Source organism: Helianthus annuus, chromosome 3 (genome assembly GCF_002127325.2).
Source record: "Helianthus annuus cultivar XRQ/B chromosome 3, HanXRQr2.0-SUNRISE, whole genome shotgun sequence".
Lineage (NCBI taxonomy): Eukaryota > Viridiplantae > Streptophyta > Magnoliopsida > Asterales > Asteraceae > Helianthus > Helianthus annuus.
This window is the reverse complement of record NC_035435.2, coordinates 54939741-55011829: the sequence shown is the minus strand read 5'-3', so window position 1 is coordinate 55011829 and position 72089 is coordinate 54939741. Positions and strand designations below refer to the sequence as shown.

Sequence of the window (72089 nt, the reverse complement as noted above, 5' to 3'; positions counted from 1 at the left end):
AGTCAGAGAAAAGGAAGTTATATCCTTTATTAAAAGAAACATTATAACTAGATTTGGCATTCCCTCTGAAATTGTATGTGATAATGGTTCCCAATTCATTGGGAGCAGAACCACTAACTTTTGTGACAGTTGGGGAATTAAGATGATAACATCAACACCAGTTCATCCACAAGCCAATGGTCAAGCAGAATCATCCAACAAGATCATCATCAACAATCTGAAGAAAAAGCTAGGATCCAAGAAGGGGAAGTGGGCAGAGGAATTGCCTTATGTGCTGTGGGCTGATAGAACAACTCCCAAGAATGCCACTGGTCAAACACCCTTCTCTTTAGTATTTGGGGCCGAAGCAGTGATCCCAACAGAAATGGTAGTTCCAACTGCTAGAACAAGTACTCGTGATCTTGAAGAGAATGCTGCAATCTTAGCTCAAGACTTGGATACTATTGAGGAAATCAGGGATTTGGCTAGGATAAGGATGGCAAGCTACCAACAAAGAATGACTAGTGCTTACAATAAAAATGTCAGGATAAGGAAGTTCCAAGTCGGGGATATGGTGTTGAGAAAAGCATTCCAAAACACTATCAATCCTGCTGACGGGAAGTTAGCACCAAAGTGGGAAGGCCCTTACTTGATTGAAGCTGAAGCAGGAAAGGGGGCATACAGATTGCTAACCATGGAAGGAAATTTGTTACCAAGAGCCTGGAATGCTGTTCACCTAAAGAAATATTTCATGTGAACATGATCCTTCAAGCATGTGATCCTTACATTGAAGTATCCTCGAAGGATCCCGGTGATGTCAGTAATCCTTACTCTGGTAATGTCCTTATCCAAAAACTATTACATTTCCTTACTTTTTACCTAAGGATAAGGATCATGTATCCTTCATCCTCTTCTCACGAACCATTTGAGTTATGATAGTTCAGGTATCTTCAGCATATCGTTAAAGATCTTCAAAAGCACCGCAGATCCTTGGGTTCAACCCCAGTTATCCTTGGGATTATCCCCAGTTTCCGCCAGCAGCGCACGATGATCCTGATATAGTTCACGTCTTTGGGACCAGTACCCACTTCCGGGGCTGACAACCTTATCGTACTGGCTATATCTAGGATCCTAGGTATAATGGTAGACGTACCATACATCCGTTCCTAAGGTTTCTAACGTTTTCACGTTAGCTAAGGTTTTGGCATTTTCATGTCACTAAGATTGGATAGTCGCCAGTAAGGGCCATACTCCAGTTTACATACGAGCCTTGGGCTTGTCCCCAGTTATCCTTTGGGCTTGTCCCCAGTGATCCTTTGGGCTTGTCCCCAGTTATCCTTTGGGCTTGTCCCCAGTGATCCTTTGGGCTTGTCCCCAGTTATCCTTTGGGCATGTCCCCAGCTATTAATTTATCTTTTACATTGGCTTAGTCCCAAGTTATGTTCCATTTTTCAGGTTCTCGAAGTTAAACAAATAAGGATCCTTAATCCTTATTATCCGTTAAAATTTCACTTATGGTTATCTTGATTAAAGGTTAGGATCCTAACTTGGATTCTCAGGTATGATCCTTGACTATTTTGATTATACTTGAATAACCCTTACACTTTGACAACTAAACCTATGATCCTTGAAATAGACTACTCGAAAATTTTCAATGATAGGATATTTGATCTAGGATCATATCCTAAATTTATTAAACATGATCTGCTCAACTTTTGTTACTCTAACAAAATTATTTCTAAAAACAATTGGAAAACAAGAAGATAAATAAAGGATAACAAAACAAGATAAGCCAGAAAGATTAAGGTTATTTTATTAACAAAAGGATCTTAAACCCTTTCAAAAAGTTGTCAAAATTGCCAACCCACATTTCTACCAGCAAAACGTGGCCCGTCCACATGGGTTGGCAAAGGGTGTCCATTGTCTATGCGGTCTTAGCAGGTGCAGGAAATTAAAGGCGGCAGGATCACAAAGGCTTCATCCCCCAAACAGAGGATCCCTCCACCATTTGCGATCCTACCTATTGTCCAACGGATCCAGGATCCTTAACCCTAAAAACTATTTTTCAAAGTTACAAACCATCATTGTTTCAAAACATCACAACCACAAAAAACCACTACCAAATTTTAAAAAATTGGGCTCCGGCTATGTCTAGAAATTTCCATCATTGCCCAATCCTGCAGCTCAAACCTTCGCTGCACCTTCACCACCAGCTCCACTTGCTTCCCCCTGATCCTTGCCAGCATCACCACCTTCAAGCATAGGGATCTCCTCGGCCTCATCATCATCCTCCAACTCTGCCAGCCTTGCCTTCCAAGCTTCCACGTCCCATGTGCCTCTGTCGAAGGAAGGATCCTGAGCCTCCGTAGCCATCTGCAGCTGGATCTTATACATGGTTATCGCAGCAGAGACCTTAGCATCCTGGGTGATATCACGCTTCTCGTAGTCGAAGTTGATCAGTGCTTTGACAGCTTCATCCTTGGTAGCCCGGAGCTCCTTCTCAAGATCAGCTATCTTGAGGTCCTTCAGCACACCCATCTGTTGAAGGTCGGCAATTTGGCGATCTTGATCTTCAACGTGGTTGACATAAGTCTCTATTTTGGTAAATTTCTGCAAGAAAAACAAGATATGACGTCAGACACAAGTGATCCTCAAACAAGCAGGATATACAGGCATGATATTCGAGCAGGATATTCAAGTAGGATAACCAACAGGGGCAATGATCCTTACTTCATTAACGTAATCAAGAAACCGCTGGCGGAGCAGGGGAAATCCTTGAAGATCCTCAGAAGCCTTTCTCTTCTTTCCCTTACCCCTAATAGGAGCTTTAGGGGCTGAAGCAGAGGGACTGGCAGCAGGAGCCTTCTTCCTTGCAGATTTAACGTTTGCAAGATCATCAATACCAAACTTGGAGGCAGACTTGACAGATTTCCCAGCGCCTACACAATCAAAATAAGATAAGTACTTTAACTAATTCAAAAAATCCTACATAGAACTACTTTTTAATGAGGATACTTACTTAACATTGTGGCAGATGCGGAGGATACTTCATGTGAATCTTGAATGGCAACTTGAAAACTTCTTGTTTCCGGATCAAGCTTCTTGAAGGCCAAAAGCCTCTCTTTTGCCGCAGGTGTCAGCTTCAGATAAGAGATGGAGATAGCCGCACAATAAACAAATAACAAAGAAAGACATTAGTGATCCTCATCATAAGAGACAAGTCTGATGGTGATCCTTCCAGGATCCTCTATCCTACCATGAGTAGCCCACTCCTTGGGCAGATCCTTCCCATTAGGGATAATATCCCTCCTAACAAAGAAGAATCGTCGCTTCCAATTTGTATCATTCTTGGTGACCTTAAGAACAGGGTGATCCTCCCCAGCTTTCCGTTTCAACAAGTATCGACAGGAACCAAACGTGGTAAGATCATATAGCTCAGCCAGCTCCGACATCCCTAAGTCAATCCCCTCCTGCTCGATGATCCTCTCAAGAGTATACAGAACCCTCTAGATCATCGGCATGGCTTGGATATAAGACATGCCGGTCAGGGAAAAGAAGGATTGGGTGAAAGCTGGAAAAGGATACGAATATCCTATGGTAAACGGAGTCACAGGAAAGGCTGCCCATGTGTCAGATATAAAATCGCTTAGAGCGGTGGGAGTGAAAGACTTGAAGATGGTATCCGCCGGAAAACAGTGACGGATCCTATCAACATGAGCATCGGTGAAGCAGCATCTCTTGGTAGGAGAGTCTTTAATGATCCCTTGGCTTTTCAGGGGACTGCTCTTCTTGTGATCCTTGTGAGGGGAATTTCGGAGCAACATACTCATGGCAGAATAAAAATAGGGGAGCAGAAAAACAGAGCAAGAGAAGGAAGAAAGAGAAGAGAAGAGAATACCTGATCGATCTTCGGTAGAGATTATAAAGGGAGTATATCTTGAAATTAAATGCAGATTGATCCTAACCCTATCTCCTATTTATAATCATGATTTGCAGGGATGTCACTTCAGTGACGTAAAGGTTGCAACGGCTAGTCCGGTTATAACGGCTAGTTATCCGAGTCGCCCGTTGCAGATAAGATCAAAGCAAAATATAACTTGTTAATTTACAATAAACTCCTTATATTTTGGGGGCAATTGTTAGGGCTGGACTTTTGTGATACACGATCCTTACATGTGATCCTAACCAGTGATCCTTGTTTCTTTAGCAGATAGTGATCCTCAGCAGGACTTCAGGATCAGAATCATGGACCATCCCAGGATCCTCATGCTAACAGTTACCTTCATTGAATTAAATGTTGTTTTGCAGGAACATCTAGCAGGATCCGCTCTTAGCATCACAATCAAAGGACGCGTCTTTACAATTATAGCATGTGCTTAATCGGAGATGGACGTTGCAAAGGATATGGAAACTTGGCATGATTTAAGGGCGACAATTTAGGCTAGATTTGCTTTTATTCCTAAAGGGGTAATGAGCTGATTATTAGTCGTTTTACCTAAAATAGGTCACCTACACTTGTATATATAAACACTCTTCCCCATTCGGAAGAACGGACAACACAATTCTCACACGCTTAGACACATATTACGATAGTGATCCTTGTACTCAGCTCATTATCATCCGAAGTTGTAACCATATTTTGATATATTGAAGTTGGTGATCGGTAGTTGCCATCACCCGAGGTTTTTTATGCCGGAGATCATACATTGATCAAGGGCTTTTTCCTCGTATAAATCATTGTGTCTTTGCATATTACATACTAAAGTGATCCTTTACTCTTTCAATAAACCAAGCATCAGACCCCGTTTACATAGAGTTTGGTTGCATTATCCTTGTGTGATTTTTGACCAAAACTGTAACAACTCTCATTAAAATTAATAATTAAGATGGTAATTAGCTATTAAGGAAACCCTAATTAAGAAACCCAAGTAATTCTGCACTAACCCTAGAATTTCCAGAACAATCAGAATCAGGATCAGGGCCCCTAAAACTCAGGGGGGGGGGGCAAAACCCTAATAACGATTATCTTCATAACTAATTATAAAATTCGAAAAATTAAAAACCGTCGACACAGCAAGCCTACATGCACGAAGGGCTACTCTATGAAAATAGGGTGATCACTCGCGTAGCGCGACGCCTAAAGGGGTAGCGACGGTGTCAAATTTTCAGTATAAATAGCAGGGGTTGGGACTTGAAATTTGGCACTTGAACGACGAAAATCGGAGTTACGTAGATCAAGTTATTACAGAAACAATCCAACACACACACACTAATATCAAAACGCTGCCGCAGAACAGGGTAATTACTCGATCGCTATTACGATTCAGTTTCCGGGATCAATATACCCAAAGAATGTCTAAGTGCCGCCCATATTGGGCTATGCTTTATCGTTTGTCGGTAATCCGATAAATGAGCGGAAGCATTGTACTTTGTCGTTGTCGATAATTCGATACACGAGTTGAAGTACTATACTTTGTCGTTTGTCATTTTGATAAATGAGTTGAAGTATTGCACTTGGTCATTCATTACGAGCATTTGATCTCGGGAAATTATCGTAACTGCTGTATTGATTACTAACTCTGTTTTGTGTGCATTATTATGAAATTAGGTTAAACAAGGATAAAATTACATTCTGTCAGTACTAAATCTGCAATGTGAGTTATTCTCTTTTTATAAATTCTTTTATCATAGTTTGTGACTATTTACAATACTCCAAATTATTTTCAGAATTATAACTTACATTGATTAAGTTTATGTGAATCACCAAATTACAGCTGGTATGTGGGGTATTGTGCACATTACTTGATAATCTTCACCATTGGGGCAGCCATTGGGTGATATGACCATAATCACAGATACCATTGGACGTATGGGCCAATGGATCGAGTGGTAAAGTACTGTGGGTAGTTGGTTGATATCAGAAACATTCTAAAAGATCTTACCACTGTGAATTATAATAAATGTATCGTTTTCAGTAACTAGAATAATTCACTCAGTATTTCCCCGCTGACAAAATCTTTTTCAAACATGTTTCAGGTGATCTGCTGTAATTCAGGAAAAAAAATGCAAGGGGAAGCATTTCAAGCTTAAGATAGTGGCTCAATATAAAATAAAGAATTATGTTTTATTAATAAAATCTTGTTATTGTAAATTATCCGGGATTGTATCCCGAATTGTGAAATAAAATAAATCGGGAAATATTTTAACTTAGCCGATCCTGTGAAATAAATTTTCCGCTGCTAAACTCACACTAAATAAAGTACCGCAGGATTTCTGTCCCGCGGCTCCGGAAACGGGTCAAACCGGGTCGGGGGCCGTGACAGAAACAAGGTGGTATCAGAGCCACTAAGTTAAGCTAATTAAGTATTTAAATGATACTTAATTTTCCTGATTACTATTATGTGATTATGTGTTTATGCGCTTTTAACTGATTATTTGTTAGTTACAGTATGGGTAAACAAAAGTTGCAAGATATCTATCTTAAACTAGATAGATCAATTTACGAGAAAGGAAGTTCGTCTAAAACTAAAATTTCAAGGCTCCCTACGATTCCTGAGGAAGGAATATTTGTGCAAAAAGCGAATTATGAAAATCCGCTTTCTCCTAGAAAAAGGAGTATGATTATTAAGAAAAGTAAGGAGCAAATCAGAGAAAGGAAAATTAAAAAGGAAACCCAGGATTTAATCGATAAATCACCTTGGGAAGATAAACTCGATGAAAAATGGGCAAATTTATATATGCTAGCCACTGTGGCAGAACATGCAAACCTTTAAAAAAAATGCCCTAAAATTTCAAGCAGTACTTCCCAATAAGTAAATAAATAAAAGTGAAATAAATTTGAGTGTGTTTTCCTGTATTTTGTACAAATAGTGTGCAATAAAACTTCCATGTTATTTGTTAAACTTTGTTCCAAAGTTTTAACTAGATATTTTATGCATTTTGCATATATGCTACACAGCATGAACGAGATATCTGAAGCTTTTCAGAACCTCAATTTATACCCAGTGAACATAGAAGTTTCTCATGAATTCACGGGATATATTGCTGATGTGGACCAACCTGTAAAACTCCCTACTCCACCAGTGACCAAACCAAAAAGGAGGCCAAAGAAAAATTATGTATGGGGAAGCCGTATACGTAAAAGAAAGACAGTTACAAAAACCCCTAAAACTAGTAAACCTTTAGACAAAGGAAAAGCGATTATAATCCAGGCAAACCCTAATCCACAAGAACAAGAAACTGAAGCTAATGAGGTTAGGCAAATGGAGGAGCAGTTCGATCAGTATTCTCAGGAAATAGCAATAGAAATAGGGCAAGGTTCTAACCCAACCCAAGTAGAAGTTGGAGAAAGTTCTAACCAAACCAAAAGAGTTACTTTTCAGGATCAGATAGATATTTTACTAGAAAAATGTGAGACTATGCAACCTGTCAGTCCGGGTATTTTTACTTATCCTATCGAAAACCCAATTCCTATGAATTTTGCACCAACCCTCACTGAACCAATAGTCCATAACCAACCTGTAGAAATGGAAGAATGGTGGACCAACGATTGGCAATTTCAAAATATTGTCAATAACGCTTACTCATTCTTTCCACAGTTCGACCCAGAACCCCTACCCAATCCACCGATGAGCAATGAGAACCTGGCTGAACTTCGCCATTTCGGTGAAGAGTTGATGGATGCAGGGAATAGAATTAGGGAAATAGGGGGACAGATTGCCTGGAAGTATGACGAGAGGGAACTTCGTTTTTAAAAATGACAAGTAGGAGGACGGAAACTATCTTTGTATAATAGTAATAGTAAATAGTGAAACCAGTTGTAACATAACGAATAAAACGTTGTAAAATATCGGTGTGTATTGATGCATACTATACTGATATGAAATGCAATCGAGAAATCGATAATTTTGGGCTTTATGTGTTATAACTTGTTTAATGATTTGTATAAATTGTTAATTGCTAATTATTCATAATAACTTATCATCAGATGGCAAATAACGATAACGAACCAGTAAATGAAGTTAATCAATCGGAGCAACACCCAGAAGATCAATATATGACCAAACAAGATATTGAAAATATGGTTGCCCAAGGAATAGCTAACGCAATTCCAATGTTCGTTGCTGCTATGAAAAATCCAAACGATCCGCAACATATCGTTCCTAGTAAACATACCATCGAAGATAATTTCAGTAACAGTATAAACGGGGGCAATGATCATATAAATCATGACAATGAATCTCAGCACACGCAGCGCCCTAAGAAACGAAAGGCTGCAACACCTTGTTGCACTTTCAAAGAATTTTTTGCTTGTAAACCCGCTGAATTTGCAGGCAACGAAGGAGCAACTGCAACACTGCGATGGTTAGAAAAAACCAAATCAGTAATTGCAATAAGTAAATGTGCTGACGAAGATCAAGTCATGTACGCCTCAAATCTGTTTAAGGAAGGAGCACTAGAATGGTGGAACACGGTGCTACAGGCAAAAGGAAGACGGGTGGCTTATGCTATGACCTGGGAAAAATTTAAGAATCTTGTTGAAAGAAAATTCTGTCCTGAGTATGAGAAGGAACAAATGGCAAATAAGTTCCTAAATCATCGAATGACAGGGGTAGATTGTCGTGGTTATACCTCAACATTCTTCGAATATGCGAGAGTGGTACCTAACTTGGCTTCGCCAGAACCGGTACTCATTTCTCGATATATTTGGGGATTAATTAGCGAAATTCACAATATCGTTAAAGCTGCGAGACATCGCACTATTGACGATGCAGTAGAATTAGCTAATACCCTAACCGACGAACTGATCCGCACAAGAGATGAAGATAGGAAGAAAGAATTGGCTCAGAAAATTACCCAAGGATTTAGGGTGAGTAATAGTAGTAACTTCAAGAAGAAAGGAACAAGACAATCTTCCATCCCGCCATTCTGCAGAAATTGCAAAAGGAAGCATTTTGGAAAATGCTATGCAATTTGTAACTTCTGCAAATCGGTGGGCCATAGTGAAGAAAACTGTAAGAAGAAAACTGTAACCTGTTTTCACTGTGGAGAAACAGGACATTACAAAACCGAATGTCCTAAACTGAACAAAATCACTGATAACAAAGGCAAACCCGTTGAAGGAACTGTTAAGAAGAATGCCAGAGCCTTCCAGCTAACTACTCAAGAAGCAGAACTCATTCCGGAGGTGATCGCCGGTACGTTTTTAGTCCACAACGTCTATGCAAAAGTATTATTTGACTCTGGTGCGAACCAAAGTTTTATAAATACTTCATTCTATCAAGCTCTTAAATTACCATTAACTACAGTTAGGCAGATCTTTACAGTCGAAACTGCAGATGGAAATTCCATAGAAATTAATCAGGTTTTGCAAAAAGTAGAAATAGAACTTTCAGGTCATAAGTTTATTGCAAACCTATTACCTATGAAATTAGCTGAGTTTGATGTTGTGTTAGGAATGGATTGGTTAATAGCCAACCATGCTCAAATCATATGTGATAGAAATTCTATCGAAATTCAAGCACCTGCTGGAGAGGTAATTAAGATTTCAGGAGATAAACCTAGGAAGCCATTAAAGTTCATATCAGTAATGAAAGTTGCTAATTATGAACGAAACCAAGGAATAGTATATATGATTTCAGTAATCATTTGTACTAAAGGCAAGGAACTCAAGGAAATTCCTGTAGTTTCAGAATACCCAGATGTCTTTCCAGAAGATTTACCTGGATTACCACCAGACAGAGAAGTAGAATTTAGGATTCATCTAATTCCAGGAACTACACCGATAGCCAAGGCACCTTATCGATTAGCTCCTACCGAAATGCTAGAATTGAAAAAGCAATTAGATGAATTACTAAGCAAAGGATTTATACAACCTAGTTCATCCCCTTGGGGTGCACCAGTGTTGTTTGTGAAAAAGAAAGATGGATCAATGAGAATGTGTATTGATTATAGAGAATTGAATAAAGTTACAATTAAGAATCGATACCCATTACCTAGGATTGATGATCTTTTCGATCAATTACAAGGAGCTAGGTATTTCTCTAAGATAGATTTAAGATCCGGATATCATCAGTTGAAAGTTCAAAAAGAAGACATACCTAAAACTGCTTTCAGAACTAGGTATGGTCATTATGAGTTTACAGTCATGCCTTTCGGATTAACCAATGCCCCAGCTGCATTCATGGACATGATGAACAGAATCTGTAAACCCTATTTGGATAAATTTGTAATCGTGTTCATTGACGATATACTCATTTATTCCAAAAGTCAAGCCGAGCATTGTCAACATTTGCATGCACTCTTAACTTTGTTAAGAAAAGAAAAGTTTTACGCTAAATTCTCGAAGTGCGAATTCTGGCTGCAAGAAGTGCAATTCTTAGGCCACATGGTAAATCACGAAGGTATTCACGTAGATCCTGCTAAGATCGAAGCAATTATCAACTGGAAGGTTCCACAAACTGTAATGGAAATTAGAAGTTTTATAGGTTTAGCCAGTTATTATAGACGATTTATTAAGGATTTTTCCAAGATAGCTGTACCATTAACTAAGCTAACCTGTAAAGCCACTAAGTTTGAATGGGGACCAAAACAAGAAGAAGCCTTTAGAATCTTAAAGCAGAAATTAACCAATGCGCCAATCTTAGCCTTACCAGAAGGAACAGAAGATTTTGAGGTATATTGCGATGCTTCAAAATTAGGATATGGATGTGTATTGATGCAACGCAAGAAGGTAATCGCGTATGCCTCCAGACAGTTGAAAAAGCACGAAGAAAACTATACGACTCATGATTTAGAACTAGGAGCCATAGTTTTTGCCCTTAAGATTTGGAGACATTATCTGTATGGAAGTAAGTTTACTGTTTATACAGATCATAAGAGTTTAAGATATATATTCGGGCAAAAAGAGTTAAACATGAGGCAAAGAAGATGGATGGAAGTCTTGAGTGATTACGACTGTGATATTCAATATCACAAAGGAAAAGCTAACGTAGTAGCAGATGCCTTAAGTCGTAAGTATCATGAAAAGCAAAAGCGAGTCCATGCTCTTAGAATAAATCTACAAGTAGATTTACGGGAACAAGTGAAAGAAATCCAGAAAACGGCAATCAAGGACGATGCCGAAGAAATGAAAGGTTACCTAAAAGAATTAGAACAAGGAAATGATGGAATTTGGAAATTTCACCAAAGCAGAATTTGGGTACCTAAACAAGGAAATTTAAGATCGAAAATCTTAGAAGAAGCTCATAAATCTAGGTATACTGTACACCCAGGAAATAATAAGATGTACCAAGATTTAAGAAAGAATTTCTGGTGGATAGGAATGAAAAAGGATATAGCTGAATACGTATCTAAGTGTTTAACCTGTTCACAAGTTAAAGCCGAACACCAGAAACCCTCAGGTTTACTACAACAATTAGAAATGCCAGTATGGAAATGGGAACTCATAACAATGGACTTTGTTACTAAGTTACCCAGAACCAGAAAAGGTAATGATGCAATTTGGGTAATCGTGGATCGATTAACCAAATCAGCTCATTTTCTACCAATAAAAGAAACCTTTAGCATGGAAAGATTAGCCAAGCTATATGTGGATGAAATAGTATCCTTACATGGAGTCCCGCTCTCCATCATATCGGATAGAGATAGTCGCTTCACTTCCCGATTTTGGACAAGTTTCCAAGAATCAATGGGAACCCGACTCAACCTGAGTACTGCATATCATCCACAGACCGACGGACAAAGTGAAAGGACAATCCAAACTCTGGAAGACATGCTTCGAGCATGTGTAATTGACTTTGGAGGTAATTGGGATAACCATTTACCATTAATTGAATTCTCCTATAACAATAGTTATCATTCAAGTATTGAAGCCGCTCCATTCGAGGCACTATATGGACGCAAATGCAGAACACCCGTATGTTGGGCAGAAATAGGAGAAAGTCAATTATCAGGTCCAGAAATCGTGCAAGAAACCACAGACAAGATAACTCAAATCAAGGGAAGATTGAAAACAGCCAGAGATCGTCAGAAGAGCTATGCCGACAATCGTCGCAAACCACTTGAATTCCAAACAGGAGACAAAGTACTTCTGAAAGTATCTCCTTGGAAAGGTGTGGTAAGATTCGGTAAGAAAGGAAAACTGAGTCCCCGATATGTTGGACCATTCCCAGTGATTCAACGAATCGGACCAGTTGCTTATCGCTTGCAGCTACCAGAAGAACTAGCTGGAGTACATGATGTATTTCATGTATCCAATCTCAAGAAATGTTTATCAGATGAATCTCTGGTAGTATCTCTTCAAGACATAGAGGTAAATGAGAAGCTGAAATTCATAGAAAAACCTTTACAGATCAAAGATAGAAAAGTCAAGTTTCTCAAACATAAACGACTGGTATTGGTCAAAGTCAAATGGAATTCAAAAAGAGGACCAGAATACACTTGGGAATTAGAGTCAGAAATGAAGCACAAGTATCCTCATCTATTCCAGTGAATCTCGAGGACGAGATTTTTCCTAAGGTGGGGAGGATGTAACAACTCTCATTAAAATTAATAATTAAGATGGTAATTAGCTATTAAGGAAACCCTAATTAAGAAACCCAAGTAATTCTGCACTAACCCTAGAATTTCCAGAACAATCAGAATCAGGATCAGGGCCCCTAAAACTCAGGGGGGGGGCAAAACCCTAATAACGATTATCTTCATAACTAATTATAAAATTTGAAAAATTAAAAACCGTCGACACAGCAAGCCTACATGCACGAAGGGCTACTCTATGAAAATAGGGTGATCACTCGCGTAGCGCGACGCCTAAAGGGGTACCCCCTCGCGCTACGCGACGGTGTCAAATTTTCAGTATAAATAGCAGGGGTTGGGACTTGAAATTTGGCACTTGAACGACGAAAATCGGAGTTACGTAGATCAAGTTATTACAGAAACAATCCAACACACACACACTAATATCAAAACGCTGCCGCAGAACAGGGTAATTACTCGATCGCTATTACGATTCAGTTTCCGGGATCAATATACCCAAAGAATGTCTAAGTGCCGCCCATATTGGGCTATGCTTTATCGTTTGTCGGTAATCCGATAAATGAGCGGAAGCATTGTACTTTGTCGTTGTCGATAATTCGATACACGAGTTGAAGTACTATACTTTGTCGTTTGTCATTTTGATAAATGAGTTGAAGTATTGCACTTGGTCATTCATTACGAGCATTTGATCTCGGGAAATTATCGTAACTGCTGTATTGATTACTAACTCTGTTTTGTGTGCATTATTATGAAATTAGGTTAAACAAGGATAAAATTACATTCTGTCAGTACTAAATCCGCAATGTGAGTTATTCTCTTTTTATAAATTCTTTTATCACAGTTTGTGACTATTTACAATACTCCAAATTATTTTCCGAATTATAACTTACAGTGATTAAGTTTATGTGAATCACCAAATTACAGCCGGTATGTGGGGTATTGTGCACATTACTTGATAATCTTCACCATTGGGGCAGCCATTGGGTGATATGACCATAATCACAGATACCATTGGACGTATGGGCCAATGGATCGAGTGGTAAAGTACTGTGGGTAGTTGGTTGATATCAGAAACATTGTAAAAGATCTTACCACTGTGAATTATAATAAATGTGTCGTTTTCAGTAACTAGAATAATTCACTCAGTATTTCCCCGCTGACAAAATCTTTTTCAAACATGTTTCAGGTGATCTGCTGTAATTCAGGAAAAAAAATGCAAGGGGAAGCATTTCAAGCTTAAGATAGTGGCTCAATATAAAATAAAGAATTATGTTTTATTAATAAAATCTTGTTATTGTAAATTATCCGGGATTGTATCCCGAATTGTGAAATAAAATAAATCGGGAAATATTTTAACTTAGCCGATCCTGTGAAATAAATTTTCCGCTGCTAAACTCACACTAAATAAAGTACCGCAGGATTTCTGTCCCGCGGCTCCGGAAACGGGTCAAACCGGGTCGGGGGCCGTGACAAAAACACTTGCCATGACTGACTACTTCTCTAAGTGGATAGAAGCTGAAGCTTTTGCTCAAGTCAGAGAAAAGGAAGTTATATCCTTTATTAAAAGAAACATTATAACTAGATTTGGCATTCCCTCTGAAATTGTATGTGATAATGGTTCCCAATTCATTGGGAGCAGAACCACTAACTTTTGTGACAGTTGGGGAATTAAGATGATAACATCAACACCAGTTCATCCACAAGCCAATGGTCAAGCAGAATCATCCAACAAGATCATCATCAACAATCTGAAGAAAAAGCTAGGATCCAAGAAGGGGAAGTGGGCAGAGGAATTGCCTTATGTGCTGTGGGCTGATAGAACAACTCCCAAGAATGCCACTGGTCAAACACCCTTCTCTTTAGTATTTGGGGCCGAAGCAGTGATCCCAACAGAAATGGTAGTTCCAACTGCTAGAACAAGTACTCGTGATCTTGAAGAGAATGCTGCAATCTTAGCTCAAGACTTGGATACTATTGAGGAAATCAGGGATTTGGCTAGGATAAGGATGGCAAGCTACCAACAAAGAATGACTAGTGCTTACAATAAAAATGTCAGGATAAGGAAGTTCCAAGTCGGGGATATGGTGTTGAGAAAAGCATTCCAAAACACTATCAATCCTGCTGACGGGAAGTTAGCACCAAAGTGGGAAGGCCCTTACTTGATTGAAGCTGAAGCAGGAAAGGGGGCATACAGATTGCTAACCATGGAAGGAAATTTGTTACCAAGAGCCTGGAATGCTGTTCACCTAAAGAAATATTTCATGTGAACATGATCCTTCAAGCATGTGATCCTTACATTGAAGTATCCTCGAAGGATCCCGGTGATGTCAGTAATCCTTACTCTAGTAATGTCCTTATCCAAAAACTATTACATTTCCTTACTTTTTACCTAAGGATAAGGATCATGTATCCTTCATCCTCTTCTCACGAACCATTTGAGTTATGATAGTTCAGGTATCTTCAGCATATCGTTAAAGATCTTCAAAAGCACCGCAGATCCTTGGGTTCAACCCCAGTTATCCTTGGGATTATCCCCAGTTTCCGCCAGCAGCGCACGATGATCCTGATATAGTTCACGTCTTTGGGACCAATACCCACTTCCGGGGCTGACAACCTCATCGTACTGGCTATATCTAGGATCCTACGTATAATGGTAGACGTACCATACATCCGTTCCTAAGGTTTCTAACGTTTTCACGTTAGCTAAGGTTTTGGCATTTTCATGTCACTAAGATTGGATAGTTGCCAGTAAGGGCCATACTCCAGTTTACATACGATCCTTGGGCTTGTCCCCAGTTATCCTTTGGGCTTGTCCCCAATGATCCTTTGGGCTTGTCCCAAGTTATCCTTTGGGCTTGTCCCCAGTGATCCTTTGGGCTTGTCCCCAGTTATCCTTTGGGCATGTCCCCAGCTATTAATTTATCTTTTACATTGGCTTAGTCCCAAGTTATGTTCCATTTTTCAGGTTCTCGAAGTTAAACAAATAAGGATCCTTAATCCTTATTATCCGTTAAAATTTCACTTATGGTTATCTTGATTAAAGGTTAGGATCCTAACTTAGATTCTCAGGTATGATCCTTGACTATTTTGATTATACTTGAATAACCCTTACACTTTGACAACTAAACCTATGATCCTTGAAATAGACTACTCGAAAATTTTCAATGATAGGATATTTGATCTAGGATCATATCCTAAATTTATTAAACATGATCTGCTCAACTTTTGTTACTCTTACAAAATTATTTCTAAAAACAATTGGAAAACAAGAAGATAAATAAAGGATAACAAAACAAGATAAGCCAGAAAGATTAAGGTTATTTTATTAACAAAAGGATCTTAAACCCTTTCAAAAAGTTGTCAAAATTGCCAACCCACATTTCTACCAGCAAAACGTGGCCCATCCACATGGGTTGGCAAAGGGTGCCCATTGTCTATGCGGTCTTAGCAGGTGCAGGAAATTAAAGGCGGCAGGATCACAAAGGCTTCATCCTCCAAACAGAGGATCCCTCAACCACTTGCGATCCTACCTATTGTTCAAAGGATCCATGATCCTTAACCCTAAAAACTATTGTTTAAGTTACAGACCATAAATTGTTTCAAACATCAACAACCACAAAAACCACTTCCAAACCTAAAAAAATTGGGCTCCGGCCTAGTCACAAATATCCATCATCGCCCAATCCAGCAGCTCAAACCTTTGCTGCTCCATCACCACTAGCTTCCCCACCTTGATCCTTGCCAGCATCACCACCTTCAAGCATAGGGATATCCTCAGCTTCATCATCGTCCTCCAATTCCGCCAGCCTTGCCTTCCAACCCTCCACATCCCATGAGCTCTTGTCGAAGGCAAGATCCTGAGCCTCCGTAGCCATCTGCAGTTGTATCTTATACATAGCAATCGCGACAGAGACCTTGGCATCCTGGGTGATCTCCTGCTTTTCGCCATCCATGTTGATCAGCATTTGAGCAGCCTCATCCTTTGTAGCCCGGAGCTCCTTCTCAAGATCAGCTATCTTAAGATCCTTCAACACGCCCATTTGTTGAAGGTCGGCGATTTGGCTTTCCTGATCCTCGACATGGCCAAGGTAGGTCTCTACTTCAGCAAGTTTCTGCAAAAAGGAAAAAGGTAAGATCAGGACCAGGTGATCCTCAAAGAAACAGAATACACAGACAGAATACTCAAGTAGGATAGCCAACAGGGGCAATGATCCTTACTTCATTAACATAATCAAGAAACTGTTGGCGGAGCAGGGGAAATCCTTGGAGATCCTCAGAAGTCTTTCTCTTCTTTCCCTTACCCCTAACAGGTGCTTTAGGGGCCGAAGTAGAGGGACTGGCAACAGAAGTCTTCTTCCTTGAAGACTTGACATTGGCAAGATCATCAATCCCAAACTTGGAGGCAGACTTGGCAGACTTAGCAGATTTCCCAGCGCCTACACAATCAAAACAAGATAAGTTTCCTAACTAATTTAACAGTCTTGCATAGAACTTACTTTTTGATAAGGATACTTACTTGACATTGTGGCAGATGCGGATGATACTTCTTGTGAATCTTGGATGGTGACTTGAAAACTTCTGGTCTCAGGATCAAGCTTTTTGAAAGCTAAAACTCTCTCTCTTGCAGCAGGGGTTAACTTGAGATGAGCAACGGATATAGCTGAAAAAACACAAAAGACAAAGGAAACATTAGTGATCTTCATCATAAGAAACAAGTCTGATGGTGATCCTTCCAGGATCCTCTATCCTACCATGAGTAGCCCACTCCTTGGGCAGATCCTTCCCGTTAGGGATGGTATCCCTCCTAACAAAGAAGAATCGTCGCTTCTAGTTGGTATCATTTTTGGTGACCTTAAAAACAGGGTGATCCTCCCCAGCTTTCCGTTTCAGCAAATATCGATAGGAACCAAACGTGGTAAGATCATAAAGCTCAGCCAGCTCTGCCATCCCTAAGTCAATCCCCTCCTGCTAGATGATCCTCTCGAAGGTATACAAAACCCTCCAGATCATCGGCATGGCTTGGATATAAGATATGCCGGTCAAGGAAAAGAAGGATTGGGTGAAGGCTGGAAAAGGATACGAATATCCTATGGTAAACGGAGTTGCAGGAAAGGCCACCCAGGTGTCGGAAGCAAAATCGCTTAAAGCGGTGGAAGTGAATGACTTGAAGATAGCATCCGCCGGAAAACAGTGACGGATCCTATCAACATGAGCATCGGTGAAGCAGCATCTCTCGGTACGAGAGTCTTTAATGATCCCTTGGCTTTTCAGGGGACTGCTCTTCTTGTGATCCTTGTGAGGGGAATTTCGGAGCAACATACTCATGGCAGAATAAAAATAGGGGAGCAGAAAAACAGAGCAAGAGAAGGAAGAAAGAGAAGAGAAGAGAATACCTGATCGATCTTCGGTAGAGATTATAAAGGGAGTATATCTTGAATTTAAATGCAGATTGATCCTAACCCTATCTCCTATTTATAATCATGATTTGCAGGGATGTCACTTCAGTGACGTAAAGGTTGCAACGGCTAGTCCGGTTATAACGGCTAGTTATCCGAGTCGCCCGTTGCAGATAAGATCAAAGCAAAATATAACTCGTTAATTTACAATAAACTCCTTATATTTTGGGGGCAATTGTTAGGGCTGGATTTTTATAATACATGATCCTTACGCGTGATCCTAACCAGTGATCCTTGTTTCTTTGGCAGATAGTGATCCTCAGCAGAGTTCCAGGATCAGGATCACGGACCGTCATAGGATCCTCATGCTAACAGTTGCTTTCATTGAACTTAATGTTATTTTGCAGGGACATCTAGCAGGATCCGCTCTTAGCATCACAATCAAAGGACGCGTCTTTATAATTATAGCATGTGCTTAATCGGAGATGGACGTTGCAAAGGATATGGAAACTTGGCATGATTTAAGGGCGACAATTTAGGCTAGATTTGCTTTTATTTCTAAAGGGGTAATGAGCTGATTATTAGTCTTTTTACCTAAAATAGGTCACCTACACTTGTATATATAAACACTCTTCCCCATTCGGAAGAACACACAACACAATTCTCACACGCTTAGACACACATTACGATAGTGATCCTTGTACTCAGCTCATTATCATCCGAAGTTGTAACCATATTTTGATATATTGAAGTTGGTGATCGGTAGTTGCCATCACCCTAGGTTTTTTATGCCGGAGATCATACATTGATCAAGGGCTTTTTCCTCGTATAAATCATTGTGTCTTTGCATATTACATACTAAAGTGATCCTTTACTCTTTCAATAAACCAAGCATCAGACCCCGTTTACATAGAGTTTGGTTGCATTATCCTTGTGTGATTTTTGACCAAAACAATAAGTAACCGATCTCTTTCCTCAGTGCTATGCATTCATTTGTGAGATAACCAAAGTCTTCATGATAAGCACACCACTTAGATTTGTCTTTTGTAGCAGCTAGCTTGTCACTCTTTCTCAGCCATCTTGCTTTTTCACCTAAGTTATGCATAGCAAGGATTAGTTCACTATTATCAACAGCAAAACAATACTCAGAAATAGGAGGATAATCTTCATCATCCTCCTCTTGTTCCACAGTGTGCACATTCTGATTGTCAGACTTATTGTATGACTTTGATTTGTTGTTCCTGAAATAGGATCCTTGCTTTTCTTGCTTTGAGGATCCTGACAGTCTTTCCTGGATCCTTTTTTCATCCTCTAAACGGACGAACCTAAGGGCCCTATTTCTTATTTCATCAAGATTCCTGCAAGGGGTCATAACAAGATCATCATAGAATTGTGAATCCTTAAGCAACCCCATTTTAAAAGCCTCTACAGCTGTGGCAATATCCAAATTAGGAATCTCTAAGGATTCTCTACTGAATTTAGTTATGTAATCCCTTAGTGATTCATTATGACCTTGAATTACCCTATATAAATCACTAGTTAATCGTTCAAATCTCCTACTACATGAAAATTGGCTATTGAACAAGTTAACTAGATTAGCAAATGAAGTAATAGAGTAAGGAGGAAGACTTAGCAGCCATTTAAGAGCTGATCCTGTCAATGTGGATCCGAAACCCTTGCATAGACATGTTTCTTTTAACCTTTCAGGAATGGGGTTAATCTCCATTATTTCCCTGTATTGAGCTACATGCTCTTCTGGATCAGTTGTACCATCATAGAGCTTCATGTTTGGTGTCTGAAATCTGTTTGGTATCTCTGCATCACATATAGGTGGTGCATAGCGAGATACCTTGTGACTCCCATCCGGAATCTCAGGAATGGGCTTAACCACTCCTAGGACACTGGATATCATATCCTTGAGTTTTTGCAACTCCTTTGCCATAGCTTGATTGATTCCTGGTGTTTTGGTTAAAAATCACACAAGGATAATGTAACCAAACTCTTTGTAAACGGGGAATGATGCTTGGTATGATTAACAAAGATAAGGATCACTTAAATGAAAATTGCACAAGTGACACAAAGATTTATACGAGGAAAAAGCCCTTGATCAATGAATGATCTCCGGCATAAAAAACCTCGGGTGATGGAAACTACCGATCACCAAACTTCAATATAACAAACAATGTTTACAACTTCGGATGGTAACGAGCTATGTACAAGGATCACTATAGTATCGTATGCTAGAGCGTGTGAAAAATGTGTTGTCTCCTCCGAATGCTGTAGAGTGCCATTTATATAAGCGTGTGTGGTTGTATTTTAGGTAAATCACCTAACTACTAGCTCGTTACCCCTTTAGAAATAGAAGTTAATTTAGCCTAACTAATTGCCCGTAATTTGTGCTAAGTTTCCATATTCTCCACAACGTCTATTTCTGGTGATGTATGTGCGAGATTTACGTGAAAGATTCCTTAATAACGTTGCCAAGACCAGGTCCAACTCGTAATCCCTGCAAAATAACATTAAATTCGAAGAGAACAATCATTAGTATGAGGATCCTTAGGATGATCCATGATCCTGATCCTGAAGCTCTTCTGAGGATCACTATCTGCCAAAGAAACAAGGATCACTCGTTAGGATATCATGTAAGGATCACAGGTCATTAAAATCTTGCCCTAACAATTGCCCCCAAAATATAAGGAGTGATTATATAATATTAACGAGTTATATTTTGCCGGATCTTATCTATAACTAACTCAACGGATATATAGCCGTTAAGAATGAACTATCCGTTGCGATCTGACGTCATGGAGGTGACAGCCCTGCACAAATCATCATTATAAATAGAAATAGGGATAGGATCGTTTGCATTTAAATTCAAGAATTCTTCCCTTTATAATCGCGACCAGAGGATTGAACAGGTATTCCCCTTTATCTTCTCTCTTCTCTTGCTCTGTTTTCTTTATCTTTCCACCATTCTTGTCAAAAAATGCTGCTCCGGAATTCTCCCAGCAAGGATCCTAAGAATAACAGCCCCTTGAAGGGTCAAGGGATCATCACGGATTCCCCCACCGAGAGGTGTTGTTTTACTGATTCTCAAATTGACAAAATCCGTCATTGTTTCCCGGCGAACACCCTCTTTAAATCTTTTAGCCCTACCGCTCTGAGCTATTACATCTCTGAGACTTGGGTTGCTTTCCCGGTCACTCCTTTCATGATAGGATACTCGTATCCTTTCCCTCAGTTCACCGAGTCCTTTTTCTCTCTTACCGGCATCTGCTATATCCAGGCTATGTCGATGATTTGGAGGGTTTTATACACCCTTGAAAGGATCATCGAACAAGAAGGAATTAATCTGGGTATGGCGGAGCTGGCTGAGATGTATGATCTCACAACTTTTGGATCCCACCGATACTTGTTCAAATGAAAGGCTGGAGAAGAGCACCCTGTTCTCAAAGTTACCAAAAATGACATGAACTGGAAGCGGCGGTTCTTTTTTGTAAGGAGAGATACTATCCCTGATGGGAAGGATTTGCCCAAGAAATGGGTTACCCATGGTAGGATAGAGGATCCTGGAAGGATCACCGTAGAACTTATCCTTTAGCATAAGGATCACTGACATTCTTTTGTTTCCTTATTGTGCAGCTATATCTGTTTCTCATCTTAAGTTGACTCCTGCTGCAAAAGAGAGACTCTTGGCCTTTAGGAAGCTTGATCCTGAAATAAGAACTTTCCAGGTCACCACCCAGGATTCTCAGGAAGTATCCTCTGGTTCTGTCACAATGTCAAGTAAGTATCCTCTTTTAAGGAGTATTTATATAATAAGAGTCAAATAAAATTAAATACTTATCTTGTTTTGGTTGTGCAGGCGCTGGAAAATCCTCTAAGTCTGCTTCGAAGTTCGGCATTGATGATCTTACTAATGTTAAATCCACAAGGAAGAAGACTCCTGCTGCTAGCCCAACTGCTTCAGCCCCTAAAGCACCTATCAGGGGAAAAGGAAGCAAGAAGAGAAAGGCCTCTGAGGATTTGCAAGGTCTGCCCCTGCTCCGCCAACAGTGTCAGGATTACATCGAGGTAAGGATCACTGTCCTGCTTGTGTATCCTGCTGGTCTAAGGATCACTTGGTTTCTGACATCATTCCTTGTCTTCCTTGTAGAAATTTGCTGAAGTAGAGACATATGTTGGCCATGTTGAGGATCAGGATCGCCAGATTGCTGATCTTCAACAGGTCGGGGTGTTGAAGGATCTCAAGATAGCCGATCTTCAGAAGGAGCTCCAGGCCACCAAGGGGGAAGCCGCCAAGATGCTGATCAACTTCGACTATGAGAGGCACGAGATCACCCAGGATGCCAAGGTCTCTGCTGCAATAGCTATGTACAATATCCAGCTGCAAATGGCTACCAAGGCTCAGGATCCTGCTTTTGACAAGAGCACCTAGGATGTTGAAGGCTGGAAGGCTAGGCTGGCTGAACTGGAGGATGACGAGGAGGCTGAGGAGATCCCGATGCTTGAGGGTGGAGACATTGGCAAGGATCAGGGTGGAGAGGCAAGTGGAGCCGGTGGTGATGGTGCAGCGAAGGATTGAGCTGCAGGATTGGGCAATGATGGAAATTTCGAGACTTAGCCGGAGCCCAATTTTTTTTTTTGGTGGTTGTGATATTTTAAAACAATTATGGTCTGTATTTGAACAATAGGTTTAGGGTTGAGGATCTAGGATCCGGTGAACAATAGGTAGGATTACAAATGGTGGAGGGATCCTCTATTTGGGGGATGAAGCCATTGTGATCCTGCCGCCTTTAATTTCCTGCACTTGCTATAACCGCATAAACAATGGACACCCTTTGCCAACCCATGTGGACGGGCCACGTTTTGCTGGTAGAAATGTGGGATGGCAATTTTGACAACTTTTTTTAAAAAGGGGTTAAATATGAGTAAAACTTTTAACTTTTGACTTATCCTGTGGTGTTATCTTTGTATATTTTTTGAACTTTCAATTGTTTTGATTTATACTTGTCTAAGTAAGAAAGGTTAAGCAAATTATGTTTAAGAAGTTTAGGATATGATCTAGGATCAAATATCCTATAGTCGAAAATTTCCAAAAAGTAGTTAATTTTAAGGATCATAGGTTCAGTTGTCAAAGTGTAAGGGTTATTCAAAATAATGAATGTAAGATAAACAGTTAAGGATCATACCTGAGAATCCAAGTTAGGATCCTAACCTTTAATCAGGATAACCATAGGAAGAACTTTAATGGATAATAAGGATTGAGGATCCTTAATTGTTTATCTTTGAAAACCTGAAAATAGAATATAACTTGGGACTAAGCCAATACCATAGATAAGTTAGTAACTGGGGACATGCCCAAAGGATAACTGGGGACAAGCCCAAAGGATCACTGGGGTCAAGCCCGAAGGATAACTGGGGACAAGCCCAAAGGATCACTAGGGTCAAGCCCGAAGGATAACTGGGGACAAGCCCAAAGGATCGTATGTAAACTGGAGTATGGCCCTTATTGGCGACTATCCAAACTTAGTGACATGATAATGCCAAAACCTTAGCTAACGTGAAAACGTTAGAAACCTTAGGAACGGATGTATGGTACGTCTACCATCATACGTAGGATCCTAGGTATAGCCAGTACGATGGAATTATCAGCCCCTAAAGCGAGTACTGGTCCCAAAGACGTGAACTATACCAGGATCATTGTGCGCTACAGGCGAAAACTGGGGACAAGCCCAAGGATAACTGGGGTTGAACCCAAGGATCTGAGTTGCTTCTGAAGATTGTCGACAATATGCTAAGGATACCTGGACTATCAGAACTCGAAATCTCGTGAGACAAGGATGAAGGATACATGATCCTTATCCTTAAATAAGAAAATATGTAAATAAGAGTTCGAGCTTAGGATATTACCAGAGTAAGGATCATCGATACTTCAGGGATCCTTGAAGGATACTTCTAATGTAAGGATCATATGTGCCAGAAGGATCCTACTCACATGAAATATTTCTTCAAGTGGACAGCCTTCCAGGCTCTTGGTAATAAATTACCCTCCATGGTCAGCAGTCTATATGCCCCCTTTCCTGCTTCTGCTTCGATCAAATAAGGGCCTTCCCATTTTGGTGCCAATTTCCCATCAGCAGGATTGGTGGTATTCTGGAATGCTTTTCTCAAGACCATATCCCCAACTTGGAATTTCCTTATCCTGACATTTTTGTTATAAGCACCAGCCATTCTTTGTTGGTAGCTAGCCATCCTTATCCTAGCCAAGTCCGTGATTTCCTGAATAGTATCCAAGTCTTGAGCCAGGTTCTGATCATTTTCCTTAGGATCACGGGTACTTGTTCTAACAGTTGGAATCACCATCTCTGTTGAGATCACTGATCCTGCCCCAAACACCAAAGAGAAGGGTGTTTGGCCAGTAGCATTCTTGGGAGTTGTCCTGTCAGCCCAAAGCACATAAGGCAATTCCTCTGCCCATTTCCCTTCTTGGATCCAAGTTTCTTCTTCAGATTGTTGATGATGATCTTGTTGGATGATTTTGCTTGACCATTAGCTTGTGGGTGGACTGGTGTTGATGTTATCATCTTAATCCCCCAGCTGTCACAAAAGTTAGTAGTTCTGCTCCCAATAATTTGGGAACCATTATCACATACAATTTCAGAAGGAATGCCAAATCTAGTTATAATATTTCTCTTAATAAAGGATATAACTTCCTTTTCTCTGACTTGGGCAAAAGCTTCAGCCTCTATCCACTTGGAGAAGTAGTCAGTCATAGCAAGGATGAACACTTTTCCACCAGGTGCCTTAGGGAGCTTGCCAACTATATCCATCCCCCATCTCATAAATGGCCAAGAGGATGGTATAGGATGTAGAAATTCAGCCGGCTGATGAAGGATATTGCTGTGTCTTTGATAAGGATCACACTTCTTAGCATACTCCACAGCATCCCTTTTCATAGTTGGCCAGTAGTATCCTGTCCTTAAGATCCTTGAGAACAATGCCCTGCCCCCAGTGTGGTTTCCACAATCTCCTTCATGGAAATCTTTTAAAACTTCTTGAACTTCAGGATCCTCAATACATCTTAAATATGGCCCTGCAAGAGATCGCTTATACAGCATATTATTTAAGATTGTGAATTGAGATACCTTAATTCTGAAAGCCCTAGGGTTTTCTCCCATAGGAATCTCTCCGTGTTGTAAGTATCTCATGATTGGTGAGATCCATGATCCTGAACAAGATTGAGTATCCTCACTAGGGATCATTGCAGAATCCTCTTCTATTTCCATGGCCACCTGATTTTCAATAGCAGGAGCCAGGATATGGATGATGGGGATACTTATATCCTCTGGGATCTTCAAAGATGATCCTAGATTGGCCAATGCATCAGCTTCCATATTTTCTTCCCTTGGTACCTGTGTCAAACTAAAGAAAACAAAGGAGAGTGCCAATTCTTTGACTATCTCTAAATATTTGGTTAGTTTTTCACCTTTAACAGCATAGGATCCATTAAAGTGATTAGTGATTAACAATGAATCCACGTATACCTCAAGATACCTGATCCCCATATGTTTAGCAATTTGCAAACCAGCGATTAAGGCTTCATATTCAGCCTCATTATTAGTGGCTTGGAACTCACAAGCTATGCAGTGGGGTATTATGTCCCCCTGTGGCGATTTTAGTAGTATACCAAGCCCTGTGCCTTTAACATTTGAGGATCCATCAGTGTGTAGTATCCAAGGATCCTTGGTTTCATCCAGCTGCTGGACTTCCAATTCGGCTTCCTTTTGTAAATCACTGCTGAAATCAGCCACAAAGTCTGCTAATGCTTGAGATTTGATGGCTGTTCTAGGCTCATATCTTATATCATGGGCGCTAAGCTTTACTGCCCATTTAGCCATCCTTTCGGACATCTCTGGTTTCCTGAGGACATTCTTAATTGGAAAATTAGTTCTAACAACAATAACATGGGTTTCAAAATAATGTCTTAGTTTAGTAGATGTCATAATTAGTGCAAGAATAAGTTTTTCAAGGTGTGAATACCTGGATTCAGCATCAAGTAAACTCTTACTTACATAATAGACAGGATATTGTGTACCTTCATGATCCTTAGCAAGGACTGCACTTACTGCTTTTGAGGATACCGCAAGATATAAGGATAACACATCTCCTTTTTCTGGTTTCATCAATGCTGGAGCTGAGGACATGTATTCTTTGAGGGCTTTTAAAGCATTCTCATGCTTTTCAGTCCATTCGAATTTCTTGTTCTTTCTTAGGATATTGTAGAATTCTTTACATTTTTCTAAGGATTTGGATATAAATCTGTTTAAGGCTGCTATCCTGCCTGTTAGCCTTTGCACATCCTTAGCGTTGGCAGGGGATTTGATATTCACCAATGCTTTGATTTGTTCCGGGCTTGCTTCGATGCCCCTCTGGGTTACCATATATCCTAAGAATTTGCCTGCTTTAACACCAAAGTGACATTTTGAAGTATTAAGCTTCATGTTATAATTATCAAGGATATCAAATGCTTCCTCCAAGTCCCTTAGGTGATCCTCAGCTTTTTTGGATTTCACCACCATATCGTCTATGTATACTTCCATAGTTTGTCCAATCTGATCTTTGAACATCATGTTCACCAGCCTTTGATATGTTGCACCTGCATTCCTTAATCCAAACGGCATAGCAATATAACAATATAAACCGGTTGGGGTCATAAAAGCCGTATCCTCTTGGTCAGATGGTTCCATCTGAATTTGTTGGAATCCAGATGATGCATCCATAAAGGTTAACAGTTCATGCCCCGCCGTTGCATCCACCATGGAGTCAATGTGGGGTAATGGGAAAGGATCCTTGGGACATGCCTTATTCAAATCAGTGAAATCGACACATACCCTCCACTTTCCATTTTTCTTTTGAACAACAACCACATTGGCCAGCCATTTTGGATACTTCACTTCTCTAATCATACTTGCTCGTAGTAATCTTTCTACCTCTTCCTGGATAATGGCATTTCTTTCTGGTGCAAACTTCCTCCTTTTTTGATGGATTGGTTTAACTGACCTGTCAATGCCAAGTTTATGAGTGATAATATCTTTAGATATACCTGTCATATCCTCATGTTTCCATGCAAAGGTAGATTTTCTTCTTTTGAGGAAGGATACGATGTCTTCTTTCATTTGTCCAAGGATCCTTGATCCGATATAGATTTTGGATTCAGGATCATTAGGATCCAAGAGTATCTCGTCCACATCCTGCTCTCTTGCCTCCAAGACATCCCTTGGAGGATACTTTAATTGCTATTGCTCCCTTGATTTCAAGGCTGGTTTCATTGATGAGGTGTAACAATCCTTAGCCTCCTGCTGATCACTATCGATCTTGATTATTCCCCAAGGGCTAGGGAGCTTCACACATTGATGGTAGGTGGATGGGACTGCCTTCATATCGTGTATCCAGGGCCTGCCAAGGATAACATTACAACAAGACAAACAGTCAATAACACAAAATTTCTGATAATTATGTAATCCTTCCACGTAAATTAGGAGTTTGATGTCCCCCAGGGTTTTCTTAGTTTCGCCACTAAACCCCACGAGCACGGAGGATCTTGGTGTGATGTCTGATTCAGGAATACCCATTTTCTTCAGAACATCAAGCTGGATAATGTTTACCGAACTTCCTCCGTCAATAAGGATCCTGCGGACAAAATGGTTAGAAATAAAAAGAGTAATAACTAAACTATCATGATGAGGATCCTGGATGTTAATTCTATCATCCTCATCAAAGGTTATGATCTTTTCTTCCGAGACAATTGATGTTCGAATAAGCCTTTCTCCATTATCCATTTTAGCTTCCTTTGCATGCCTTTTAGCTGCTGAAAAGGATGTACCATAGATGTCTGATCCTCCAGAAATAAAGTTTATCACTTGTGCATCTGTCGGAGGGGCTGAGGCTTTTTCAGGGATCCTTTCAGGATCCTGAGTCCTTTGCTTTTTTCTTCCCAACAATTCTTTCAAATGCCCCTTGCTCAGCAGGTATCCAATTTCCTTTCTTAATGCGATACATTCTTCTGTTAAATGCCCAAAATCTTCGTGGTATGCACACCACTTTGATTTGTCTTTAGCTGTGGCTGGTTTGTCATTCTTTCTGGGCCATCTGGCTTTTTCTCCTAGATTCTGCATTGCAAGGATTAATTCATGGTTATCAACGGAAAAACAGTATTCAGAAATCGGAGGATAATCCTCATCATCCTCTTCTTGGTCAACAGCATGCACGTTCTGGTTGTCGGTTCTATTGTAGGATTTGAATTTGTTGTTTTGAAAGAGGGTCCTTGCTTTTCTTGTTTTGAGGATCCTACTTGTCTCTCCTGGATCCTCTTGTCATCCTCTAGCCAGATGAATCTGAGTGCCCGAGTCCTTACTTTGTCTAGGTTCCTGCATGGTGTCATAACAAGATCATCATAGAATAATGAATCCCTAAGCAATCTCATTTTGAAAGCCTCAACAGCTGTGGCCACATCCAAGTTGGGAATGTCCAAGGATTCTTTACTAAATTTGGTTATATAATCCCTTAATGATTCATTATGACCCTGAGTTGTCCTATATAAATCACTAGTCAATCGTTCAAATTTTCTGCTACAAGAAAATTGATTATTGAATAAGTTAACTAAATTAGCGAACGAAGTAATAGAGTAAGGGGGAAGACTTAGCAGCCATTTAAGAGCTGATCCAGTAAGAGTGGATCCAAATCCCTTGCATAGGCATGCTTCCTTTAACCTTTCTGGAATTGGATTGATCTCCATCCTCTCCCTGTATTGTGCTATGTGTTCCTCAGGATCCGTTGTACCATCATACAGCTTCATAGTCGGAATATGGAATCTTTTGGGTATCTCAGCATCACAAATTGGTGATGCAAAACGAGATACCTTATGGCTTCCATCTGCAATCTCCGGAATAGGTTTGACTACCCCTGGAACACTTGAATCATATCCTTCAGTTTCTGCAGTTCTCTGGCCATAGCATGGTTGATACCTGTATCCTGCATGAATCCATGGTTAGTGGTAAGAGAATTATTAAAAGTGTTACCTCCCATCGGGTTCAAGTTAGGAACATTGGATGTGAATCCGTATTGCTGGGATTCCGGGATAATGGAGGGACCAGTGGAAGCAATGGTCTGCATCGGAATAAAATCTCCTTGATGGACATCTGAACTTCCTGTCTGCAAACTCTTCGAGGATCCTGGTATCTGGAGGGATCCTTGAAACTGGGATGATCCTGGAATAAAGGAGGATCCTTGAAATTGTTGCGCTCCTGAGTAGGCTCCTGAATTCATGAAGGATCCCATATACTGAGTATAGGATCCTACCGGCTAGAAATGTAATCCTGATGCCTGAGTCACTGTTGATGAGCCGAAATGTACTCCTCTTGATCCACCCACATGTTGAGTGTCTGGGATCTCTGATGGCAGAGAAGTAATCATCGGAGTATCAAAATTCAAAGATTTGGGCATCAGTGGTGTTAGGGCTGGATTTTTATAACACATGATCCTTACATGTGATCCTAACCAGTGATCCTTGTTTCTTTGGCAGATAGTGATCCTCAGCAGAGTTCCAGGATCAGGATCACGGACCATCATAGGGATCCTCATGCTAACAGTTGCTTTCATTGAACTTAATGTCATTTTGCAGGAATGTCTAGCAGGATCCGCTCTTAGCATCACAATCAAGGGACGCGTCTTTACAACTTTGGCATATGCTTAATCAGAGATGAACGTTGTGAAGGATATGGAAACTTGGCATGATTTAAGGGCGATAATTTAGGCTAGATTTACTTTTATTTCTAAAGGGATAATGAGCTGATTATTAGTTTGTTTACCTAAAATAGGCCACTCACACTTGTATATATAACACTCTTCCCCATTCGGAAGACACACAACACAATTCTCATACGCTTAGACACTCGAAACTATAGTGATCCTTGTACTCAGCTCATTATCATCCGAAGTTGTAACCATTTTTTGTTATATTGAAGTTTGGTGATCGGTAGTTGCCATCACCCGAGGTTTTTTATGCCGGAGATCATACATTGATCAAGGGCTTTTTCCTCGTATAAATCCTTGTGTCACTTGCATATTTCTTACTAAAGTGATCCTTTACTTTTTCAACAAACCAAGCATCATTCCCCGTTTACTTAGAGTTTGGTTGCATTATCCTTGTGTGATTTTTGACCAAAACAGTTTGGCGCCCACCGTGGGGCAATTGGTGCTTCATTCATAAGAAAACTTTCTGTTCGAAATCATTTCAAAGAGTTACATGGCTTCATCATTGAAGAATACATCCACAGCGATGTCGGCAGTCAATTCATCTACTGGCATTCCACCTTTGCCTCCACCACCAGCTGGATCTCAGAAAAATGCTGAGAAGAGACCAACTTCTATCTCCTCTAAACCATCATCTTCTGCTCTAACTTCTTCTGTTCCCAGTACTAGTGATATATTTACTTTGATTTTGCAGATGAGGGATCGTATGCAGCAGCAGGATGAAACTAATGACAGGATCCTCAGAGACATCGGAGATCTCAAAAGGCAAAAGAAAACGGCAGAGGATCATTCCCCACTAATGCCCAAATCTTTGAATTTTGATACTCCAATGATTACTTCTCAGCCATCAGAGGTCCCAGACATTCAATATATGGGTGGATCAAGAGGAGTGCATCTCAGCCCAGCAACAATGACTCAGGCATCAGGATCATATTTCCAACCGGCGGGATCCTACGCCCAGCATTTTGGATCCTTCATGAGCTTAGGATCCTCCTTTGTCCCAGGATCATCCCAGGTTCAAGGATCCTCCTTCGTTCCGGGATCATCCCAGGTTCAAGGATCCTCCTTTGTTCCAGGATCATCCCAGGTTCAAGGATCCTCCTTCGTCCCAGGATCATCCCAGATTCAAGAATCCCTACAGATACCAGGATCCTTGAAGAATTTGCAAACAGGAAGCCTAGATGTCCATCAAGGAGATTTTATTCCAATGCAGATCATTGCTTCCACTGGTCCATCCATTATCCCAGAATCCCAGCAATATGGATTCACACCAAATGTTCCTAACTTGAACCCGATGGGAGGTAACACCTTAAATAATTATCTTACCACTAACCATGGATTCGTGCAGGATACAGGTATCAATCATGCTATGGCCAGGGAGTTACAGATGCTGAAGGATATGATCTCAAGTGTTGCAGGGGTAGTCAAGCCTATCCCGGAGATTGCAGATGGAAGCCATAAGGTATCTCGTTTTGCACCACCAATTTGTGATGCAGAGGTACCCAAAAGGTTCCATATCCCTACTATGAAGCTGTATGATGGTACAACGGATCCTGAGGAGCACATAGCACAATACAGGGAGAGGATGGAGATCAATCCAATCCCAGAAAAGTTAAAGGAAGCATGCCTATGTAAAGGATTTGGATCCACCCTTACTGGATCAGCTCTTAAATGGCTGCTAAGTCTTCCCCCTTACTCTATCACTTCATTTGCTAATTTAGTTAATTTGTTCAATAATTAATTCTCTTGTAGTAGAAAATTTGAAAGATTAACTAATGATTTATATAGGGTAACTCAAAGTCATAATGAATCATTAAGGGATTATATAACTAAATTCAGTAAAGAATCCTTGGACATTCCCAACTTGGATATGGCCACGGCTGTTGAGGCCTTCAAAATGGGACTGCTTAAGGATTCAATGTTCTATGATGATCTTGTTATGACACCGTGCAGGAACCTAGATGAAGTAAGAACTCGGGCACTCAGGTTCATCCGGCTAGAGGATGACAAGAGGATCCAGGAGAGGCAAGTAGGATCCTCAAAACAGGAAAAACAAGGATCCTCTTTCAAGAACAATAAGTTGAAATCCTACCATAGAAATGACAACCAGAACGTGCATGCTGTTGACCAGGAAGAGGATGATGAGGATTATCCTCCGATTTCTGAATATTGTTTTTCTGTTGACAATCATGAACTAATCCTTGCAATGCAGAATCTAGGAGAAGAAGCCAGATGGCCCAGAAAGAATGACAAACCATCCGGGACTAAAGACAAGTCAAAGTGGTGTGCATACCACGAGGATTTCGGGCATCTAACTGAAGAATGCATAGCATTAAGAAAAGAAATTGGATATCTGTTAAGCAAGGGGCATCTAAAAGAATTGTTGGGAAGAAAAAAGCAAAGGACTCAGGATCCTGAAAGGATCCCTGAAAAGGCTCCAGCCCCTCCGGCGAATGCACAAGTGATCAACTTTATTTCCGGAGGATCAGATATTTGTGGTACATCCTTCTCGGCAGCCAAAAGGCATGCAAAGGAAGCAAAAATGGATAATGGAGAAAGACCTATTCGAACATCAAGTGTCTCGGAAGGAAAGACGATAACGTTTGATGAGGATGATCGCATTAACATCCAGGATCCTCATCATGATAGTTTAGTTATTACTCTCTTTATTTCTAACCATTTTGTCCGCAGGATCCTTATCGACGGAGGAAGCTCAGTAAACATTATCCAGCTTGATGTTCTAAAGAAAATGGGTATCCCAGAATCAGACATCACACCAAGATCCTCCGTGCTTGTGGGATTCAGTGGAGAAACGAAGAAAACTCTGGGGGACATCAAACTCCCAATCTACGTGGAAGGATTACATAATTATCAAAAATTTTGTGTTATTGACTGTTTATCTTGTTGCAATGTTATCCTTGGCAGGCCCTAGATACATGATATGAAAGCAGTCCCATCCACCTACCATCAATGTGTGAAACTCCCTATCCCATGGGGGATAATCAAGATCGACAGTGATCAGCAGGAGGCTAAGGATTGTTATACCTCATCCATGAAGCCAACCTCGAAGCCAAGGGAACAATAGCAATTACAGATTCCTCCAAGGAATGTCTTGGAGGCAAGGGAACAAGATGTGGACGAAATCCTCTTGGATCCTAGTGATCCTGAATCAAAAATCTATATCGGATCAGGGATCCTTGGCAAGATGAAAGAAGACATAATATCCTTCCTCAAAAGAAGAAAATCTACCTTTGCATGGAAACATGAAGATATGACATGTATATCTAAGGATATTATCACTCATAAACTTGGCATTGACAGGTCTATCAAACCAATCCATCAAAAAAGGAGGAAGTTTGCACCAGAAAGGAATGCCATTATCCAAGAAGAAGTAGAGAGACTACTTCGAGCAGGTATGATCAGAGAGGTAAAATATCCAAAATGGTTAGCCAATGTGGTTGTTGTCCAAAAGAAAAACGGAAAGTGGAGGGTATGTGTCGATTTCACTGATCTGAATAAGGCATGTCCCAAGGATCCTTTCCCACTACCCCACATTGACTCCATGGTGGATGCAACGGCGGGGCATGAACTGTTGACCTTTATGGATGCATCATCTGGATTCCAACAAATTCAGATGGAACCATCTGACCAAGAGGATACAGCCTTTATGACCCCAACCGGTTTATATTGTTATATTGCCATGCCTTTTGGACTAAGAAATGCAGGTGCAACATATCAAAGGCTGGTGAATACGATGTTCAAAGATCAAATAGGACAAACTATGGAAGTATACATAGATGATATGGTAGTCAAGTCAAAGAAAGCTGAGGATCACCTAAGGGACTTGGAGGAAGCATTTGATATCCTTGATAATTATAACATGAAGCTTAATCCTTCAAAATGCCACTTTGGTGTTAAAGCAGGTAAATTTCTAGGATATATGGTAACTCAGAGGGGCATCGAAGCAAGCCCGGAGCAAATTAAAGCACTAGTGAATATCAAGTCCCCTGCCAATGCTAAGGATGTGCAAAGGCTAACAGGCAGGATAGCAGCTCTAAACAGGTTCATATCAAAATCCTCAGAAAGATGTAAAGAATTTTACGATATCTTAAGGAAAAACAAGAAGGTTGAATGGACTAAAAAACACGAGAATGCTTTACAAGCCCTTAAAGAATATATGTCCTCAGCACCAGCATTAATGAAACCCGGAAAAGGAGATGTGTTATCCTTATACCTGGCGGTATCCTCAACCGCTGTAAGTGTTGTCCTTGTTAAGGATCACGAAGGTACACAACATCCTATTTACTATGTAAGTAAGAGTTTACTTGATGCAGAATCCAGGTACTCACACCTTGAGAAACTTATTCTCGCATTAATTAAGGCATCAACTAAGTTAAGACATTATTTTGAAACCCACACTATTGTTGTTAGAACTAATTTTCCAATCAAGAATGTCCTCAGGAAACCAGAGATGTCCGGAAGAATGGCTAAGTGGGCAGTAAAGCTTAGTGCCCATGATATAAGATATGAGCCTAGAACAGCCATTAAATCCCAAGCACTAGCTGAGTTTGTGGCTGATTTCAGTAGTGATCTACAAAAGGAAGCAGAATTGGAAGTCCAGCAGCTGGATGAGACCAAGGATCCTTGGATACTACACACTGATGGATCCTTAAATGTCAAGGGCACAGGGCTCGGGATACTACTAAAATCGCCACAAGGGGACATAATACCCCACTCCATAGCCTGTGAGTTCCAAGCAACTAACAATGAGGCTGAATATGAAGCCTTAATTGCTGGCTTGCAAATTGCTAAGGATATGGGGGTGAAATATCTTAAAGTATATGTAGACTCATTATTGATCACCAATCACTTTAATGGATCCTATGCTGTTAAAGGTGAAAAACTAACCAAATATTCAGAGATAGTCAAAGAATTGGCACTCTCTTTTGTTTCCTTCAGTTTAACACAGGTACCAAGGGAGGAAAATACAGAAGCTGATGCATTGGCCAATCTAGGATCATCCTTGAAGATCCCAGAGGATATAAGTATCCCCATCATCCATATCCTAGCTCCTGCTATTGAAAATCAGGTGGCCATGGAAATAGAAGAGGATACTGCAATGATCCCTAGTGAAGAAACTCAATCTTATTCAGGATCATGGATCTCACCAATCATGAGATACTTACAACACGGGGAGATTCCTATGGGAGAAAATCCTAGAGCTTTCAGGATTAAGGTATCTCAATTCACAATCTTAAATAATGTATTATATAAACGATCTCTTGCAGGACCATAATTAAGATGTATCGAGGATCCTGAAATTCAAGAAGTGTTGAGAGACTTCCATGAAGGAGATTGTGGAAACCATACTGGGGGCAGGGCATTGTTCTCAAGGATCCTTAGAACAGGATACTACTGGCCAACTATGAAAAGGGATGCTGTAGAATATGCTAAGAAATGTGATCCTTGTCAAAGACATAGCAATATCCTTCATCAACCAGCTGAATTTCTACATCCTATACCATCCTCTCGGCCATTCATGAGATGGGGGATGGATATAGTTGGCAAGCTCTCTAAAGCACCTAGTGGAAAAGTATTTATGCTCGCCATGACCGACTACTTCTCTAAGTGGATAGAAGATGAAGCTTTTGCCCAAGTCAGAGAAAAGGAAGTTATATCCTTTATTAAAAGAAACATTATAACTAGATTTGGCATTCCCTCTGAAATTGTATGTGATAATGGTTCCCAATTCATTGGGAGCAGAACCACTAACTTTTGTGACAGTTGGGGAATTAAGATGATAACATCAACACCAGTCTATCCACAAGCCAATGGTCAAGCAGAATCATCCAACAAGATCATCATCAACAATCTGAAGAAGAAGCTAGGATCCAAGAAGGGGAAATGGGCAGAGGAATTGCCTTATGTGCTATGGGCTGATAGGACAACTCCCAAGAATGCCACTGGTCAAACACCCTTCTCTTTAGTATTTGGGGCAGAAGCAGTGATCCCAACAGAAATGGTGGTTCCAACTGCTAGAACAAGTACTCGTGATCCTGAAGAGAATGCTGCAATCTTAGCTCAAGACTTAGATACTATTGAGGAAATCAGGGATTTGGCTAGGATAAGGATGGCAAGCTACCAACAAAGAATGGCTGGTGCTTACAATAAAAATGTCAGGATAAGGAAGTTCCAAGTCGGGGATATGGTGTTGAGAAAAGCATTCCAAAACACTATCAATCCTGCTGACGGGAAGTTAGCACCAAAGTGGGAAGGCCCTTACTTGATCGAAGCCGAAGCAGGAAAGGGGGCATACAGATTGCTAACCATGGAAGGAAATTTGTTACCAAGAGCCTGGAATGCTGTTCACTTAAAAAAATATTTCATGTGAACAGGATCCTCCAAGCATATGATCCTTACATTGGAAGCATCCTCGAAGGATCCCGGCGATATCAGTGATCCTTACTCTGGTAAAGTCCTTATCTCAAAACTTCTCCGTTTCCTTATTTTTACCTAAGGATAAGGATCATGCATCCTTCATCCTCTTCTCACGGGAATTTGAGTTATGATAGCCCAGGTATCTTCAGCATATCGTTAAAGATCTTCAAAAGCACCTCAGATCCTTGGGTCCAACCTCAGTTATCCTTGGGCTTGTCCCCAGTTTTCGCCAGTAGCGCACGATGATCCTGGTATAGTTCACGTCTTTGGGACCAGTACCCACTTTCGGGGCTGACAACCTCATCGTACTGGCTATACCCGGGATCCTACGTATAATGGTAGACGTACCATACATCCGTTCCTAAGGTTTCTAACATTTTCACGTTAGCTAAGGTTTTGACATTTTCTTGTCACCAAGTTTGGATAGTCGCCAGTAAGGGCCATACTCCAGTTTACATACGATCCTTGGGCTTGTCCCCAGTTATCCTTTGGGCTTGTCCCCAGTGATCCTTTGGGCTTGTCCCCAGTTATCCTTTGGGCATGTCCCCAGCTATTAATTTATCTTTTACATTGGCTTAGTCCCAAGTTATGTTCCATTTTTCAGGTTTTCGAAGTTAAACAAATAAGGATCCTTAATCCTTATTATTCGTTAAAATTTCACTTATGGTTATCTTGATTAAAGGTTAGGATCCTAACTTGGATTCTCAGGTATGATCCTTGACTATTTTGATTATACTTGTTATTTTGAATAACCCTTACACTTTGACAACTAAACCTATGATCCTCGATCATAAACTATTTTTGAAAATTTTTCGATTACAGGATATTTGATCCAGGATCATATCCTAAAATGATTGAACATGATTTGCTTAACAATTGGAAAATAAAAGGATAAGCAAAGGATAACAACACGAGATAAGCCAGAAAGATTAGAGTTATTTTATTAACAAAGGATTTTAAACCCTTTCAAAAGTTGTCAAAATTGCCAACCCACGTTTCTACCAGCAAAACGTGGCCCGTCCACATGGGTTGGCAAAGGGTGTCCATTGTTTATGCGGTCATAGCAGGTGCAGGAAAGTAAGAGCGGCAGGATCACAAAGGCTTCATCCCCCAAACAGAGGATCCCTCCACCATTTGCGATCCTACCTATTGTCCAAAGGATCCAGGATCCTTAACCCTAAAAACTATTGTTTGAGTTACAGACCATAAATTGTCTCAAAACATCACAACCACAAAAAACCACTACCAAATTTTAAAAAATTGGGCTCCGGCTATGTCTAGAAATTTCCATCATTGCCCAATCCTGCAGCTCAAACCTTCGCTGCACCATCACCACCAGCTCCACTTGCTTCCCCCTGATCCTTGCCAACATCACCGCCCTCAAGCATTGGGATCTCCTCAGCCTCCTCATCATCCTCCAACTCTGCCAGCCTCGCCTTCCAGCCTTCCACGTCCCATGTGCCTTTGTCGAAGGAAGGATCCTGAGCCTCCGCAGCCATCTGCAGCTGGATCTTATACATGGTTATCGCAGCAGAGACCTTGGCATCCTGGGTAATGTCATGCTTCTCATAATCAAAATTGATCAGCATCCTGGCAGCTTTATCCTTGGTGGCCCGGAGCTCCTTCTCAAGATCAGCAATCTTAAGATCCTTTAGCACACCCATCTGTTGGAGGTCGGCAATTTGGCGGTCTTGATCCTCAACGTGGCCAATATATGTTTCTATTTCAGCGAGTTTCTGCCAAAAGGGAAAAGGTTAAGTTCAGGACCAGATGATCCTCAAACAAGCAGGATATACAAGCAGGATATACAAGCAGGAGCAGTGATCCTTACTTCGTTAACATAATCAAGAAACTGTTGGCGGAGCAGGGGAAATCCTTGAAGATCCTCAGAGGCCTTCCTCTTCTTTCCTTTACCCCTAATAGGTGCTTTAGGGGCTGAAGCGGTTGGACTGGCAGCAGGGGTCTTCTTCCTCGCAGATTTGACATTAGCAAGATCATCAATGCCAAACTTGGAGGCAGATTTAGCAGATTTTCCAACACCTACACAACCAAAATCAGATAAGTATTCTAACTAATTTAAAAAAATCCTACATGAAACTACTTTTTAATCAGGATACTTACTTGACATCGTGACAGAGGCAGAGGATACTTCTTGGGAATCTTGAGTAGCAACCTGGAAAGTCCTTGTCTCCGGATCAAGCTTCTTGAAGGCTAAAAGTCTCTCTTCTGCAGCAGGTGTCAACTTCAGACGAGAGATGGAAATAGCTGCACAATAAACAAAAAACAAAAGAAAATGTTAGTGATCCTCATCCTCAGGAACAAATCTTATGGTGATCCTTCCAGGATCCTCTATCCTACCATGAGTAGCCCACTCTTTGGGCGGATCCTTCCCATCAGGGATGGTATCCCTCCTAACAAAGAAGAACCGTCGCTTCCAATTCGTGTCGTTCTTGGTGACCTTGAAAACAGGATGATCCTCTCCAGCTTTTCGCTTAAATAGATAACGATGGGGTCCGAAAGTGGTAAGATCGTACATCTCAGCCAGCTCCGCCATACCAAGGTCAATCCCTTCTTGTTCAATGATCCTCTCAAGGGTATACAATACCCTCCAGATCATGGGCATAGCCTGGATATAGCAGATGCCGGTGAGAGAGAAGAAGGATTGAGTGAACTGTGGGAAAGGATATGAATACCCTATCAAGAACGGGGTAACAGGAAAGGCCACCCAAGTACCAGAGATAAAGTCACTCAAAGCAGTGGGAGTGAAGGACTTGAAGATGGTGTTCGCCGGAAAACAGTGACGGATTCTATCAACGTGAGGATCAGTGAAACAGCACCTCTCGGTGGGAGAGTCGTTGATGATCCCTTGACCTTTCAAGGGACTGTTCTTCTCAGGATCCTTATGAGGAGAATTCCGGAGCAACATATTTGTAGAAGAAAAACAAAGAAGCAGAAAAACAGAGTAAGAGAAGGAAGAAGGAAGAAGAGAGATACCTGATTGATCTTCAGACGAGATTATAAAGGGAGTTTCTTTGATTTTAAATGTGAATTGATCCTATCTCTATCTCCTATTTATAATGATGATCTGCAGGGCTGTCACTTCTGTGACGTAAGAATTGCAACAGCTAGTTCGACTTTAACGGCTAATTATCCGATTAGCTCGTTACAGATAAGATCAAGCAAAATATAACTCATTTATTTACAATATCACTCCTTATATTTTGGGGGCAATTGTTAGGGCTGGATTTTTATAACACATGATCCTTACATGTGATCCTAACCAGTGATCCTTGTTTCTTTGGCAGATAGTGATCCTCAGCAGAGTTCCAGGATCAGGATCACGGACCATCATAGGGATCCTCATGCTAACAGTTGCTTTCATTGAACTTAATGTCATTTTGCAGGAATGTCTAGCAGGATCCGCTCTTAGCATCACAATCAAGGGACGCGTCTTTACAACTTTGGCATATGCTTAATCAGAGATGAACGTTGTGAAGGATATGGAAACTTGGCATGATTTAAGGGCGATAATTTAGGCTAGATTTACTTTTATTTCTAAAGGGGTAATGAGCTGATTATTAGTTTGTTTACCTAAAATAGGCCACTCACACTTGTATATATAACACTCTTCCCCATTCGGAAGACACACAACACAATTCTCATACGCTTAGACACTCGAAACTATAGTGATCCTTGTACTCAGCTCATTATCATCCGAAGTTGTAACCATTTTTTGTTATATTGAAGTTTGGTGATCGGTAGTTGCCATCACCCGAGGTTTTTTATGCCGGAGATCATACATTGATCAAGGGCTTTTTCCTCGTATAAATCCTTGTGTCACTTGCATATTTCTTACTAAAGTGATCCTTTACTTTTTCAACAAACCAAGCATCATTCCCCGTTTACTTAGAGTTTGGTTGCATTATCCTTGTGTGATTTTTGACCAAAACAAGTGGGGAATGATCCTCTGTCGTTTTCTTTTGTCTTTTGAGATCTCCGATTTCCTTGAGGATCCTGTCATTAGTTTCATCCTGCTGCTGCATACGATCCCTCATCTGCAAAATCAAAGTAAATATATCACTAGTACTGGGAGCAAAAGAAGTTAAAGCAGAAGAAGATGAAGGTTTAGAGAAAATAGGGGTTGGTCTCTTCTCAGCATTTTTCTGAGATCCAGCTGGTGGTGGAGGCAAAGGTGGAGTGCCCTGAGATGAGTTGACTGCAGACATCGCTGTGGAGGTATTCTTCAACGATGAAGCCATGCAACGCTCCGGAATGATCACTAATAGAAAAACTTTCTTATGAATGAAGCGCCAATTGCCCCACGGTGGGCGCCAAACTGTTTTGGTTAAAAATCACACAAGGATAATGCAACCAAACTCTTTGTAAACGGGGAATGATGCTTCGTATGATTAACAAAGATAAGGATCACTTAAATGAAAATTGCACAAGTGACACAAAGATTTATACGAGGAAAAAGCCCTTGATCAATGAATGATCTCCGGCATAAAATACCTCGGGTGATGGAAACTACCGATCACCAAACTTCAATATAACAAACAATGTTTACAACTTCGGATGGTAACGAGCTAGGTACAAGGATCACTATAGTATCGTATGCTAGAGCGTGTGAAAAATGTGTTGTCTCCTCCGAATGCTGTAGAGTGCCATTTATATAAGCGTGTGTGGTTGTATTTTAGGTAAATCACCTAACTACTAGCTCGTTACCCCTTTAGAAATAGAAGTAAATTTAGCCTAACTAATTGCCCGTAATTTGTGCTAAGTTTCCATATTCTCCACAACGTCTATTTCTGGTGATGTATGTGCGAGATTTACGTGAAAGATTCCTTAATAACGTTGCCAAGACCAGGTCCAACACGTAATCCCTGCAAAATAACATTAAATTCAAAGAGAACAATCCTTAGTATGAGGATCCTTAGGATGATCCATGATCCTGATCCTGAAGCTCTTCTGAGGATCACTATCTGCCAAAGAAACAAGGATCACTCGTTAGGATATCATGTAAGGATCACAAGTCATTAAAATCCTGCCCTAACACCTGGTTCCTGCACAAAGCCATGGTTAGCATTATAAGATGTATTTAAAGTGTTACCTCGTGACTGATTCGAGGCTGGGATTCCTGATGTGAATCCAAACTGATGTGATTCAGGTATGATTGAGGGAACAGATGAAGCAATAGTCTGCATTGGAATGATGTTTCCTACATGAATCTCTGAACTTCTAGGTTGTTGACTCCTTAAGGGTCCTTGATCCTGAAAGATATTGGATCCAGTATGCATCAGAGCTGAAGGTCTTGGAGGATACTCCATGGATCTGTGAACCTGAGATGAGGATCCTGGATACTGAGAGTAGGATCCTTGAACTGATTGCGTCCCCATGTATCCTCCCGAACCAGAGAAGAATTTTTAATGCTGGAAGGAGGATCCTTGAGGCTGAAGAGAGGATCCTGGAGGCTGGAAATAGGATCCTTGAGCCTGTGTCATTGCCGATGATCCATAGTGCATACTTGATGATCCTCCATGGTACTGGACACCTGATGCTGTGGAATGTTGGGCAGTTGTCGCTGGAGTGCCGAAATCCAGTGATCTAGGCACCAATGGAGAGTGATCCTCCGTTGATCTCTTCAATTTCTTGATTTCATCAATTTCGCGAAGGATCCTGTCATTAGTTTTGTCTTGCTGCTGCATGTAATCCTTCATCTGCAAAATCAAAGAATAAAGATCATTGTTAGTAGGACCAGAAGAAACAGTAGTAGTTGCTTTTGTAAAAACGGGGGTATGTTTCTTCGCAGCATTCTCAGCATTCTTCTGGGATCCAGAAGGAACAGGAGGCAAAGGTCGAATGCTCTCTGAAGAGGTGATCGCCGACATGGAGCTTGAAGTGTTCTTCCTATGAGAAGCCATGTGGTTGAAGGTAATGAACAAAAATGAATGAAAAGGATTGAAATGAACAAGATTTTTCAAGAATGAAGCACCAATTGCCCCACGGTGGGCGCCAAACTGTTTTGGTCAAAAATCACACAAGGATAATGCAACCAAATCTGATTTTTGTGAGGTTAGATGCTTGGTTAATTGAACAAATGTGTAAATAACAAATGAAAGAAATGAATGATGAACACAAGGATTTATACGAGGAAAAAGCCCTTGATCAATGAATGATCTCCGGCATAAAAAAACCTCGGATAGTGAAAACTATCACTATAAACTTTATTGAACAAATAAAGTTTACAACTTTTGGATGATAACAAGCTTGGTACAATGATTGCTAGAGTGTGAGTGTGTGACAACCGGTAATTAACGGCTTCTAATTACGTGATTAACAAACGTTTAAGGTGATAACAAATAGTGTTAAAACACGAATTAACTTAACTAGGCCCTTTGGAAAGCCTAGGAGCGTCTACTTGATTCACGTTACGCGAACAGCTTAAACTAAATAAATCTTTAAAGCGTGAAAACAATAAATTTGTTATTGCCCTATTTTTTTTCATATACTCAAATTACTGTTATTTAGGTGGGCGACATCAGACAACTTGCATACAAGGTATACACCCGCACATATCAACACCCAACTAGTTTACGCATTTATTCGCGAGACCCCAAAATGTATTTATCATGTATAGCTCCTACATAGAAAAACCCAAACATTGCAATATACATCTTAAATGCGTGTATATAAATAAACCTGTAGCCTATACATATACACTTACATTAATGCGTATATATACTTAACTTGTCTACATTCATATTCAATAAAAAAAAATTGGAGATGTAGGTGAATTAATTATATAAATGAAAGTAAAAAAGATATATCAAAAATCACCAAATCTTTTGGCATGTAAACATCACGTGGCTTGGTCCCCAAAATCATGTTTTCTTTTCTTGTTGGATTTTCTAAGCATTTATGAGGAATGGTCATGGTCAGCTGTATCCATGATAATTATAGTAATAATAAAAATATATCTAAAGCCTATTTTGAACATCAAAACTCAACTCACTGGTATTTTCAAAAACACCAACTCTGTGCTCCTCTCTAAAACAAAACCCTCACTATATAACACAACCCCCCCCCCTCCCACTCGTTTTCTCTTGGATCCGGTCACCGGAGATTCTCCGATCGGCGACCGGTGGCGGGTTCGTTCATGGCGGCGGCGGAAGAAACAGGGAGAGAGAGAACGAAAGGTGTGGTTGGTCGGAGCTGGTGACGACAAAGGTGACCCCACCTCAGGCAGCGGCGGTGGTGGCCACCCTCTTCTCCGGTGGTGTCAGCGGCACCCACCCCCCCCCCTCAGCAGATCGAGCAACGACCACCACCATCGGGTGGTTGTGAATGACGAGCACAAAAATCAAGAGAGAGAGAAGGAGAGAGGCGGAGTCGAACGACGGTGGAGGATTCGAACGACGGAGGTGGAGCTTGTATACAGCGGGTTCGAGTTTTGGTTCAGCTTTAGTCAAGTTCGGGTCACGGTTCATTCGGATCAAAACAGTCAACGATTTTGGTTCGGGTTCGCGACTCAGTTCGGTGTCGGGTCAGACACACGACTCCGGTGAGTGCTTCTTTTTCTCGTTTCGAGTAAATGCATTGATTGAAGCCAGTTTCTAAACTATTGTTTCTTTTTACCTTGGTGGTTATTATGGTTGCTTTATTTCGAGTTCGGGTCGGTGAAGGTGGTTCAAGCTTTAGTTCGGTACATGTTCAGGCTCGGGGTTAAGTTTGGCTCAACCGGCTCAAGTTCAATCAACAAAAGTCAGATCTGATTTGGTTTAACTCGGGTTGACTCGGTCAAACCGAGTCAACTCAGTGTTCGGGTTAACTCAGTATGGTTCGACTCGGTTCAACTCGACTCAGCCGGTTCAAAGCAGTCAACGGTTCGGATATTTTAGTTTCGGGTCAACAGTATCAACGCCCGGTCAACTCGAAGAACCGGTAAAGTTTAAGAGTATCGAGTTATTATACGTTAGTTTAGACTTTAGATTTTTAGACTACGCGAAACCGAGCTCGACCCGATTAGTTCACGCCTATACATTAGCGACTTGTTATATTCTTGGCGTTTTTAATGAAAATTATATCTATATAGTGTCTATGTTGTTGGAAAATTGTTGCGTTTTGATCAAAATATCGACACTTTGGATGTCGAGGTTATTCCAAAACAGAGAAAACTCTGTCCGATTTTCATAAAAATCCGAAATACAGAAACATGGGTTATAACAAAGATCTAGACACTAAATCTTCACACCTGCACTTTCAAAAAAATAAAAAAATAATAATAAAAAATAAAAAAAATAAAAAAAATAATAATAGTATGTACACACTCATATTTGCCTTAGTTTCGAATACATATATACAAGACTTTTTATTTATGTCCATAATGACATTTATATATGGATAATATTTTTGGATTTAACTATTATATTCACACCTTCAGATTCGACACAGTCGAGGTTATTCGACACAGTCGAGGTGATTCACACAGTCGAGGTTATTTGACACAGTCGAGGTGATTCGACACAGTCGAGTGATTCACATAGTTGAGGTGATTCGACACAGTCGAGGTGATTCGACACTAAAAACCGTCTACACAGGTTGAGTACTTCCTATGTCGCCGCATACGTTAATGTCCTCGCAAAACATTAACGATCAACCTGTTCATAGACGCTTTACATACCCATTTACAACATTAAAACTTTCATATATTCATAAGATTCATTTGATGGAAACTCACAAACACATGAATTACAAACTTTGGTAACGTTTTTCAAACTATACCTAAGTAAGGGGACGCGCTGATCGTGCTTACAAAGGTTCGTTTGGGCTCGGCCCATTCTCTCTCGTGCAATGCACAAAGACTATTGTGGGCTAGACTCACAGTTTTTCATATATCATGCCATGAAAATAATTTTACTATATTTTCTCAACAACTTTGAAACCGGTTATCAAAAAGATTTATTTTAAATCTTTTCAAAACAAACTATGAGCTCGCTCAACTTTATGTTGATTTTTCGCATGTTTCTTTCTCAGGTTACTTTTCAAATCATGGCACGGTTGGAATAGGAGAACCCATGAGAATTCGAGTACTTAACAGGCGTTCAATTTCTAGAAGTCTTAGCATTATTAGATTCCGCTGTGCAATGAAGATACCGGTCCAGTCACGCCAATGCTCTGATATTTTCAGGGTGTGACAGATTGGTATCAGAGCTATAGGTTACAGCGAATTAGGTTTCTGTAGAGATACCTAGGCTCTAACCTCATTTTTCCTTTGGAGACTTAGATTCATAAGACGTTGAATACACACTGAACGCTTAGGACTCGAATATGGGCTCCAACCGTTGCCGAAAACACCGAGTAAACATTTTGGTTTTAATTATACACGAGTATTGTGTTGATACACGGTTCACAAAATAGATTCATACATTAAGCAAAACTTTGAGAGTTTTGGATAACATGCACTTAGGACCCTTGGAAAGCTTATGTCGAAAATCCATTAAAGGTCATTACGTAGGGACTGCGACTATTAACTCGGGCGAATGCCATTATATTATGTCGTATATGTTATTTTAATTACCAGAGCAGGTAACCACGCGGAATGAAACGTAATGCGTGAATACACGTGAAACTTAAACTATACGTCAGAGGACGTCGAAGTACATCACACACGACTTTCAGGGCAAGGCCTTGGGGAAAACACAAATGGACACGACAACAACGATACTAACCCCGTCAGCGGGAGAACTACCAACCGAAATGCGACACTTTGCCACGTGATCCTGCAAACGACACGAATCTCGCTAAGGCACTGCATAAGAAATCACATGTCTTCGCGCTCCCCCTCCCTCATTAATGGAGATTACGCTATGTTCGGAATTCTAGGTAAAGTCCTTACATTTCTTTTGTTGAAATTTCGACTTCTTGCATATAGTGAGTAGATCTTTGCATTTCTACTCCCCTTAATGGCCATTGCATCATGAAGATTTTATTTCATGATAACGAACACTTAATTGCTTCATTCTTGACAAATTCATATGTTACACATGCGTTGTTCGTTACGCATGTGGCTTCACTCGAAATTGTTGCTATATCAACGTTCAATATTGTTTCGCTATGTCGATTCTTGCATTGTGATTTGGATGACCGTATTATTGCAAAACGTTGACTCTTTGATATCGGGTCAACGTACTTGTTGAAACTCTTTTCTTTTGAATACATTACATGGTTTGTTCATTGTAACCATGTCGAAATCTCTTGTTAACACATGCATTCATCGTTGGAATGTGACTAAACCAAGTTCAATTATTGAACTTGCTCGTAATATATTCGATTCAAGATTCTATATGATGGATTGAGGCCATCATATTCGAAATAATCCCAACAAGCACTTCATTTGCTTTGAACCATAACATGCTTGTTTGGTCTTCGACTTCATTGAATCGTTTCTTTGATCACGATCACCTTGTGGTGGCGTTTTTCACAAGTTTGAAGCTTGCGCTAATCTCGTTGCTCACCTCATGCACGGATTTAATTATTTATTTATTTGTTTATTGATATTAAATCCGCTTTGTTGATTTATCATATTAAAGCAATCTTAACACAATCGTGTGTTAAAGATAATGGTACACAAATTTATGTCATATTTCGGTGTACCACTTAACGGTTCTTTCAACATCGATCAAACATTTTGTGATATTTATTGCTTTTCATATTCGCTCGAAAACATTGTTTATTTGTTTCATTTTCAATTAAAAATCCTATGTGTTTTGTTTGGAGCAAATATTCGTAATTACTTCGTTAAACCTTTCATTCGATTTCAAACACGGTGATACTTGTTTGATCACCGCTATTATTGAATTGTTTCATTTACTACGACACCTTGTGGTGTCGGTATAAACTTGTAGCTTGTGCTAATCACGATCAGTCGTTTCATGCGAAACTATATATGCGTTTCGTTTGACACGTCACTTAAGTAGTCTTAATTCAGCTATGTATTAAGACGGTGATACACCAGGTTCGGTTGTATTTCATTTCGGTGTATCCTTGCAACACGTTGATTTTATTCATTCAATGGTTCGATAGCTGATAAATCATTTTCATGATTCTATTTATTTGAGTTTATTGAATCCGAGCTTCATTTATACAACAACCAACGCAAGTTTCCGTTGGTATTGAATTCTATTGTTTCAAAATTGATTTGCATACTGTGAACGTTCATTTGGAATTCTATTGGTTGAAATTCCCCTTTTGTTGAACTCCGTAAACTTGGTCGCGTTGGTGATAGTATCACTATGCTTCGTTCACTTGACATCGATTTCAAGAACAAACTCATTGAGCCGTTGGGTTCTTATTGATGCAAAATGTCCTTACATTCACGTAATCTGAATAAGTCTTGATTCGATTACGCGGTCATTCACTTTGGTATTATTTGGACTTACCAAGGAACGACACAACTCTGAGAAGATAACATAGACTAAATTTCGAGGACGAAATTTCTACAACAGGGGGAGAATGTGACAACCGGTAATTAACGGCTTCTAATTACGTGATTAACAAACGTTTAAGGTGATAACAAATAGTGTTAAAACACGAATTAACTTAACTAGGCCCTTTGGAAAGCCTAGGAGCGTCTACTTGATTCACGTTACGCGAACAGCTTAAACTAAATAAATCTTTAAAGCGTGAAAACAATAAATTTGTTATTGCCCTATTTTTTTTCATATACTCAAATTACTGTTATTTAGGTGGGCGACATCAGACAACTTGCATACAAGGTATACACCCGCACATATCAACACCCAACTAGTTTACGCATTTATTCGCGAGACCCCAAAATGTATTTATCATGTATAGCTCCTACATAGAAAAACCCAAACATTGCAATATACATCTTAAATGCGTGTATATAAATAAACCTGTAGCCTATACATATACACTTACATTAATGCGTATATATACTTAACTTGTCTACATTCATATTCAATAAAAAAAAATTGGAGATGTAGGTGAATTAATTATATAAATGAAAGTAAAAAAGATATATCAAAAATCACCAAATCTTTTGGCATGTAAACATCACGTGGCTTGGTCCCCAAAATCATGTTTTCTTTTCTTGTTGGATTTTCTAAGCATTTATGAGGAATGGTCATGGTCAGCTGTATCCATGATAATTATAGTAATAATAAAAATATATCTAAAGCCTATTTTGAACATTAAAACTCAACTCACTGGTATTTTCAAAAACACCAACTCTGTGCTCCTCTCTAAAACAAAACCCTCACTACATAACACAACCCCCCCCCCCTCCCACTCGTTTTCTCTTGGATCCGGTCACCGGAGATTCTCCGATCGACGACCGGTGGCGGGTTCGTTCATGGCGGCGGCGGAAGAAACAGGGAGAGAGAGAACGAAAGGTGTGGTTGGTCGGAGCTGGTGACGACAAAGGTGACCCCACCTCAGGCAGCGGCGGTGGTGGCCACCCTCTTCTCCGGTGGTGTCAGCGGCACCCACCCCCCCCCCCAGCAGATCGAGCAACGACCACCACCATCGGGTGGTTGTGAATGACGAGCACAAAAATCAAGAGAGAGAGAAGGAGAGAGGCGGAGTCGAACGACGGTGGAGGATTCGAACGACGGAGGTGGAGCTTGTATACAGCGGGTTCGAGTTTTGGTTCAGCTTTAGTCAAGTTCGGGTCACGGTTCATTCGGATCAAAACAGTCAACGATTTTGGTTCGGGTTCGCGACTCAGTTCGGTGTCGGGTCAGACACACGACTCCGGTGAGTGCTTCTTTTTCTCGTTTCGAGTAAATGCATTGATTGAAGCCAGTTTCTAAACTATTGTTTCTTTTTACCTTGGTGGTTATTATGGTTGCTTTATTTCGAGTTCGGGTCGGTGAAGGTGGTTCAAGCTTTAGTTCGGTACATGTTCAGGCTCGGGGTTAAGTTTGGCTCAACCGGCTCAAGTTCAATCAACAAAAGTCAGATCTGATTTGGTTTAACTCGGGTTGACTCGGTCAAACCGAGTCAACTCAGTGTTCGGGTTAACTCAGTATGGTTCGACTCGGTTCAACTCGACTCAGCCGGTTCAAAGCAGTCAACGGTTCGGATATTTTAGTTTCGGGTCAACAGTATCAACGCCCGGTCAACTCGAAGAACCGGTAAAGTTTAAGAGTATCGAGTTATTATACGTTAGTTTAGACTTTAGATTTTTAGACTACGCGAAACCGAGCTCGACCCGATTAGTTCACGCCTATACATTAGCGACTTGTTATATTCTTGGCGTTTTTAATGAAAATTATATCTATATAGTGTCTATGTTGTTGGAAAATTGTTGCGTGTTGATCAAAATATCGACACTTTGGATGTCGAGGTTATTCCAAAACAGAGAAAACTCTGTCCGATTTTCATAAAAATCCGAAATACAGAAACATGGGTTATAACAAAGATCTAGACACTAAATCTTCACACCTGCACTTTCAAAAAAATAAAAAAATAATAATAAAAATAAAAAAAATAAAAAAATAATAATAGTATGTACACACTCATATTTGCCTTAGTTTCGAATACATATATACAAGACTTTTTATTTATGTCCATAATGACATTTATATATGGATAATATTTTTGGATTTAACTATTATATTCACACCTTCAGATATCTGCAAGTATGCATATAGATGAGTGGGGATCCTACGGAAAGTGTGTTTTTCCTAAAAAGTGTAAAAAGTCATAAAACACAATAATTTCAGGCATAAAACACACCTAAAACTCACAAATAATAGAATGAATATTACTAAAACACCTTATTCAAACTCTAATAGTCCATAAAAACTTCAAACACACCATCGTAGAACTATGAATATAAAACACACAATGCTAAACAACATAAAACACAATAATATTTGTCATTCTACAATCAGAGCCTTAACATCTAAAACACAACACAAAACCCACATACATGATGTTTTAGTAAGCTTCATCATATTATTTGTGGGTTTTTGATGTGTTTTATGGCTGACATTATGGTGTTTTATGACTTTTTACACTTTTTAGGAAATTTGGACTTTCTGGCCAACTCCTATCCTATACATGTATTACTAAGGATACTTATATATTTATTGTGGCCATACTTTTGTACCAAATCTTGTGTTTCCAAATCTAAAAACTTTCTTGTTATACATAAAGACATGTTATAGTTATAACATGATACGACTAAATGCTTGTTTTAAAGATGGGAAACTTTCTAAAAGCACTATCTAAACAAACAGAAGTATGTACACATTTTTGTACACATGGTTTTACGAAACCTTCAAGAATATTTATTTATGTTAATTTTTGGTAAAAAGTCATATATATATATATATATATATATATTATATATTATTGTATATATTTTCTAAAACACTCGAAAACTAAGTTGTTTTCGAGAATTAGTTTTATCCCGATTATCAATGGGATCAAATAACAATAGTTTAGTTATTTCAAACCAAACTATTAACACCTTCCCCCGTAGAGACGTTTTGTTAACGACTCGGTAAAGCTCGGACACGTAGTTTAGCTACGTTTAAATTAGAAACTTATAAGTATTCCTTCGTAGGAATGTCATAGTTGCACGCTAGCTACTTCACGTTCTTGGAACGACACTACGGAATCACGCTAAGCTAGCTTCGCACAGGAACATCCAGGTGAGTTCATAACCCCCACTTTTTACTGTTTTTACATTTTTATAAATGTTTTCGGGGGTGGAAAGACATGCAAGTTTTTGCAAAAGTAAATAACTTTTCGATGAACGAAAACTCATATTTATAAACCGTGTTGCGAATGAATTTCAAGGAACTTAAATAGTTTACGAATGATTTCGATCAAACATACCGGTTTTACAAATTTGATCCGCATATTACGAAACGTGCATGATTTTCTAATGGGTACGGGTGACACAGTCGAGGTGATTCGACACAGTCGAGGTGATTCGACACAGTCGAGGTGATTCGACACAGTCGAGGGGATTCGACACAGTCGAGGTTATTCGACACAGTCGAGGTGATTCACACAGTCGAGGTTATTTGACACAGTCGAGGTGATTCGACACAGTCGAGTGATTCACACAGTTGAGGTGATTCGACACAGTCGAGGTGATTCGACACTAAAAACCGTCTACACAGGTTGAGTACTTCCTATGTCGCCGCATACGTTAATGTCCTCGCGAAACATTAACGATCAACCTGTTCATAGACGCTTTACATACCCATTTACAACATTAAAACTTTCATATATTCATAAGATTCATTTGATGGAAACTCACAAACACATGAATTACAAACTTTGGTAACGTTTTTCAAACTATACCTAAGTAAGGGGACGCGCTGATCCTGCTTACAAAGGTTCGTTTGGGCTCGGCCCATTCTCTCTCGTGCAATGCACAAAGACTATTGTGGGCTAGACTCACAGTTTTTCATATATCATGCCATGAAAATAATTTTACTATATTTTCTCAACAACGTTGAAACCGGTTATCAAAAAGATTTATTTTAAATCTTTTCAAAACAAACTATGAGCTCGCTCAACTTTATGTTGATTTTTCGCATGTTTCTTTCTCAGGTTACTTTTCAAATCATGGCACGGTTGGAATAGGAGAACCCATGAGAATTCGAGTACTTAACAGGCGTTCAATTTCTAGAAGTCTTAGCATTATTAGATTCCGCTGTGCAATGAAGATACCGGTCCAGTCACGCCAATGCTCTGATATTTTCGGGGTGTGACAGAGTGTGTGTAATTGCCAAGAGTTTGCAGAGAGTTCGAGTGTTGTGAATGTATGTTGCTATATTTCTAAATAAAGCTTGTTATCCCCTTTAAAATTAGAAAATATCTAAGTAACAAACTATCCGAAATAGGTGCAAGCTTCCCCACGATCACCACAACGGTCATAGAGTCATTGCACGTGCAAAAATGTCAAGCATATTCCCCTAGAATCTCAGTATGACCAAGTCTCATTCGAATACACCTGCAAAACAAGTTTAAAAACAATGGAAATAATGGTTAGTTTAGAATAATAATGAGGATCCTGGATCCTTAGCCTTCCTGAGTCATCTTCTGAGGATCCTCGATCCATACTAAACTGAGGATCCATGATCCAGGCTACACTTGAGGATCCGTGATCCACATACTGCAAAATTTTATCCCAATGTCTTAGCATGTTCAAATTTTAGCTAACTTAGAAAAAATAGGGTTTCAAGTTTTCAATATGTTTAGATATAAGGTTTATTGTTTATTATTTTTTAATATAATCAAACGAACACGGATGAATGTAACCGAACATATTACCGAACATTCATGAACATAGTCGAATGAATGAGACCTATGTTCATGTTCGTTCGCTAAGCTAACCGAACGAAATTTTTTGTTCCTCTTCGTTCGTTAAGCTAATCGAACGAACATAAACGGACTTCCCGCCGAACGGTTCACAAACTGTTCGCTGAATGTTCGGTTCGTTTACAGCCCTGGTCCTAGATAAATTTGAAAACCAAACAGTCCAAGAAAAAGAACTTTTAAGTACTTAAAACCCGACAGACTCGGTTAAAAACTATCAAAACGAGACTGAATAATATGAGAGGGAGTCATTTAATTCTTTAACTCATTTACTTTTTATTCAGCTTAATTTTTCACTAATAACTTGTGTTTATTAATTTTTTTGTAAACTGCCATTTTGGTCCCTGAGGTTTGGCCAGTTTTGCCACTTTAGTCCAAATCTCAAACCTTTTGCATCTAGATCCCTGTGGTTTCAGTTTTATTGCCATTTTGGTTCAAAAGCAAAGTCAGCTTAGAATTCTCAAAAAAAGAGTAAATTGCCATTTTAGTCCCTGAGTTTTGTCCAAATTTGCCATTTTAGTCCAAATAGTTTTTTTTTTACCTCTGAGTCCCTGACTTTTCCCTTTTGTTGCTATTTTGATCACATACACTAACTCCATCCAAAAACTCCATCTTTAACCAGGGGTATTTTGGGGATTTTCATTTTAAATGTTTTCAATTGCCATTTTGATCCAATTCCAAAAAATCAAAAAAAATTCCAAATAATCAAAAAAATTCCAAAAAATTCTAAAAACTAATAAAATTCTAAAAAATCATAAAAATTCTAAAAAATTCTAAAAAAATACAAAAAATCCGTTTCGACGCGAACCGTTTCGAACCCGAACCGTTTCGAGCTGAACCGTTTCGACGTGAACCGTTTCGACCTGTACCATTTCGACCCGAACCGTTTCAAGCCGAGCCGTTTCGACCCGTACCGTTTCGACTCGAACCGTTTCGAGCTGAACCGTTTCGACGCGAACCGTTTCGACCCGTACCGTTTAGAGCTGAACCGTTTCGACCCGTACCGTTTTGAGCTGAATCGTTTCGACCCGAACCGTTTTGACCCGTACCGTTTGGAGCTGAACCGTTTCGAGTCGATCCGTTTCAAGCTGAACCGTTTCGAACCGAACCGTTTCGAGATGAACCGTTTCGAACCGAACCGTTTCGAGCTGAACCGTTTGAGGCGAACCGTTTCGACCCGTACCGTTTCGAACCGAACCGAACCGTTTCGAGCTGAACCGTTTCGACCCGTACCGTTTCGAGCTGAACCGTTTCGACCCGTACCGTTTCGAGGCACGGTTCGCGTCGAAACGATTCAGCTTGAAACGGTTCGGGTCGAAACGGTACGGGTCGAAACGGTTCAGCTCGAAACGGTTCAGCTCGAAACGGTTCGGTTCGAAACGGTTCAGCTAGAAACGGTTCGGTTCGAAACGGTTCGGCTCGAAACGGTTCAGCTCGAAACGGTACGGGTCGAACGGTACGGGTCGAACGGTTCGGGTCGAAACGATTCAGCTCGAAACGGTACGGGTCGAAACGGTTCGCGTCGAAACGGTTCAGCTCGAAACGGTTCGAGTCGAAACGGTACGGGTCGAAACGGTTCGGGTCGAAACGGTTCACGTCGAAACGGTTCAGCTCGAAACGGTTCGGGTTCGAAACGGTTCGCGCCGAAACGGATTTTTTGTATTTTTTTAGAATTTTTTAGAATTTTTATGATTTTTTAGAATTTAATTATTTTTTAGAATTTTTTGGAATTTTTTGATTTTTTGGAATTTTTTTGATTTTTTGGAATTGGATCAAAATGGCAATTGAAAACATTTAAAATGAAAATCCCCAAAATACCCCTGGTTAAAGATGGAGTTTTTGGATGGAGTTAGTTTATGTGATCAAAATGACAACAAAAGGGAAAAGTCAGGACCCAGATGCAAAAAAAAACTATTTGGACTAAAATGGCAAATTTGGACAAAACTCAGGGACTAAAATGGCAATTTACTCCCAAAAAAACCCTGGTTTTTTGTCCTTTTCCTGAGGGGCAAAATTGTCATTTAAGCATTAATATAAATATAATAAAATAAAAAAAAATCTCAAAACTCTGCACACACTCCCCAAACCCAACCCCCAAACCCTCATACTCTCATTCCAACCCCCAAACACTCTCCGGCGACTTATCCCCGTCGTTAATCCTTCAAAATCCTCCGGAGAAGCGTGTGAGTTCATAAGCTTCATCACCAGAGAAGCGTCGGACAAGTGTCAGAGCAGTTGAAGAGTATGTGGAGCCGTTGAAGATTTATTTGGGGAAATACAGGGCAGCGACGGCGGAGGAGGTGGTTGGGGCAGCAGCAGCGGTAGCGGAGGGGGTGGTTGGGGCAGTGGTGGTGGTGATGAGACCCGGAACTCTAACATCATCTTCTCCAAAACCCCATCTCCTTAGGCTGAGCCACCGGAACATCATCTTCTCGAATCGCCTGAACAAGATTAAATCAGGTCATATTTCTCGAATCCACCACCATCAATCTGCCCTCTACCATCGTAATGCTAGTGGACTGAGATTTGAATGAGTGCTTATGAACGTTTAGTTGGTGACTATTTTGCTGAAAACTGTGTGTACACTGACAAACAATTTAGGCGTCGGTTTCGAATGAGTTGACGATTGTTCGTACGTATTGTCAATGATTTGGCTAATTATGATGACTTGTTCACATTGCGCTATGATCCTAGAGGGAGAAGGTGTTTTACTACATTTCAAAAAATGGACTTCGCCACTTCGCCTCTTCGTCAATTAGCGTATGGCACTGCTACTGATTCATGGGATGAATATTCAAGGATGTCTGATAGAATGAGTCGGGAGTGTTTGTATGAATTTTCCAAAGGTATTGTGAACTTATATAGCAAGGTGTATTTACGTAGGCCAACAAAGAAGGATATCGAAAAGCTTTATGCATTCCATTTAGAGAGACATGGATTTCCTGGGATGCTAGGAAGCATTGATTGTACGCATTGGCAATGGGGTAATTGCCCTACTACATGGCGCGGTTAATATATGCATGGTGATATAGGTTATCCCTCAATAATCTTAGAAGCCGTTTGCTCACAAGATTTATAGATTTGGCATGCCTTTTTTGGGGTTGCAAGTTCAAACAATTTTAAACGTTTTTGCAAGATCTCAGATTTTCGATGATATGATTAGAGGTACGGGCCCTAATTCTTCTTTCATGCCAAATGGGCTATTATACAAGCATGGGTATTACCTATCCGGCAGGGTCGGCCCTGGGGGTGGGCGGAGGACCACCGGCCAGGGCCCGATATTTCGAAAGGCACGTTATTTTTTTAAGAGTAAATTACAAGTTTTGTCCTTTATCTATATGCCATTTTGTAGGCCTCGTCCTTTGGCACAAAACTTTACGAGTTATGTACTTAATGTTTTAAAATCTTGCACGGTATGTCCTTTGAACCTAACCCAATTAAATTTTTTGGTTAACTATGGTCATATGCTTTGCACATGTGGGCATTCTTATCATTTCACATTTACAACAGGGACTATTGTGTAAAACAACTCATATATAAGGCTCCCCTTATTAAGATACTTTATTACATATATACCTAACCCTTAAAATCAATTACATATTTCCCCTTCTTAATCATATATATTACATATTTTTTTCCATTTCTTTAAATTTACTGTAATTAAATTACTATTTTACCCTCAGTGAATACTATTTACATATTTCCCCTTAGTATCATCAGTTATATATTTTCTAAATTCCTATACTTTTTTTCACCAATTCGTCTCTTGTAAATCTCCATAAAATTATACTAGTTTTAAGAAACATGTAGCCACAAAGCTAACACCTGGAGAGCCATCATTCCTATCCAAAATTTACCAACTTGATTCATCATTCCTGCCAAAACAAGCTGAAACAAAGAACAAAATTCAGTACTACAAAGAAAAAACAATGTATCACAGGTAAACTACAAAGTGATTAAGGGCATTACAAGCACATAACAAAATTCAGCACTACTTGTTTGTAGAGCGAAGAACCGAATATTAAAACTCATTTTCTTTAGCAACTAAAAAAATTGAGGTAGATATCCATCAAGTTGTAATAACTTTACTAGCTATAAGTATGGTTGTAAATAGACTAGTATATGTTAATGTGTTATCATGACTGAGTATAACTCAATGAACCTTTTATTGTCTATTCTAATCAAGATCATACTTTGAAACCATCATTCCTATAAAAATTCAATGCTTGTAGCGTTTTGTTGAAATGATTCACAAACGACATCACATAGTTCCTCAGCAGAGATGATTTTTGAGCTTGCCCGGAGTCGGGGAATTCGGACCATGAAGTGACTTCTGGCTTACCGTCGTCGTGATATAGTGTTTGCGAATGGGACTAGTTGTCGTCGTCGATTACAAGCTGAAAAAAAACCAGAAGGAAACGTTGAAGGGGAAGGGAAAGCTTGCCGTGTGTATGGTTTGTGAAGGTAGGGGTGCAAACGAGCCGAGCCGAGCCCGAGCTCGACCAGGCTCGAGCTCGAGCTCGATTAACTTATGAGAGCTCGGGCTCGAGCTCGGATCGATTCGAGCTTTGTTTTCAAAGCTCGAGCTCGACTCGTTTGTATTTTCTCAAGCTCGAGCTCGGCTCGGGCTCGGCTCGTTTAATATCTATTAATTATTATATTAAATAAAAATAATATAAATAATAGACTTTTTAGCCTCGCGGGCTCGATAAGTGAAGCTCGGGCTCGGGCTCGTTTACTAAATCAGCTTATTTTTTGGTTCGAGGTCGGTTTGGAAACAAGTTTAAATAAGCTCGGCTCGACTTGGATCATTTACACTAAGGCCCGATAAGGCTCGACGATCCTAACGAGCTTCACATGCGAGGCTCGAGTTCGGGCTCGATAAACAAACGAGCTTTGTTTTGAGGCTCAAGCTCGGCTCGGGCTCGATAAGGCTCGGCTCGTTTCTAGTTTTTTCTCGAGCCGATCTCGAGGAGCTTGCGAGCCGCTCGGCTCGTTGCACCCCTATCTGAAGGGAATGGGGGCAGTCGGCAGCGTGGATTGGAAGCAGTGAAAAAAAGGGATTTCTTGTTCATGGCTAATTTGGTAATTTCTTATAAAAAAGGGAAATATGTAATTGAATTTATAGATTGGGTAAATATGTAATAAGGCCTCTGGGGGAGGGAATATGTAAAAATCCCAATAAATAAAAACAGAAACTCCAGTCTCTGTCTCTCTAGACTCCTCTCTCCCTGTCTTTCTCTCTTTGTCCCCTCTTTCTATCAAAGGTTTCAAGCTAAAGATCGGAGACGGCGGAACAGGTCTGAGACGACGGATCATACGGTGAGTGGGTAGTTGTGGCGTTAGGGTGTGGTTGTTGATTGCCGATCAAGATGGTAATGGTGGAGACGGTGGATGGTGGGTGGGCGGCGGGTGGGTGGTTGTAGCGTTAGGGGCGGCGGGTGATGGTGGTTGTTGATTTCCGACATCTAAAAAACACCCACTCCTTTCTTCATGGAATGAACCAATATCTTGCCATCCAAAGACATAGCAAACCGAATCCCTAACTTGAAGCAGGAACACCAAAGATCAATAATGTGTTATTAATTTCATTATGGGTTTAATGAATTATTATGAGATTGATTAAATGGAGAATGTGTGTACAGATACATGGTGATACAGAGGATTAGGTGATAATCAGACAAGAACAGAGTAGTGATAATATTTTATATATAATTATAATAATAATATTTTAATGATTATGTTTTATTTTATTTAAATGATATAAATTAAATGAGGTAAAAAGACTAAAATACCCTTGGGTGATCAGATTTAACAAAAAAGTTAACTGCGTTAGGCTTAAAGAACATAGCATGCAAGATTTTGAAACATTAAGTACACAACCGTCAAATTTTGCGCCAAAGAATGCTACCTGCAAAAGGAGATATAGATAAAGGACAAAACTTGTAACTCTTTTTTTAAAAATGATATGTATATGTAAAAAAAATTAATAGGGTATACCCATACAAACAACAACATAGGCTCACTTACAAAACTATTCTTATGATTTAGTTTAGTTATTAGCCCATTAGCATTAGTTTTAGACCTTTAGTAAGCACAATACCCAATTTCGTTAAGGTCTAAGGGCACATTTTCTTGAGCTCGAACAAGGTACACGAATTCTCAGGGTCGGCCCTACTATACGGCTATTGTTAAAACTATTCCTGAACTCGGTGATGAAAAAAGAAAAAAAGTTGTGAAGTGCCAAGAATCGACAAGGAAAGATGTCGAACGGTTGTTTGGTGTGATAAAGGCAAAATGGCGGATAATACAACAATCAGCTCGTGCATTTGAACAAAAAAAATGAGATACATTATGTATGCTTGTTTAATACTTCATAATATGATTATTGAAAACGATGGTCGAGCAATATACGAATAAGATCCAAATGACATTCATAAGAATGTTGAGCTGGTTGACGAGGAACAACACTCAAATTTGTGGGTACAATGCAGTGAGCACGTGCATTGAAACCTGTGTGCGAATTTAATCGACTATATTTGGAATAACTTTCATGTGGATCCCGTTGATGACGAGTAGTGATGTTTGTAGGTTTACGCAAAATTTATTTTATGATTTTAGTATGTAATTTGCGTTTTTTATTTGTAATTTTCTAGAATTTTTATTCAAATTTTAATTTTCAAAAAAATATTTGTATTTATTATATATAAAGTAAAAAAGATATAAAAAATGAAAGGGGAATGGAGAAGAGGGAAGAAGGGGGAACCACACCCCATTTTTAGGGGAAATTGGTGATGTGGAAAGGAGGGTGATGTGACGCCTATGTGGACTCCTCGGGGGAAGGGGAACCACACCCTATAGTCTTATATACAATGTTTTAAAAACTAGTTTATATCGGTCGATTAAACTGGTTAAACCGGATGCCGGAAGCTTGGCCGGCACGAATCATACCGGTAAACTAAGGGAACGACAAAGATGTTGTACCGCCGGTAAATGGGATATGCCGGTTTAAACCGGGATACCGGCATCTTGTCAAAGGTTAAAATTTGGACTTTTAATCTTTTATGGGGCCGAAAGCTGACGATTTACCTTCTTAGTAAAACCTATCGCACAAAAAGTATCAATATGAATTTTTGGATTATTTTTTTATTATGGATTAACTTTTGAAATTTTTTATTATTATGAAATGATGTAGTATTGAATTATTTTTAAGTAAAAATTGTATTTTATGGATTTAATGGGTTTATATGGTTAATTAGCCAACACAGTTGAACCGCCTGGTACAACCAGGTTCAACAGATTGAACCATTTCTGAGCATAACATAGTACGATTAAAAAACTTTTTTTTTTAAAACATCGGTCTTATATAGACTATTAATAGTAAAGTAGATATATTATTTACTTTATGTGCATATAGTTTTCTTCTTTCTGTGAAAATCTCATGTTATTTACGCTAGGATATGAACTCCGTGTGTTACATGGTTTAAATAAAAAAAAATATCTCACGTAAGTAAAAGATGACAAATACCATAAAAAGATTGCTTAAGACCATCCATAAAATCAGAAAAATATTAATTTCTTTAAAATTTGAAGATAAATAATATAAAATAATACAATTTAAGATGCTAATATATCATAGATAATTATTACTATTTATCAACATAAATATATGTTAAAACTTACAATTTAGACAACTTGAATTATTAATAATTTGAAACTACGCATGATAAATCTGCAAGTACGCCTAAATGTTAATATTAGTCGGTGCACATATTTCATTAGTGGGTTTCACTTTAATATCATGTTTTTTTGTGCAATGAATAGTAAAATATATTTTTTAGGTTACCTTAAGATTTTTATACTAAGGTTTAAAGATTTTATTCCATTTGTTTTTTCTTTGGGTTGCTATACCGAGTAACGATATCGTAACGAATCAAATTGATACCGATCGAAGTTGAATTCTTACCGCATTGTGCGAGGGATTCCATTGTTTATAACTTTAAATCATATATTTGTTATTGTTAATAACTAAAAAAACTAAACTCATCTTATTAATTTATCTCACCGATTAAATGTAAACTCAAGGTACTATGTAAATATCTTCTATAATAATAAGAAGTATCATATATCGTAAATTAAATTATAACCATAATTTAAATAGAATTTAGTAACTATATAAATTAATTTAAAATCAAAAGTGTACAATCGTTAATTCTTTAACCTTCTATAGATATATTCAACAATAGTTTATATATGTTTATAAAATAGTAATAATAGAATTAGATTAGACTCGTTTATATATGTTTATAAACTAATATTAGAATTAGATTAGACTCGTGTGAATTAGATCAATATCCTTATATTATATATGAATTAAATAATAATATTAAAATTATGAGATCCATATCATTTATGTTATTAACTAGGGGATGACCCGCGCTTCGCAGCGTGTAAGTGGGAATTCGATTGGTATTTTTCCCGCTTGTTACAATATCGATACTTGCTATAGCAACCGAAAAAGAAACCCAAAAAATAAAGTAGTAATATGTCCAAAAGAATATCGACGCATATTTTACATTGCTTGCAAAACCAATAAAGATGAATGTCAGTTACGATAACATCAATACTAACATCAATGTTGTTCTGTCAGAATTGATACGGTTTGTCAGGGTATGGACACGACACCAACACTCAAAAAAAGCACTGCATTTTACACCAAAGTAAACACAACCACGTATTATTTTCTAAAGTTAACAAAAACAGATTATTAAAATAAAATGAAAGTAAATGAGTTATGGATGTATATTACTTATTGTATAGAGAGTTCAAATACTTAAAAGGGGAGTGTAAGGGATTTTAAAAAACTTAAAGGGTAAATAAAACAATTAATAATAGTAAATAAAAAATCAATAAATATAAAAAAATAAAGTTAATATAGATTTTGTTTGTGTTTATATAGCTAACTAATAATAATATAATAATAATTAAAGATGAAAGAATCTAATATTAATAAAAGAATACATTTAATGCCACGTGACATTTTTTTCATTGATTTAGGAATAATAATGTCACATGTCATTTGCTACTTCAATTTAATTTTTTTATATTTTTTAATTTAATCCTATTATTAATATTAGATGTGGCATAGGATTCTTTTATTAATATTAGATATATATTAGTGATTAGTTTTATTTAGATACTCAAAGTATTTTAGATTTTCGCAATGAACGACTAACAAAATATTCTAAATTAGTATTAGCGATAAAAACATTAATATAAATTATATTATTGTAAATGTAATATATTTAAACATTATAAATGTTAATTATATAGTTTTTCTTTCTTCAAATTTTTATGCGAATAACATTCACTCCTTTAATTAAACATAATATTAATTAAATATAATTAGTATAATAATTAGTTCTACAATAATTCTAATAGGTATCTAATTTTATAATTAATAACCGTAGTTCATTTTTCTAAGATGTGTTATGAATTATATTAATTTACTAATTACTAATTACTAATAGTATTATTAATATATTGATGTCCTAAATGGAGTTATATTTTTAGGCTTGCCAAACCATTGATGGAAATAACGGTTTATGTAATGGAACTCGACTTTAGATCCTATCACTGTTTGATCAGGTTATTGAGGCATCATATTATCCGGAAGTAATACTGGCACTCGAACGTTTATCCCTAGATTCCGTTTAATACCGCCAAATATAAGGATTCCGTCTAAATTGAAAAGAAAACAATTTCCTCTCGCCATATGTTTTTCCATGTAAAGTTGGTTTGTTTCTAAAAGAATCGGTTTTTCCCAATGACCAACTGATGCGTCATCTATGGTAAAATAAATTACTTATGTAAATTTATGGAAACAATATAAAATTAAATAATTTATAATTTTATATCCTTAAACCCGTGTAGTATACGGGTCTAATAATCTAGTATGAAGGTAATATAATGAACAGTTTTATTTTCATAAAGTATATTATATTAGTTTATTTTGTATATTAATTGGCTTCACCTCCCCACTAACCAATCATAATAAGAAGGTACTGAAGGTACTGTAGTATAATGAACAGTTTTATCTTCATAAAGTATATTTTATTAGTTTATTTTGTATATTAATTGGCTCCACCTCCCCACTAACCAATCATAATAAGAAGGTACTATACAAGTCCTTTGATTTTGTTAGATATATAATATTATATTTAATAATAATAATAAGAGTAAAATGCAATTTTACACCCTGTGGTTAGAGGTGATTGGCACCCTTACCCCCCATCTCCTAAGGAAATAATTGCAATTTTACCCCCCACTGTTCGCTGTTATGTTGCAACCTTACCCCCCGGACTCAAATTTGTTGACTATTCTGTTGACTACCACCTGAAATGACTATAATGCCCTTTCATATTACCCCCCCTGTGTTTTGTGCACTCTGTGATGTTACCCCCTGCCACCACTGCCACCGCCATTCACCACCACAACCACCACTGCCACCTCCAGGCACCACCACAACTTAATATCCCTTTCATATATAACACCACCACTACTTCCGTCACCGGAAACCAGCAACTCCGGTCATCTTCTCCAACGACTGCCACCACTACCACCTCCAGCCACCACCACAACCACCACTGCCACCTCCAGCCAAACCGAAGCTGCTGCTGAGTCAGCTAAAATTTATATATATATATATATATATATATATAACTTTACACCCGCACACTCTTTCTCTCTCTCATCTCCATTTCACCCTCCTGTACCGGTTCATCCAACCACCACCAGCCGGATACCGCCACCACCCGACCACCATAACCACTTGTTCACCAACACCACAACCAATTTCAGATCAAGCTACAATTTCTACAAAACCATAAAGAAAGCCCCATACTGAAAAAAAAAAACGCAAACATTTGAAGCGTCGATATGTAGAAAAACTGATTAACCCACTAATTTCAAGAGTTTGCAAAATAATTGAAACATCAAGATACTGTTGGGTGAAACCCAATACCAAAAGTCAAACTTTTTTTTTTTCAAAAAATGAACTTCAGCAAAGAAGAGTTAAATCGTGAGCCACATTTCAACGTCGAAACGACCGCGTTTAACTGTCAAACCAGCCTCCAAGTTCTACAACTGTCATCAACGGTTATTGTGGTCGTCGTAATGGTGGTTCGCGTTGTCCATGGTCGGCATGATGGTGGTGCTAATGTGTAGCGGCGACAGTAACGGTGGTGTACAGTGACGTTGGTGTACAGTGACGATGATAATGGTGGTGGTGTGGTGGCAAATGTGGCTGGTTGTTGCTATGGTGGGTGTGAGAGAAAGGGGTGAGAAGAGAGATGGTGACAGAGAGATTTGGAGGTGTTATATATGAAAGGGATATTAAGTTGTGGTGGTGGCTAGAGGTGGCAGTGGTGGTTGTGGTGGTGAATGGCGGTGGCAGTGGTGGCTGGGGGTAATATCACAGAGTGCACAAAACACAGGGGGTAATATGAAAGGGCAGTATAGTCATTTCAGGTGGTAGTCAACAGATTAGTCAACAAATTTGAGTCCGGGAGTAAGGTTGCAACATAACAACAAACAGTGCGGGGTAAAATTACAATTATTTCCTTAAGGGAGGGGGGGGAGGGTAAGAGTGCCAATCACCCCTAACCACAGGGTGTAAAATTATAGTTTACTCTAATAATAAATACCAAAAGATCCACATTAAAGGGGAAAATGCCACATGTATTTAGTGGAATCTTTTATTGGTATAAATTTTAGTATTACTTATAACGTTAGTGAATTCTTAATCGGCCCAACTGGTTGGGGATCGAGCTTGAACCAATTAATCAGTGCGGTATATAAAATCTTAGGGGCTGTTTGGTAGCCTCTTAATAACCATTCAGATGCTACCTCTTAATAGTTTAAAACTTTAAATGAATAAGAAGTAATCTCAAGTCTAAATGGTTAAGAGGTAACCTCTGAATGGTAAATCATCACATGTCACATTCTTCTACCTTCTCATTGATAAAATTTTAATGGTTCCATTAAAAGATAGCCTCTTAATGACCATTCAGAGGCTACCAAACAGCCCCTTAGTCAAATTTTGTGTTACTAAAGATTTTAAAATTATATAATACTTCACTAAGTTCACTACGGATTGCTTAAATTGTAATTTAAAGTAGAGGACCATGAAACTTCGTCTTTAAAACAAGTACATGCCAACTTGTATAATAAATTATAACGTGTTATGTTGTAAGCGTTTACTAAGAAGGGTAGAGTGAACTCATCAACTTCTATATATGGAAAAGTACAATAATTACTAAGAATAATGTTACGAAGGTTCATTATTAGATAAAAATTCATAAGGGATTGCTTAAACATCATTCATCTAGGACTGTTTAAAACGCAAGGGTGGAGATACAATAGAAAGTTTATTTGGCTAGGAAGGATAGGAAGTGATCTTGACCATCAATTAAGTTAATCAAGGGTTAAGATTAAATTAGGGAAATTGAAAGGAAGAAAAGAGGCGCGTGAGTTTATTCAATGGCATTCTAGTCAATCCAAGCCAATAGTTTCTCTCTCCTCCAATTCCCCCCCATTTTTTAAACGTTAATAACTCTTTCATACGACATTATTTTTTTATAAAAATTGCACCAAAAAACGAGCGTTTTTTATCTTTAAAACGAGTATACTATTGCTATATTTAAAAAAAAAATTTAAACCCAGTTGTGTAAAACGCAATAGAAAAACAACCAGTTACGTAAAACGCAATGCACCAAAAACACAAAGAAATGACTTATTTGTAAAACGCAATGGCCAGAAAACACAAAGAAATGTCTTATTTCTAAAACGCAATGGACTGAAAACACATAAAAAAGTGTTTTACCTAAAACGAAATGCACAAAAAACACAAAGAAATGTCTTATTTGTAAAACGCAATGGCCAGAAAACACAAAGAAATGTTTTATTTGTAAAACGCAATAGCTAGAAAACACTTAAAAATGTCTCATTTCTAAAATGCAATGACCTAAAAAAACAAAAGAAAATGTTCTCTGTAAAACGCAATGGACTGAAAATACCTAAAAATGTGTTTTACCTAAAACGCAATGACTAAAGATACTTAAAAATGTGTTTTTTTCTAAAACGCAATAGCCAGAAAACTCATAAAACTCTCTTATTTCTAAAACGCAATGGACACATAAAACTGTTTGTGAACTGTTTGTGAATTGTCTGTAAACTATCTAAATTGTCTACGAATTACTGTCTTCAACCCCAGCCAGGGGCTCTGCCCCTTGGACTCCGCCAGGGGCTGCCGCCCCCGGACCCCCGCCAAGATCGTAAAACGCAATGACAAAATAAAAACCCAGATCGTGAAAATGAAATTAAAGAATTTCTTACATCGATCGAAGCCGGTTTCTTCATCAATTGACGAAATTTGAATGATAGAAACACTTATCAGCGATTGAATCGAACAAATCGAGTGATTATCTTCAAAATCACAAGAAAAAACGAGATTTTGAATGAAATTAAACTGGGTTTTTTTCGAAAAAAGCTGAAGAACACGTTGATCGGGTGCTTGAATCATTGATTGATGACGAAAATCACACTATAATGTAGTGATTATTGAGATAGTAAGTGAAGAAAAGGTTGGAGATGGTGCGTTTTGAAAATGGTGGGTTTTGAAGTAACTGAGGAGAAGAAGGAAGAAGAAATGATGAGATTGACTAAAATACCCTTTCTCCTTATTTTAAAATTTGCCACATGTCATAATCCTATGACTTCCTATCCTTTCTAGCCAAAATTAACTTTCTATTTGATCTTTTCCCAGTTAATGTAATGTAAGTAGAATTTTCGTCATTATATTGCAACTTGTATAATTTTAGTATCATCATGTGAATGTGAGAAGGGGAGATATTCATTTTATCGTGTACCATATGAGATGTTAGTATGACTTTCTTATTTAGGGTAAATTACATTTTTTGTCCTTTATATTTGTATCGAATTGCAGTAGATAGCCTTTTAACTTCAATAATTACAGTCATAATCCTTTATTTTGAAAACTCATTACACTTTTCGTTCTTTAGTACTAATCTGATTAAAAATTTCAGTCAAGTTTACATGTGTAAGGCACATGAGGACACTTGAGTCATTTTACCCATTTATTTAGAAAAATAATAAACTGAGTTTGTCTTTGACTAATCTGAGCATCATCTTTCTTCTTCTCACTTTTCTTGCCCACAAAAACCCTAAACACAATCACAACAGCCGCATACAACAGTTGTGTCAGATCTGAGCGGGTGGTGGTTGACCGGAGTTTTGAGGTGGTGGTAGAAGGGTTGTGACCGGAGTTTTTTTTAACGGAGTTTTGAGCAGTGCAGTGGTGGGGGTTTTGAGCGGAGTTTTGGTTGTATGATGATGGGCGGGGTTTTGTGGTGGAAGGGGTTTTGTGGTGGTCGTTGGTCACATGGCAGGAGGGTTCTGTGATGGTTGTCAACTAAACTAGATGGAGGCAGTGGTGTGGTGGTTAGATCACGAGCTAGATGGAGGTGGTGGTGCGGTGGTTAGGTCACAAGCTAGATCGAGGTTGTGGTGGTGGCGGCAGATTTGGTGGTGGTGGTTGTGATAGGGTGGGGTTTGGTTAGAGAAAGAGGTGGGTTGGAGAGAGAGGGGGGTGGTGCTGATGGTGAAGAAGAAAGGGAAAAGGGAAAGAATGAAAAATGTAAGAGATGTAGTGGGTTGTTAAAATTAGGTTTTAATCTTTTTCAAATAAAAGATTGTGACTGTAATTATTGAAGTTAAAGGCTATCCACTACAATTTGATACAAACATAAAGGATGAAAACTGTAATTTACCCTTCTTATTATATCTGATAACCCTCTAGTCAGATCGAAGGAAAACGGGTTTATTAATAATTTCTGATTGTTGTGTAGATTACAAATGATCGACGCCATTCTTATATAGTTTACGGATTCTCTCAATGAAGGGTCGCGACGTTACACAATAAGACGCAATGCATTAATTACCCTAATTACAATATTTACACAAACTATAAACTAATTACATTTTAGGCTCTAACTAAACTAATTGAGTTTCTAACCTAACTTTTACCATACTAACGAGATCAATGATTAACCAACAATAACCCCCTTATATCTTTTGCTTTCTTATGATGAGCAACTAATTTCTTCAAGTATTGCTTGAAGGAGATATGCAATAGCCATTCTATTTTTCTTCGCATCGACTTCACCTTCTGATTCGAGCACTTCCGAGATATCCTTGAACATCAAAAACTTGCTATGATCTTTACATCCTAAATTGTTTAGTTTGTAGAATTCAAAATCGGGCATTGAAGTGTCATTGATGTTCCTCCTTTTACTAGCACATGTCAGTATTCTTGTTTTTCTTACATGAAAATGATTCCTATTAATTATTATGGATGAACGAATAAAAAACTATGAGACCGACACCTACTTCCACAACATATTATGGTTGAAAATGATTCCTATTAATTACTATGGATGAACGGATTCAAAATCGGGCTTAACCGTGTTGCGGTGTTCGCGAGCGAGTGGCAGCCTGCGTGGCTCACAGCGGGCCGCTCACCCATTCCACAACATGTAGTCTTATGGTCAATCTTTTAAGGGAAACAAGATAACAATTTCTCGTTGATCCACACTGAAGAGCCTCACAACATATCACCGTGGCCAATTTGCACTTTGTAGCATTAAGTGTTACGCTCTAGTGAAAAACAGAATTATATACATAATTTCTCAAACCTATGGACCATTCAAGTAACATGAAATTTACTATTGTATACTTCTTTCAAATTTTATGAAGTTTAGAATGCTCCTATCAACTTTTAAGAGTATGAATCGCTATCACTTCGTTAAAATAAGATAACATGCAACACCAATGACTTTATGAATTGTACATATGTGTCACATCGGAGGCCTTAGAGTCGCAACACCAACTGGTTGTGTTCTCGAGCCACTTTGAGTTGTAGGCCATGACATTATATGAAGTTGTATGGTCTCGAGCTGGTCCACAGCCCCAACAAAGATTGAAATAAATTTAATCATTCGGTTCAATGTTCAAACATGTGTGTTGAAAGCAATTCTCCTATTTGATTGTGTGTGAAAGTTTGTTTTCATTTAGTTTCCGCTGCAATTACATATTCATCTTCTTAAATTCTCAAACAAAACACAATCATAACAAACTCAGATCCTAACAATTGGTATCAGAGTTCGGACAGTCAAATTTGATCTAACAATCATTTTGGCGTAAATAGTTCAGCTCACAATCGTTGATATTGATAGTTGTTCGTTTTGTTGAAAAACAGAGTAAGGTTTAATCACGAGCAAAGTTGATTAATCAGTACCTGTAAAACAACCAGGATGACATCACAATCACAAGATGCTAACAATAACATCGGTTCACTTTTCAAACCACCCATGTTGAAACGAAATGAATACAACATCTGGGAGAGAAGGATGGGTCACATCCTTGCTCAACAGAATGCCGGATGTTGGAGATTGGTTGTCTTTGGACCACATGTTCCAATGGTGCCGAGTGCTGAGGATTCAAAGAAGTTCGAACCTAAGAAACCTGAAAACTATACTGAAACTGATTTTCAAAAATTCGAACTGGATGCCAAAGCATTTAGCATCATTGCATCTGCACTACCCAATGAAATTTATGCTGGGCTGTTACACTGTAATAGTGCCAAGGAATTATGGGATGCACTTAAGGAATAATTTGGGGGGACTGAAGAAGTAATTGAAAATAACAGGGAAATTTTGAATCAGTTGTATGAAACCTTTTGTCACATTAAGGGTGAATCATTAACACTACAGTTTGAGCGATTCAGTTTTCTCATTAGTGAGCTAAGACTTGTTAAAGTTGAATTTGCCAAATCTACACAAAATAGCAGGTTTCTTAGATCACTGCCTGAAAAATGGGTTACAATTGCTTTTGTGACCAGAAATTCTGTTGAGTTCAAAGATTTGACACTGACCCAACTTCATGGTAGACTCCTGACCTATGAAAGGGAGTTAAACCAGAAAAAGAAGTTGCAAGAATCTGGCAAAGTTGCAGATGACTACTCATTTGGCAACACAGCTCTTCTGGGTCAAGAAGAGTCTCGCAGTAGTAAGGATCAGAGTTATGATCATTTTATTGACATAACTGCTGGTGGTAATTTCAACTCTGATCCTCACTCATCCAGTTATGCTTTCACAGCAAATGGAGAAAGCCAGAACTCTGATAAACTGTGCTTTGAACTCAATGACCTTCAGCATTTGATCCCATTGACTTATAAGAAATGGACATATTACACCAATTGGCTTTGCTGAGTGTATGAACCAGCAAATTTTACAAAAGGACAGGGAGAAAATTCCCAGGGTTGCATGGGAATCTAAAGGTGGGGTTGGATAAGTCAAAAATCAAATGCTAGAAGTGCAACAGGCTAGGTCATTTTGCTAGGGAATGTAGGAGTCAAACCAATGGACCTATTATCACTCACCCTAGTTCAAGACCACAAAGTAATCAAAGCACTATGCAGTATTCCCATTATACCCCTGTTGCCCATGTAAACACTGCTCATTATGCAAACCCTGGAACCCATGTTCCTGTGCATTATGTCCAAACCACTGTCCCACAAATTCAGTATGTCCAAGCTCTTGTCCCTCAGGTTCAAGTGCAACCAGTTGCACCTCAACAACCTGGACCATCAGTGGTTCAACCAGATCAGCAAAGCTTCTTCACACAAGGCTTTATTGACTGGAGTAGCTTACCTGATGATCTAGGTGATGAAAACTCTGCACTCTATGCTACTAATGATGCTTCTAATTATGATTATTGTTTCATGGCATTAGAGTCAATACAGGAAGAGCTTGGAACTGAAGAAGGACAGCTAAGTGCTGAAACAGTGGATGAAGTTGCTGAAGCAGTGGTTACTGCTGTTGCTGGTGAAATACTCCTGGGAGAAAATTCAGAACCCCTGATAGAACCACTGTCTGTCCCCTGGTCTGAAGAAGAAGAAGAGAAGAAACATAGTGAGAAGGAAGAGAAGGTGACTGATGAGAAAGAGCATTCTTGTGACGGTGCCATGATGGCTGCAGTTAAGGTATCATCTCAGGTTCTTGAAAATCTGTGTCCAGACAAATGCATCATAGCATTTGCTAACATTAAAGAGGTGAATGAAAACCTTAGGGATAGAGTGTTAAATAATGAAGTCAAATTTGAGAAGTCTTTAAAAGAACTTAAAAACAAATTGGCTGAAAAAGATAAAGAAATCTACAGTCTAAAAGAGGAGCATAGCATTACCAAAAACCAACTTCAAACAATGATTGAAAAATATCATGTTTGCAAAAAGGAGTTGGAATCCACCCAAATCACTTGTGAAAAATGGGTGGAATCCTGCAAAGGTTTTGAGATAATGCTTGAGAAATAGCTTGAAAGCAATGTGAAATTTGGCATTGGATGTAGAAAAAATGATCAAGTTGAAAACAATGCTGCAAATCAAGTTGGTTCTGTTGAAATCATTCCCACAAACAAGGATGGCCAAGAGGTTAAAATCACTAATAAACTTGGTAACAAGATCACTCTGGAAAGATCTATGGGGTCCTTAACTTTTGAGAAAATTGAGAAATACCAATTTAAACCCACATGGTCTGATAAGTGTGACATCCTTGAAAACTTCAAACCAATGGATTTCACAACCACTGATGGTGTAAAAGCTCCCAAGGCAAAGGTCATACCTCTTTAGGATATCCCAACAGTGGTTCAAAACTCTGTTGCTAAGGAATCTGAAAGGAGGAAGAAAAGAGAAAAGATTAAAAACTTGTTTTGTGATTTTTGCGAAAAGAAAAATCATTTGACAAAAGATTGTTTTCATCTAAAAGCATATGATTTAAACAAAACAAGTACTGTTGTGCCTTCTGTGAGCTGCACCATCTGTGGGAAATCAAATCACTCCACTCAAGAGTTTGTGTACTTGAAAACCTTTGAGGTCAAAAAGGAAGAGTACATGTCAAAAACACATGTGAGTTCATCAAAAACATCTGTCAAGTTCACCAAGAATCAACCATTGTTTGTGCCAGTTCAAACAGCTGTTACAAAACAGCTGAACCAAACCTCTGTTAAAAGAGAAGTTCAAGTGACTGATGCACCCCCTGCAAACCAATACCAAAAAGGTAAAGGTAAACCACCATACCAAAGGGTCCCACATGCTTATGAGGTTTACAAAAAGCCTTCTAAACCAAGAGTGAACAGGCATCCCTTTGGTTATCAACAGCTGATTGGGCAAGACCCCAGCAGTGGTTAGTGAAAAACAGTACCAAAACTGTCCAAACCCCTGACCTAACCACTGTCCATCCACCTGAACTTAACATAGATACTGTTGAGACCTCATTCAACGCCTTATTGGCTTTGGAGACCCTAATGAACTAACCTTTTACTACATGTGCAGGGAGCTTCTTCATGCTTAGATAGTCTTTGGTATGTATATAGTGGAGGCTCCAGGCACATGACTGGATGTAGAGCCCTTCTCAAAGATTTCAAAAC

The 72089-nt window shown here is 39.1% G+C and overlaps 2 long non-coding RNA genes across 2 annotated transcripts; both read left to right on the top strand.

Moving 5' to 3' along the window:
• Positions 1-43175: 43175 nt before the first annotated feature.
• LOC110929176 lies at positions 43176-44258 on the top strand. The gene is made up of 2 exons (XR_002586877.2): positions 43176-43725; positions 43832-44258. It is a non-coding gene; the product is annotated as an uncharacterized LOC110929176 (long non-coding RNA).
• Positions 44259-48460: 4202 nt separating this feature from the next.
• LOC110929177 lies at positions 48461-52095 on the top strand. The gene is made up of 3 exons (XR_002586878.2): positions 48461-49321; positions 50761-50848; positions 51762-52095. It is a non-coding gene; the product is annotated as an uncharacterized LOC110929177 (long non-coding RNA).
• Positions 52096-72089: the final 19994 nt, after the last annotated feature.